The sequence below is a fragment of the Pinus tabuliformis genome, chromosome 5_2, assembly GCF_031772625.1.
Source record: "Pinus tabuliformis cultivar Carrire ecotype Pingquan chromosome 5_2, CPIR1, whole genome shotgun sequence".
NCBI classification, from domain to species: domain Eukaryota; kingdom Viridiplantae; phylum Streptophyta; class Pinopsida; order Pinales; family Pinaceae; genus Pinus; species Pinus tabuliformis.
In genome coordinates this window covers 639,145,107-639,217,195 of record NC_142306.1, presented here as the reverse complement: position 1 = coordinate 639,217,195, position 72,089 = coordinate 639,145,107, and positions in this window count along the sequence as shown.

The following is a 72,089-nucleotide window of genomic DNA, read 5'->3' as shown; positions in this document are numbered from 1 at the left end:
ACTAACCGCAATTGGGGTTGGCCGCGGTCATACAATATATATCCTCTTCTCCTCTAAAATGTGATAAGCTGGATTCCAAATGTTATACAACAGTGCCTATTCCTTATCGAGTCCACTTAACTTCGCATGTTGCATTTCCTCTCGGCCGATACGTTACCATGGGGTTTTGCAATGCGACCACATCGCTGATCGCATCAATCGCAAGTCGTAATTGCTATTGCCAAGGTTAAATCACTCCCCCTTAGATTGTTGCAATGCGATACTCCATGACAATCCTCCACCGTTGATCCAACCTTCCGATCCAATGGTCAGCGATGATATCGCTCATCGCAAGTTGCAGTTGCTGGTTCCAGTGGCCCAAGGTTCATTCCTTGTGGTCAAAATGTTGCAATGCGATATTTCAATTCTATGCGATTGAGCCCTATCCATTGATCTGATAGATCCAACGGTGTTTGTACATCGACACTTCACCTCTTCGCTCTTCCTTTTGGTCTGGGTTTTATGTTATTTCTTTAATGTTTCTCTACGACTCGGGTTATTTTCATGATTCTTCATACTTTGCTGTTCCGTTGCACGACTCTACCTGCATTCAACTATTACACGAAATCTTTGATATGCACATAATTTAACATTCTAAGTTTGAGTCACACACAGGGAAAATTTTAGGGATGGAAGTTTATCTTAACACTTAGAAACTTTGGCGAATCTCACTAGTCCATGATATGCTATCTATAAAATGTTTGGTGGTAGTTCTGTTAAAACATTCAAATTTATAATAATTTTATATAGTCTATGTATAAAATTTGAACGATTTTTAAGGTAAAATAATTTTATAATATAAAATTTGGGCGAAACATGTTTTGAAAAAATAGAAATTAACGAATCTTTTTTTTGGGAAAAGCATGGAAAATTAGCCCACTTGCGAATATTAGCCCCTAAAATTTTCCCTAGTCACACAATTATATAGTTTGGAATTGAATCTACGTATAAATAAACATTTGTACAGTTTCTCTATCTTTGGCTTGATCTTCTGATATCAATGGCCTCTACTTACAACTTGCCCATGGCTTACAATCACATTCTCATTTGGCTAACTCCCTACTCTTCTCTCTTATTTTCCTTTTCAAAACATCATTAGCAGTTTCTTTTACAGTTCGTGGAACTGTTCCTCAGTTATGAAACCATTGCTCTATAGTTTATTCAAATAGTTCTTAACTAATTCTAGCTTAATCTGTTTGCCTAATTTAAGAACTAACAATGGCTGATTTAGCCTTAATTTAAAATGAAACAAATTAAAACAGAACAAAAATACTTCCCAGTTGTCGCCTCTTCATTCGGATGCTTCTGCATCAGGCTCCCGGGGTAAATGAAATTCATGGATCCTATCCATGAGATCTCCAATGGAGTACCCAACGCTCTACGTCTAGCCAACATCTAACCAAGAACTATCTTCAATAGGATGACCTTTCCACTTGACTAGGTACTGCAAATATTCCTTCTGTTGAGTTCGTCTAGCCACCTGGGTATCTAGGATTTGTTCGATCTCTAGAGGCTTTGTTGGGGGCATTTGTTTAATCCACGTATCATTCTCTCTCTGGGTGTCCCATGTCCATCTTTCCAAACTGTCTTCGTCATCTACCACAATGTAGGGATACAGATATGCCACATTGAAAATGGGTGAAATTCCAATACTTGGGGGTAACTGCAGTTCGTAAGCATTTGCAAAAATCTTCTGAAGAATCCTACAAGGCCCAATTTTTTTCCATTTCAACTTGTTGTATTCTCCTCTAGGAAAACTCTCATTACGTAGGTGTGCTAATACCATGTCTCCTATGTTGAATTGTACCTCCGCCTTTTCAAATCTACCTTCTGCTTGTATCTTTGGCTGTTGTTCTGTAATTTTAATTTCACCTGTTCATGAAGATCACTGATTACCTTTGCAAAGTGTTCACCATCAACACTCCTGTGCTCCAACTATCCCAAATCGAGTAACTCATGTACTCCACGTGGGTGCAATCCGTATAGGATCTAGAAAGGACTACTACTTGTGTTGTGGTTGGGTGAATCATTATAATTAAATTCCACTTGTGCAAGCACATGATCCCACTGTCGAGAATTTTCTGCAACCAAACTCCACAACAGGTTTCCCAAACTTCGGTTCACCACGGCGGTTTGACCATTGGTTTGGTGTCTAATTTCTTCCATAAGGTTTGCCAAAAATGTCCTGTAAACTTAATGTCTCGGTCTGAAACAATAGACTTCGGCAAGCCATGCAATCTGACTATCTCGGTAAAGAAAAAATGTGCTATATGTGTGGCATCACTCGTTTTCCTGCATGGAATGAAATGTGCCATTTTTGTGAAATGATTCACCACCACCATGATGGAATTGAATCCCCGTTGCATCTTTGGAGTACCTAAGACAAAGTCTAAACTGACTGAGTCCCATGGTCTGTTCGGGATGGGTAAGGGCGTATATAACCCTGTGTTTTGGATGTCTCCCTTTGCAAGCTGACACACTTTGTATCTATTTACAAACCTTTGTACATCTCTGCGCATCTTCGACGAATAGTAAAAGTGGCTCAACTGATCCAAGGTCTTGTATATGCCAAAATTCCCGGCTAAACCTCCATTATGCTTTTCTTGGATTAAGTTCTCTCTCATAGAACATTTCGGAGTACACAACTACCGTCTTTTGAACAACAATCCTTCCTGCATATTATAGTCCAGCCATGAACTGTTGTCTCTCAACAATGGATTTTGTAAAGCTTTATAAGCTTCCTTAAAATTTGCATCTGCCTTATACAAGTCCTTAAGATGTTCAAATCCTAATACTTGTATTTCACTCTCCTTTAGGATCAAATTCTTCCTACTTAACGCATCTGCCATTTTGTTGGCTTGAGTGCTGATATGTTTCAACACAAACATAAAAATCTGTAAGTACTCCACCCAGTTTGCATGTTTATGGTTCAGCTTATGCTGTTGCATAATATACTGCAAAGAAAAATTATTTGAAAATAAAACAAATTCATTAGCCAACAAATAATGTCTCCAATGCTTTAGCGCTTGAACCACTGCATAAAATTGTTTGTCGTAAGATGTGTATTTTTGCCTAGTTTCATTTAGTTTCTCATTGAAATAGGCTACTGGCTTGTCCTCTTGACTAAGTACTACACCAATGGCTCTCCCACTGGCATCACAATGAACCTGGAAAGGTTTGTTAAAATATGTTAATGTCAAAATCAGTTTTTCGGTAATCTTCCTTTTGAGTAACTGAAAGCTCTTCTCTACCATCTCTGTTTAATGGAAAGGCTAATTTGTCTTCTTAATGGTGTCCAACATGGGTGCACAAATCCCACTAAAATTTATAATAAATTTCCGATAAAAACTCGCCAATCCATGGAAAATCCATACCTCAAACAAACTTTTGGGAGATGACCAGCTAGCTATGGCTGCAACCTTTTCCAGATCCATTTTTAGTTCATTCTCAGAAATCACAAATCCCAAATAAATTAACTCTTTCTTAAAAAAAGAACATTTCTTCAAATTTATCACTAATTTATCCTGCTGCAATTTTTCCAATACATACCTCACGTGTCGAAAATGTTCTTCCTTTGTCTTGTTGAATATAAGTATATCATCCAGATACACAATCTCAAATTTACTAATGAATTCCTTCAACATCTCATTCATCAATCGCATGAACATGCTAGGGGCATTGCTTAACCCAAATGGCATAACCAGCCATTTGTACAAGCCTTCATTAGTCTTGAAAGCTATCTTCCACTCGTCACCTTCTTGAATTCTGATTTGGTGGTAGCCACTTTTCAAGTCTATCTTTGAAAAGTACGTTTCTCCACTCAAACAATCCATCATATCATCCATCCGAGGTAAAGGGAATCTATACCTAATGATGATCTTGTTAATGGCTTGGGAATCCATGCACATTCTCCACTCTCCTCCTTTCTTGGGAGCTAAAACAGTTGGAACTACACAAGGGCTTAAACTTTCCCGAATCAGTCCTTTTTCCAACAATTCTTGCACCTACTTCTGGATTTCTTCATTATCCTTTGGACTTATCTGATAGGTAGCCTTGTTTGGCAAACTAGCTCCTAGAATAAAATCAATATGGTGACTAATGCTTCACTTTGGTGGTAATTTGTCTAGTAGATCTTCTACCACAATATTACTAAATTATTGCAGCATGTTCTGTATATCTTCAGGTAAATTAGTAAGGTTGGTGTGTATTAACACTACCCTTGTTCTTCTCACAACTACATAACCCACTTCACTCTCCTCAAATTGTCGCAAAAACTCTTTTCCTCCTAGCAGCAATGCTTTCATTCCACTTGTTTATGTTGTCTCCTCTTCTTTCGTGGGTACCAAGGTATGCTTTATCCGATCTTTAACAAATCTGTAACAATTTTCCACTCCGTTATGGACTACCTTCCTATTGTACTACCATGGTATGCCCAGTAGAATATGGCACACATCCATCGGCATTATGTCGCAAGTTACCTTATCCTTGTACTTGCCTATTCTACCTTGCATTGTTCATCAACTAAAAATTTGTGTCCCTTTTTCAACCACGACACACTATATGGAGTTGTGTGTTTTTATCTCTTCAAACCCAGTTTCCCCACCATCTCTGTAGGTATCAAATTATCAGTGCTCCCGCTATCAATAATCAATTTAGAGCATTTTCCGCGTGACTTACATACAGTCTGGAACAATGCTTTCCTCTGTGTCTGATCAACTACTTCCTTAGTTGGTTTTAATAATATCTTGTTCAATACCAAGGCCTCCCCGTTTTCTGGCATATTTTCCACCTCCTGTGGTGGTGCATCTGCTTCATCGGGCTGAGCAACATATGCTCTGCTCTACTCAGTTTGTTCGTTTTCAGGACAGTCAAAGGATCTGTGTCCCGACTTGTGACACTTGTAACATTGATAGGTATTTCCTCTACCTCTGCCATTAGCTCTTCCTCACTGGTATGGCCTTCCTCCTTTGGTGTTACCTTCCCTTTCACTTTGTCATGAAGTCTTTGAACTACTACCTTCTTCATTATTGTTGATAGTCTTACCTCTGCCAAAGGTCTATCCTCGACCTCTACCAGAACCACGTCCTCTTCTAGCATTTTGTTTCCTAGTAATCTTTTCCTCCACCTTCAAAGCACTCTTATAAGCTTCCTCCATGCTCTTAGGGGAAAGAATGCTAATTTCATCTAGGATCTCCATCCGTAGACCATTCACAAACCTCATTGTTTTATCAAGGGTATCTTTTGCATAACCAACTCTCATATTAATTTTATAAAATTCTTCAGTACATTCCTTCACAATCATCATTCTCTGCTTCAGGTTCTATACCTGTCTATAAAGGGCAATTTGATAATCTTTAGGCAGAAACTTGCTCTTAATTTTCACAACCATCCTGTCCCATATTTTAATCAAGGTTTTGTTTAATCTCCTCCTTTTTTCCTATACACTATCCCACCACAATGCTACATGTCCCTTCAATTTGGTGACAGCAAACCTGACCCTCTTGTCTTTGTTGATTTCTTCATATTCAAAATATTTATCTAATTCACTCATCCAGTCTAACAAGGCCACTGTGGACAAATTGGCATCATAATTAGAGAACACCGGTTTTGGCTTGCTGCTAGCCAAAAAAACTGACTTCAATAGCTTAATTTTTGGTCCTTCGTCATCTGACCCATCTGTCGCAGCTATATTTTCCTCCTCACTATCATCCCCACTTTCTGATTCTCTAAGCCTCCCTGCTTCCATCGCTGCCAAATGTGCAGTTAAATTTCTAATCCCTTCTCTTGATCCTTCATTTGCTGCTCTTCTGATAGCTCTTCCTCATCCCCTTCATCCTACCTCCATCTTTACTAAGAGAAGGAAAAAAACCTGCTCTAATACCAAAAATGATGCCGTCCAATACCTGCATGAACCAATCTTCAAACTTTAATGGCTATGGCCCTTTAACCAGTCTCTATGGAATGATTCATTACAGTAACCCAGTCTTGCCCTTCATCGTCTCTTCCTATCAGAACTCTATAACCCTTTATAACCCTTTAAATCCTTACTCCCGCATATATATAACCACTCCTCTTTAACCTTGGTTCTTTTGGATTTACCACATAAAACCTTCAAAACGGTGCTATAACTATTATAAAACCTTTATAAAGGAAAATATGCATAAACATAGGTAACACACCTTTCCCCGCTTATTCTATAGTCTTCGCACATTTCCCGAGGGCTCCCCTTTATCGCTAATCACAATCGGGGTTGGCCGCGGTCATACAATATATATCCTCTTCTCCTCTGAAATGCGATAAGACAGATTCCAAACATTATACAACAGTGCCTATTCCTTATCGGGTTTGTTTAACTTCACATGTCGCATTTCCTCTCGGCTGATACATTACCATGGGGTTTTGTGATGCGACCACATCGTTGATCACATCAATCGCAAGTCACAATCGCTATTGCCAAGGTTAAATCACTCCCCCTTGGATTGTTGCGATGTGATACTCTGCGATGATCCTCCACTGTTGATCCAACCTTTTGATCCAATGGTCAGCAATGATATCACTTGTCGCAAGTCGTAGTCACTAGTTCCAGTGGCCCAAGGTTCATTCCTTGTGGTCGAAACATTGCGATGCGATATTTCAATTCTATGCAATTGAGCCCTATCCATTGATCTGATAGATCCAACAGTGTCTGTACATCGACACTTCACCTCTTCGCTCTTCTTTTTGTTTGGGTTTTATGTTATTTCGTTAATGTTTCTTTACATCTCGAGTTATTTTCATGATTCTTCATACTTTGTTGTTCCACTGCAAGACTCCGCTTGCATTCAACTATTACACGAAATCTTTGATATGCACATAATTTAACATTCTAAGTTTGAGTCACGCATTTATACAGTTTGGAATTGAATCTGCGTATAAATAAACATTTGCACAGTTTCTCTATCTTTGGCTTGATCTTTTGATATCAATGGCCTCTACTTACAACTTTCCTGTGGATTATAATCACATTCTCAATTGGGTAACTCCCCACTCTTCTCTCTTGTTTTCCTTTTCAATACATCATCAACAGTTTTATTTACAGTTCGAGGAACTATTCCTCAGTTATGAAACAGTTGCTCAACAGTTTCTTCAAACAATTCTTAACTAATCCTAACTTAATCTGTTTGCTTAATTTAAGAACTAAAAATGGTTGATTCAGCCTTAATTTAAAATGAAACAAATTAAAACAGAACAAAAATACTTCCCAGTGGTCATCTCTTCATTCAGATGCTCCTGCATCAACATTTGATTTTTATTAATCAACATTTTTTATATATCTTTATTACCATGTCCATAGACTCACAATGAAAGTGACCTTCCAACATCTTATTTCAGTTCCACAAAGCTGTTGGCATTATGGCTAAAGTGTTGTCCTTGATGGCAACCCATTCAGGTGATAGATCACAGTACTTCAAGTCAGCAGCAGAGATTGATGATCAGCTATAAAATATTGAAGAAAATAAGGGGTACGCAGGTACACCTTACATAAGGTGCGTACACGCAGGTCGGTGTTACATAAAGTGCGTACATACCCGCAGTTATCCCATTCAGGAGGTGCGTACCCCCAGTGCACACATTTCAAGGCAAAGAAATTCACATGTGGGGTTTCTTATGTTTTACCCTTGGTATTTAGCCGACGGTATTTGTGTTATTATGGTGTCGGCCCGTGGTATTGATCCATGATTTGAGGAAGAGCTTTCCTATATAAAGCATAGGAGATCATTTGGCTTATGTATGTGCTTAGGTTGAACATCTTATGAGAGCTAGATCTGAAATATGATGATCTCTTGGGAGTAATGTCTAGATCTAAATAAGGCGAATCTACTGATGGATTGAGATCTCTTCGGCGCATGATCAGATCTGTAGATCTGACTGTCTGGGTTATTCTTGAAGTCTTGAAATCATCTATGCCCGAAGGTACGCAGGTACAGTAAAAGAAAAGTGCGTACATATGCTGGAACGAAGCGTTTCAGGTGCGCCGGTACGCAGGTACAGAAGGGTTACAGGTGCGGAGGTTCGCAGGTAGTTCAATGGACACAGAGTGGGGTAAGCAGGCGAGCAGTTGAGCAAGGTGCGTACGTAAGCAGGCGAGCAGTTGAGCAGGGTGTGTACGTAAGCAGGCGAATAGTTGAGTAGGGTGCTTATGTAAGCAGTCAGTACATGGGTGAAGCTGCTTACTTCTCTTAAAATCTCTGTTTATCATTTTTATGATCTGGGTTGTTGAAGTGAGGTTTGGTTCTGATATTATGTTCAGATAACAGCAGTGATTGAGTGAATGATTATGATTAACTTCAGCTTTGGATCGGTTTAAAATGACTTATCTTCATGTGATCTGATGTACTAGATCTGGTTGATAACTCTCATAATATCATTGTATATGTATGGATCTGGTGATTGGGTGATTCAGAAGGTTGTTTGATTATGAGCTTCAAAGTTGTTGTTGGGTTCAGTATGAAAATTGGATGAAATGTGGCCTTTCAGATTATGTGTTGTGCTTCAGTGTATCCAGTCTGAAAATTGATGAAACATGGTACCTGGAGGAGAGAATATTGTAGGTCAGCACCTACGTACTAGTATCTAAGCTAGTACAAGAGCTAAAGGAAATCTTTGGAGCATTGTAGCAGGTAGAAGCCTGCGTACTAGTAAATGGATCGGCTAGTACAAGAGCAAAGGGGGTTGTAGCTCCCGTGCTGGTATAAGACTGCACCAGTACAAAATATTGTAAAAGGATTTTCTTATTAAAGAAGATTGAGATGACTTGCAGCAGGTGGTTTTCTCCCGCATTGGGTTTCCACCTTATATCATGGTGTTCATGTGTGTGCCTTATGTGTGATGATCTATTCTATGTTACTGCATTTGTTAACTGATAATGTGGTTGATAAAGTTCTAATGCACTCATTGAAGATTAATTAACTTAATCATAAGAAGCTGTGGAAGTAGCATATATGAATCTGATTATGGAAATGAAAAAGTTTTATTAATGTGATAATACTGATTCACCCTCCCCCTCTCAGTATTATTTCCAACAATTGGTATCAGAGCAGGTCCTTTGATAGAAGCTTGATCGCTTGAAGGAGATCCGTGGAACAATGGGAAAGAAGCTTAAGAAGAAAGCACCTAAGAAAAGGAAGTCATCTCAGAAGAACTATGACAGTGGGAGAATCGATTGGGGATTAGGTATAAGAAGCTCTTCAGATTCAGAATCAGATTCATAATCATTATCAGGTATGAATATATTATCCTCTGATGTTCCAACTATCTTTCCTTTTGGAAGAGATGAAAGTGATAGCGAAACTACTGAATTTTCTCTTATGGGTGAACAAGAAAGATATCAAATAGAGGCAGAATTTAAAAGGCTGACAGAAAAAATTAGAGATCAACAAGATCTATTGCACAAAAGGGAATGTGATTTCAAAGAAGAAGCTACCAAACTAAAGGCCCAACTAGAAGAAGGAAACAAGGTAAGAAAGTTACTCAAGGACAAGGAAGACCAATGTCAAAAATTGTAGCATGAAGTGACATCATTAAGAAAAGAACTCAACGAAAGAAGCACAACCATCAAGAAACTCAAAGATAGATCCAGCTACTATGAAAATCTTGAAGCTACAATCCTCTCACTAAAAGGAGATCTTGAAGAATCAAAGAAGCAGAATACAAATCTACTCCAAGCTATTGCAAAACAAGAAAACGAAGTCACCAGCTTAAAATCTCAACTAGAATGTGCCTTCCGAGTTCGTCAAATGCAGCAGGATCTGAATGAAGAACAAGAAAAGGAGATTCTCAAACTAAGGGAACAAATGGAAGAAGGAAGGAAAGCTGAAGAAGATTTGAAAAAGCAATCTCTTGAAAAGGAAGAACAGCTTCAGGTTGAGGTAAATATCTTGAAAGGTAAACTAGAAGAAAAGGATAAGCTTTTACGATTTCAAGATAGTTCTAAAGTCTTGGATGATATTCTTAGTAGTCAAAGGTCTCCTGCTATAAAGACTGGTCTTGGTTTCCATGAATCTGTTGAAGGTGAATCTAGTTCACAAGGTGAGGCAAGGAACTCTAAAGAGAAATCTAAAGTGATCAACAAAGAAATGAAAGATCAATCTCATCATCAACCAAGAAAAGGGATTCCTCAAAGAAAATCCTTTACTCCTCCTATGAATAATGTTGAGTGTTATGTATGTCATAATCTTGGACAAATTGTAGCTAGATGTAGAAGAAGAAGGGTTCAAGACCATTATGCAGACAAGTCATCTCAATCAAGATATTTTTATGGATATTGCTTTGCTTGCAATATGTTTGGTCACAAAGTTGTTGATTGTTACAGGAGGAATATGAAACATGTAAGATGTTATGCATGTAACAAGCTTGGACATATAGCTAAGGAATGCAGGAACAAAGTGTGGGCACCATATCAAAAGGAGAAAATGTTATCATCACGCTTCAAGATATGGAGGAAAAAGGAAGTACAGTCAGAAAAAGGTGGCACAGCACAATGTACAGACATACCAGAATCAGAGGGAGCTGAAAGTACAAAACTTCATTGTCCTGAATCTCATATGAAAACTTCATAAAGGAAAGTCGCATATATACGCGAGTTGGATACTGCACAATCGCGTATATGCTTGTTTGAAGGCAGTAGGCAAGTGAAGTTGGAAGTGAATCTATCAGATCTGGGAATCTGACTGTCAGTGGCACAAAGGAGGACTGTTAATTTGGCCCTAATCAGAAGTACGCAGATCATTAACTGTGAAAGTGCGGGCGTACGCAGCAGAGCGTAAGACTGGGTGCGGATGTACGCAAGTGAAGGCACAGTCCCTGTGCGGAGGTACGCGGCTTATCAGAAGAGCATATGCGGACGGGCGCGGCGAGACAGAAGAAAAGGTGCGTATCATGATCCGTGGTACGCGGCGCGACAGAAGGATAACCTGCGTAGGTACATAAAAGTACGCGGCGCGATGGAAGAAAAGGCTGCGTGGGGTACGCGGCGCATCTGATGGAACAGCTGCGTGGGTACGCGCTGTAGTAGAAGACTGTCTGCGTACATGCGCAGTGCAGCAGAAGGATCCCTGCGGACGGACGCAGGGGAGAAGAAGATGAAGTGCATGGCTACGCAAGACAGATAAAGAACAACTGCGTACATGTATTAAAGCATTTATTGGCTGACTCTTCTTATTGATATACAGATGGCACAGGTTTAGGGGGAGCATATGTTCTTAATGCATTGTTGGCATTATGGTCCTTGGTGATGATGCTTATGATTCATCTTGCTATGGTTATGAGTTGGTCACATGGTTCTTGGATCAGATTTGTGGTTGATTCTCTAATGGTGCTTGCATGGAGTCTTTATTGTTCTTGGCACATATATGGATGAAGATTGTTGGTTGGATACATGGATGATTATTCAAAGTTGCATTGTTGGAGACATGATGATGATGAGATCTTACCTATATGATGATAGGTTTCATTCATATGTTGATTGATGCAGATACTCCCATTTCATGACTCTTAGTTCATGCAGATCTGGATGGTTATGGTGTTTCTCATACCTTGGAGATTCATGCACTAATGCAAGTTGATGTTGACAGATCATACAGTGTTGATTGCTGATATTTATCTTAGGTGATTGGTCTTTATGTAATAGTGTGTCTCTTTTGTAGTTATCTCTTCAAGTCATGTAATGGCCTTTGTTTCCCCACTATGCCTGGGATGAATGATATCATATGTAAACTTTTGATGTATCACCATTGTGATGAATGTATGCATTGAGTCTTTTGGTGATAGGAAGGTCATTTATGATATATAGAGTCATGCTCTTCTTGTAGAACATCTTTTTGCAGACCTTGCTTATAGTCAGGGGGAGCTTGAGCATGAACAACACTATATAGCAGAGCAGACATCTCAGCTTGTTCTCAGAAAGACCACTATCAGATTGGAGCACCATGGCATATACAAATGGGGAGCTCATTCAGAGACTTCAGCAGATCTGGTTTATAGTCAAGGGGAGCATGTTCTTAGGGGGAGCATACCCCTTTGCCCTTGATGTCAAAGGGGGAGAGTGATTTGGTGTTGTTGCCATCAAGTCCAAAGGGGGATATTGTTGGCATTATGATGCATGTGTTGTACTTGATGGCAACCCTCTCATAGAATATCATCTCACTTATATACATTCAGATGAATCTACAGAAGAGATATCAGATGTGACATAATACATAGATGCAAGACAGCTCAAAGGAATCAAATGGCAAGTTCTTAGTAAGCTTTGCCATCAAGTCCAAAGGGGGAGATTATTGGCATTATGGCTAAAGTGTTGTCCTTGATGGCAACCCATTCAGGTGATAGATCACAGTACTTCAAGTCAGCAGCAGAGATTGATGATCAGCTATCAAATATTGAAGAAAATAAGGGGTACGCAGGTACACCTTACATAAGGTGCGTACACGCAGGTCGGTGTTACATAAAGTGCGTACATACCCGCAGTTATCCCGTTCAGGAGGTGCGTACCCCCAGTGCACACATTTCAAGGCAAAGAAATTCACATGTGGGGTTTCTTATGTTTTACCCTTGGTATTTAGCCGACGGTATTTGTGTTATTATGGTGTCGGCCCGTGGTATTGATCCATGATTTGAGGAAGAGCTTTCCTATATAAAGCAAAGGAGATCATTTGGCTTGTGTATGTGCTTGGGTTGAACATCTTATGAGAGCTAGATCTGAAATATGATGATCTCTTGGGAGTAATGTCTAGATCTAAATAAGGCGAATCTACTGATGGATTGAGATCTCTTCGGCGCATGATCAGATCTGTAGATCTGACTGTCTGGGTTATTCTTGAAGTCTTGAAATCATCTATGCCCAAAGGTACGCAGGTACAGTAAAAGAAAAGTGCGTACATACGCTGGAACGAAGCGTTTCAGGTGCGCCGGTACGCAGGTACAGAAGGGTTGCAGGTGCGGAGGTCCGCAGGCAGTTCAATGGACACAGAGCAGGGTAAGCAGGTGAACAGTTGAGCAGGGTGCGTACGTAAGCAAGGGAGCAGTTGAGCAGGGTGCGTACGTAAGCAGGCGAACAGTTGAGCAGGGTGCTTATGTAAGTAGGCAGTACATGGGTGAAGCTGCTTACTTCTCTTAAAATCTCTGTTTATCATTTTTATGATCTAGGTTGTTGAAGTGAGGTTTGGTTCTGATATTATGTTCAGATAACAGCAGTGATTGAGTGAATGATTATGATTAACTTCAGTTTTGGATCAGTTTAAAATGACTTATCTTCATGTGATCTGATGTACTAGATCTGGTTGATAACTCTCATAATATCATTGTATATGTATGGATCTGGTGATTGGGTGATTCAGAAGGTTGTTTGATTATGAGCTTCAAATTTGTTGTTCGGTTCAGTATGAAAATTGGATGAAATGTGGCCTTTCAGATTATGTGTTGTGCTTCAGTGTATCCAGTCTGAAAATTGATGAAACGTGGTACCTGGAGGAGAGAAGATTGTAGGTCAGCACCTACGTACTAGTATCTAAGCTAGTACAAGAGCTAAAGGAAATCTTTGGAGCATTGTAGCAGGTAGCAGCCTGCGTACTAGTAAATGGATTGGCTAGTACAAGAGCAAAGGGGGTTGTAGCTCCCGTGCTGGTATAAGACTGCACCAGTACAAAATATTGTAAAAGGATTTTCTTATTAAAGAAGATTGAGATGACTTGCAGCAGGTGGTTTTCTCCCGCATTGGGTTTCCACCTTATATCATGGTGTTCATGTCTGTGCCTTATGTGTGATGATCTATTCTATGTTACTGCATTTGTTAACTGATAATATGGTTGATAAAGTTCTAATGCACTCATTGAAGATTAATTAACTTAATCATAAGAAGTTGTGGAAGTAGCATATATGAATCTGATTATGGAAATGAAAAAGTTTTATTAATGTGATAATACTGATTCACCCCCCCCTCTCAGTATTATTTCCAACAAAAGCTTCATTCACACATCTAGTAATTTTATCATTTAATATCTAAATCTTTAATTGTATGCACTTCCACAATCAACCACCTGAATTAAAACCAATATCAAAACACATTACAGTTGAAAGACTCCTCTTCCCTTCCCTCATTTTACACAAATTCCACACATGAATTTTTTCTTTACATAACCTCCACACACGAAAAACAATCTCCACACAAATCCTTTTGTACATCTACTTTTGTCGTCACAGAAAATGTTCCTAGATAATAATTAAAAATTCCATTGTGCGGAAGAAGATTTCAAGCTTTCATTATGTAGTTGTCCTTGTCTCTACACTATTTAATTGGTTCTCTTTACATAAAGCTTTTTATAGGGTGGAATCTATATTTTGACTTAATAATGCTTGTCAGTCAGCCTATGTTCGCATTAAATGCTTTTATTGCTAATATTTTAGTATTAAAAATGAATAATTTGTGCTTATATTATTGATAATATTTTAATTATAAATAAAGCATGTGTTTGTATTTTTTAATATGTTTCAAATTAGGCATATGTGCAGAAGTGCAAAAGAACTATATTGTGTGGAGGAAGCTTTCAATATGTGGATCACCTCACTTAGCACAAAATAAATTTATTGGCAATATTTAAGTATTAAATAAAGCATATTTTCTCAGTATAATTGACTATGGATAGATTATTTCAAACAAGTAATATGTGTGGAAGTGAGGAGGAAGTCCATTGTGAAGAGGAATATTTCAATGTGTGATAAATAATGTGTATCTCCCCGTCTCTACACCTAATTAAGTGTGGTCCGCATTTTTCCCACATTTTTTTCACAGCACATGGCTAGACTACACTAGAGAAAGTAGTTATTTTAGTAAGCAGTTGACGTATATGAAGATATTGCTAATATTTTAATTGTAAATAATGTTTATTTCTTATTTTCGAATATTTGAAATATCTAACTGTTTAGGCTCTTGTGTGGAAGTGCTCTTTGTGTGGAAGTTCTCTTTGTGCATATCTTCGTACTTTACACTAACTTTTAATATTATTGCTCATATTTTAGTTATAAATATTTCTATTTAAGTGATTATGTACAAAACCACATTAATATTGAATATGGGTGTGCTTGTGAGTGTAAATTTTGCCCACATTTTTGTGTCAGACCATGCTTGTTTCGTACTTCTTTCTTTGCATAGTCACGTATGCATAGCTTCCTCCACACATGCTAATATGTACACATTTCCTACTTCACTAGAGCGAGTAGATATTTTAGTAAGCGATTGACATATACAAAATTATTGATAATATTCTAATTCTAAATTATCCTTTTTTTTTCACTTACTGGTTCACGGATACCCAGGTCAGTGGGTAGCCGCTACGTCCAGGGTTTTAAACATTGAGTGGACGCCACCCGAAGGGCATCAACACCCCTCGGCCTATTTACTGACCTAACCCCAAGAGCTTTCAGGATTCGACCCTGTGACCTCCCAATGGCGAGGCACTTGATTTGACCGATTGAGCTAACTCTTGGGGCTAATTCTAAATTATCCTTATTCTCATATTTTCAAATATTTCAAATATTTGTTTGTAATAGTATTGTTAATACTTTAGTTATAGATGATTCATATTAGTAGTCAATTTAGTAAAATTTGTGTACAAAACCACATTTCATTGAGTAGAAGTTTTGTTTATAGGATATGAAGAAGTGCGAAGAATGTTCATTATGTGGAAGATGCTTTCAAGTTTCCATTGTGCAGATAATGACATTATTTATGCACTTATGATTGATAATATTTTGATTGTAAATAATGCATATGTTCATATTTTTGTCTATGTTTCAAATTAGGCATGTGTGCGGAAGTTTGGAGGAAGTCCATTGTGTGAAGGAAGTTTTCAATGTGCAGATTGTTGCATATTACTTCCCTCTTCTGCTATTTAATTGATTCTCTTTTAATAAACATTTCTGCATAGTGGAAGTTATCTTCGGACTCAAGAATGCCTATCAGTCAACCTACATTTGCATTAAAGCCTTTTTATTGCTAATATTTTAGTATTAAAAATGAATACTTTATGCTTATATTATTGATACTATATTAATTGTAAATAATTGATGTGTTCATATTTTCGAATATGTTTTAAACTAGGCATATGTGTGGAAGTGCATAGGAACTCTATTGTGTGGAGGAAGCTTTAAATGTGTGGATTGGCTCACCTAGCACAAAATGATTTTATTGATAATATTTTAGTATTAAATAATGAATATTTTCTTAATAGGATTGTTTATGCTTTGATTATTATTTAATTGATTATATATTTTAGTATTGAAAATATGTAAATTATGCTTATGTTATTAATAATATTTTAATCGCCAATAATGCATATGTTTGTATTTCCGAATACTGTTCAAATAAGGCATATGTGCAAAAGTTTAGAGGAAACTCTCAATGTACGAATCGTCGCACTTGACACTAAAGTATTTTATTTCTAATATTTTGGTATTAAAAATGCATATTTTTTCTTGACAATAAGACCAAAGAAAGTGCTGTACTTATACAATATTGTTGCTAATATTTTAGCAACAATTGTGCATATAGACATGTCCCTACGGCTAGTTAAGTGGGGTGCACATTTCATCCACATTTTTGTCTCATCCCATGCTTGTTTCGAACACGTTCCTTTGCAAGATATATATAGACATTGATATGAAGTTATTTCTAATATTTTAATTGTAAATAATTCTTATTTTCAAATATTTCGAATATCTTTATGTTTAGGCTCTTGTGTGGAAGTGTTCTTTGTGCGTATTTTTGCACTTTGCACTAACTAATAATATTATTTTTCATGTTTTAATTATAAATAATGCATATCAATAGCAAATTGAGTAAAACGTAGGTTATTAGGCAATTTTAGGAGAATAACGAAACCTTTGTATAGCTTCGACCGCACAAATTTTGCACTTGACGCTTTTATTGTTAATACTTTAGTTATAGATAATGCATATCAGTAATCAATTGAGTAAAATTTCTATGGAATGCACATAAAGTTGTGTACAAAACACATTTCATTGAGAAAAATCATTGTTTGTGTAGAGGAAGTCCAATGTACGTAGAAATTATTTTTGTCGGAACTCTGTACTTCGCACTAAAAGATTTTATTGCTAATATTATTGGTAATGTTTTATATATAAATAATGCATATCTCCATATTCTCTTTTTGTTTTATTTTAGTTATAATTAAATTATAATTATGATCCACAATTTCTATTGGCAAGTTCAATTTTCACATCATTAAATAGATTCACAGTCCGCACCCAAATGATTTAATCAAATCTTGACTCAAATGGATTACAGTTAGTAATAACATTAATTTTTATTTTAATAAATAATGCAGGATGAGATATAAAACAAAGTTTCAAAGCATGTGTTTGAATACAAATAAAAACATTATCATAAAATTGATAAGTTAAGTAGTTTTGAATGCAAAATAGTTCAAATAGTTCAATTTGTAAATATTGACTAGTTTATAGCCTGTTTAGATTCAAGAAATAGGCATTAAAAACAAAATTTCTCCAAAAGATTGGAACTAATTTAATTTAATTTATATCCACAATTTTTGGATTTCCAGTTTTTTAAGTATGGTATTTGTGGTGTAGATCTTTCACTGTACAGAAGAAACTTGTTGTGTGGAACGAAACTTTTTGCTCTAACCTTTGTACAATGAAAGCTTTGTACAAGGAACTAGATAAAACAAAATTAGAAAATGAAGCTCAACAACATCAAAACTCTAATAAGGAGAGTTATTTTTCTATAAGCAGAAGAGATGAGTTGAAAGCATAATTAATCAATTATTATGCGGAATGAAATCTATAGAGGTTTGAATACACTGTGCCATTCTATTATAAAGAGATATATGTGTAAGTTACTAAACCATTGTAAATTGTTCAATTTCATTTAAAGAAAGAACAAAATATTGAATACAATAGAAAAATATGAAAGCATTTTTTAGAAATTTATAGAAAACACTATGCAGAAGAAACTTGTTTTACACAACGAAAATTTCCATGCAAACTCTAAATAATGAAAGCTATGTACATGGAACTAAATAACATTGAATTAGAAAATGAACCTCAATAGCATCAGAAATCTAATACATAGATTTATTTCACTATAAGAAAAAGGGTGTTTCATAAATTTAATTAATTAATTACTACACAAAACAAAATTTGTGTAGGTCAAAAGACATTGTGTCAATATTCTAGTATTAATAGATATGTCTAGGATGCCAAACCATTTCCAAATGTTCAATTTCATTTAAAGAAACAACACAACACTAAATGTAACAAAAATTCTGAAAGCATATTTTTGGAAATTTATAGAAAACACTATGTCAGGATAAAATTTCAATGCGCGTGACCATAACTCAAACTTATAGGAGATCATATTAAAAAAATAGTCTTAAAAGACAAAATTTCTAAATATAATCACAATTATCCAAAGAAAACTGTAAAGTAAATGAGTTTGTTTAGTGGAAATTGGTGTTCCACTTCCTTGAACGACATCTATAGCCACAAAACAACAATTTGTAAGATGTGTTACAAGTCCATGACTCATTGAAGAAACACGTTGAGTGTTTTTAATGTAGTCCTTGTCAAGGTCAACTATAACTTCCATTTTCATGTTTTTGGTGAAAATATATTTTTCAATTTCCCTAGTTTATTCCTACACCTCGACAATTGACTTAGAGTTCTGCTTATTGACCTTGGAAAAATTAATTAGCCATGTGCCAATATGATCTGTGGTAAAATCAGTGATGTTATCAAACTCTACTGACATTTTCAGTTTTTTCTCCTACAATTGAGTTTGTAACATGTCATTTGAAATTAACTCAGAATCATGCAGCATGCGTTGATTGTTTAAGCCTTTTATAATATCCATTTCCTTAATATAGGAATTATCTCTCCTTTTGGATAGTTCACCGCAAACAAAATTGATATTCTCAAGTGTAGTGACCCTTTCCACCCATTCAGCTTCCAATTGCTTCACTCGTTCAACATTTAGTAGTTGTTGGTTTTACTTTTCGAAATTAGAGAGTAGTCCTAGCCTACACTTAAAAGTAACTAATTAATTGTCAATGAAGTTATTTTCTTCTATAAAATTATTATTAATAAATTCCATAAATATCGTCATTTTCTCTTGTAAACATGTTAAATCAAAAATTGCTTGCCAAGCATCATCAATAATTTCAAATCTTTGGCATATGTTCTCGAGGATATATGTCTTCACTAGATTAAGCACATTTGTAGCCTTGTTAAATATTTCTGGTGTTGCAGCAGCAGAACTTGACAATGAAGGTGATTGTACTTCTAGTGGAGTCATTAATATAGGAATTGGATTTGCAATGTCTTGTAGTTCTTTTAATTTCCTTTTCAACATGTGATTTTATGCAAGCATGTTACTAATGCTTTTAGTAATTACATCATTGGTATATGGTTGCAATACCATGAGATCCATCGTATCAATGTTAGATAGATCATTATCCACGTGTTCTTGACCAATAATATTTTTATTTTCAATTATCAATGTTTTGTTGGTCCTCTCATATTTTGCATTTTGCAATGTGACAGGACGTTCATTGAAAATATTGTCCTCTTCTACAATTTTTTCCGTTATCCTTTAATTCTCTGTTAAACGAGTAGCAACCTAGTTAGGTTGTTTCTATTATCACTTTTTACATCTATAGACTATTGAATCCATTCTTTAGTCATGGCACTTTTGGACTTGGTTATTTGAATTGTATGTGTTTGGTTTGGAAATAACTTGTGAAAATTATATTGCTCATCTCGACAACTTGCTGAGTCACCAATAACCAGTTTTCTAGAACCATGATGTTTTCTCTTTCCTATAGTCAAGAATGACGTTGAACTAGTAATATGTGTGGAAGTTGAAGATTTGATAAATTGTAGAAAGAAAAGGCCTCATTTGACTTGTGCCTTGGTCAAATGAAGAAATTCAAATTCCCACTTCAATGGGATGAGTTGTTAGGCAGTTAGCAGGAGTGACATGAAAAAACCACTCATTTAAGTCAGTCAATTTGAATTTGTGGGTTAGAATTAGAGTTGCCTCCAAGTTGGTGGCTAAGGTCTAGCTATCTAGATGTGTTATCTTTAGTGAAAGTCATTTAGCATAGCTCTAGTCTAGAATAGAGTTTGTATGAGTTCAGTTGAGTAGTTTTAATTGTTGTAAATTCAACTAACTCTCATTTAATTAGTCAATTTACTAAAAATAGCCCTATCCATGCATGCAATTTGAATTGCCTAGTGAAGTTGGAGAGAAAATTCTAAATTAAGAATTAATGTATACTAGTGAGTGTATATTGTTTGCATGTAGCAGGTGAGCTAAGTTCCTGAGGAATTGCACAAGGAGCTTCCCTATTCTTTAGAAGTAGGAATTGCACAAGGAAATAGTAGGGTAGGAGGCATATTTTGGCTAATTATTGGCGAGAGAAGACTAAATAGGAGATCGGTATTGCAGTGAAAATTGAGCTTCAAGCATTGAAGTAGTCATTGTAATAGATCACTGTTCTCATCTTATATAATACAAATAGAGGAGGGATTTTTCCTAGTTCGGATCCCTAGTAAAAACTGTGTTCATTTTGATTTAATGATTGCATGCATTTCTATTGTTAGTTTTCCTTATGAAACAGTTAGTATAAGAAATTTGTCTATTGATTTCAGTTTTATTTCATTTGCTATTGGAAATTTCGAGTTATTTCTATAAGATTGTTGTTCAGGATTTAGGGATTTTTGTCTTTGTCTTTCTTTAGGTATATTTTGGGTGTCCATTGTCAATATTTGAAACTTGATATTCTGCAAATTTAATAAACTAGTTGTGTAAACATATTTGGAATTATAAAAATATTTAGAGACACTATTTTATTGAAGATTATGACATGCACAAATTGCACTGGTTCTTTTTTCACATTCAATTTAGGTTATTAAGGGCAAATCAAATGCAAATATGAGAGGCAAAAGAGAAAGAAATAGTGAATTGATAAGACGTAATGACTACTGCTTATGTTGAAACTTTTTCTAGAGTTCATGTGTTCATAATGTACATAATGAGAAAACACAAATCCCTAAATAAGTTTACAAAAAAAGAAATACGTTGTAGAGAGAATTGTGAAAGAATCTGAGCAATTGAGAAAATGAATTGTTGAATACTACTAAATTTGTTGAGAAGTGAGACCAAGAAAGTATTCGCTAGTGAAAATGTTTAAGTTTCTCTTATTTTTCATTGGCATATTCAAATATCAGTTGGTTGATTGTATAAGTGCAAATAGATTCGTTCGTTTATCTACTACTTATATTCATCTCCAATGTTGCGTAAATTTCCAATTTTCTACCATAGTTGCATTTAGCAGTTGTTTTTATTCTTCACGTGGAAACTGTCACATACAACACTCTTAATAAATAGCAATTGAAAATATCAAATCCAATGTTTACGGAAAGTAATGGAAATAAGAATTGATATTACAAAACCATCTTCTCCACTTACTACATATTTTTATCTTGATTTGATATCATTGAAATATGTGTCATACAAACAGGAATTTGTGATACAGTATAAGGACATTGTCTATCTATACTACATTCTGAAAGGTTTTATAGTGCATTTTCCAACTTAAATTACCCAAAATCTATCAAATATTTTTTGGATTCATGATTCTAGGTTGAAATTTCTTCAAAATTTGATAATCGTAGAAGTTTTCAAAATGAGTTTTCAAAATGGTTAATTGCATATATGCAGTAATAAAAAAGCTCATGACAATTATGAAAATTAGTTTTGAAACTATCAATAATAATTTTTAACCGTCGTAAATGAATATCATGAATTGATTTAGTTATCGAGCTAGCCCCCACAACTAAATCGTCGATGTTTTTTTTATTTTGATACTGACAAAGCTAATTACCTATCAAGGCCACAAATTCACCTAGAAACTTATTTTTCACTGGAATATGGTGATGTTTTTTAAAAAAAAATGATTATAGGAGTGTTTAATTTTAATTTTTTAATGGTGGAAATGAATTTAGCACCGTCAAAAACCCCTAGGCACACAAAATATTGAAGTTAGATAGTTTAACCTAGATTTCCAGAAATTTCTATCAGATTTTTGCAAGATCATGCTAGAATTTCCACAAAATTTCAGGTGAATTTGTGGCTTCTATAGACTATTCTATTTTCATAATGTGTTCTAGTTGGTTGTATATACATTTTCTAATTATTTCTGACAATGATTTTTTCACTAAAGCTAATAATCATGATTAATAATGTGATGCCAGTAGTCCTCCCCATCATCCTTCCTTAGTTGTTGTCATATTTAGATCTAATTTATTTATTTATTAACATGTTTAATGCTTTTAATAGAAATTGAAAATTTCAAAGTGAATGTTAATGGTCACTCGTGAAATAAATATCAAAATTTGAAAATAATTTTCTTTCTTACTTTGGTAATGGTCATTACTTTAATGTTGTTGATAAACATTACTAAATAGTAAGGATGTATGAAATAAAATAAATATGAGTTCATTGTGATCATGTACATTATTTTACAAGTATTCAATATGACGATATAGGAATGTTGTGTACAAACACAAGGCAAAGTCGATCACCGAACAAAATTCCAAAATGATTTACATGTAATATTGTAATAAATGACCTTAATTAATTGTTTTATTGACACTAAATCATGTCGCTAAACATTGGCATATAGCTTCCTTTGCTTGGGTACACTCAAAGCATTACCACACATTCATTTGTTTTCAGATTTTCACAACCATTTCAAAATAGCTATTTTCGTATTCAATAACATGGTTCGGTGGACACAGTCAAATAAACCCACATGTACATTTTTCCTCTACACACACTTCCTCTGAACAAAAGCTAGGTCATTCTGTAATCTCAATAGAATAAAAATAGCTTCATATAGATTCCATCGCACGTGACATTCATTAGGTTCAATGTTATTAAATAGCCGTTATTACAATTGGATCAAAATTCTATCTTCTTTCTTTGAAATGACAACATAATGGTTTCAAATATGTGCAGAAGGATGGTGTTTCAAATATGTGTGGAAGGATGGTGTGTATAACAAGGAACATAAACTTCCACATTCACATACATCCGAACTTCAATGTTGCTCTACACAATGAAAGCCTCGCACAAGGGCTCTTGAAGATGGGCATGTAAACTTTAATATAGTTTATGCTCTTATGCTTTTAAGTGAAAATATCATTTTTTACACTAAGTACATTGCAGTCTATGTTTTTTGTCTGAATACATATGGAAGTGTTGTTTGGATGCAAAGAATAGGTGTGGAAAGATAATATCCATATAAAATATCAAATCTCATTTATCAATTTTGGTGTTACATATCATAGAGGGTTTTAAAAAAATTAATATTCATGTTTATGACATATTGTATCTCGTAATCATCATACTATATAAGACAACTACAAAGTGTTCAAAGAAATCTATAATTCCTGATGAAGAAACTTGGTATTCACACTTAGTATGCAAAAATTAATCAAAATAAAGTACTACTATTAATATCCATTCAATGAATCCACAGGCAATGATGTTATCACAGCTAGTTGCGAAGATATCGATTTGTGAAAGTATAGTTAAAAAAATAGAGATTAGGCTCAAAATATTTGTTGACTGAATACTGTTAGACTCATTTCTATTACATTGTGATTGTAATGAGAATGCAATATGGATATGGATGGTGAGTTGTTCTTTAATAGTCAGTTGCAAAGTATTATTTGGTACTAGTTTGTTGTAAAAGGTTGTGCAAAGTTGGTTGTGTTTATACAAAAATAATGGTTATTTTATTATTAATAGACTGTACGAAGTGTAGAGGTTAGTACAATTAAATCTTGAGAGCTTTTTGTTATTATTATTATTATTATTTATGAACGTATTTTGCAGCTACGAAAATAGCTATGCAAAGAAAGTTGTGCAGGAGTGGTTGTGCAAAATTGGCTATCTAGAGAAAGCGTATGTGGAGAAGAACAAGTGCATGCACATAATAATATATAGATTTGCATGCCTTAGTTACAATGTTAATTATTACTTTGTATGCAATTTGATTTTGATACTCTTTTTTTTTTTTATTTGAGAGCTTCTTCCTAGAAAGTTGTCATTGTAACCTTTAGAAAATGTATTTAGTATTATTTATTTGTTTTCTTGAATGATTTACTACAAAGTTTGAACATGGGCGATCTATCGACCTATGAATTTTTTTCTGTTGTTGGGACTACTAGTTGCAGCTCTTATTCTAATTGCATTTATATTCGAGGACATTATAAAAATTGTAGAGAAGAGAATATGATAAGTTGTAATTATACAGTAAGAAGTGCCTTTTTACTTTGTCAAAAGAAAATTTACAAAATGATTTTTTTGTTATTTATTTGATGAAATAATTTCCTTTAATATTGAATAATACAAGTATAATTGCCAAATGTGCAAACAATTTTACACAGTGAATGTCATGCGTAAGTGTTACTTCATTGAATAAATGGAAAAAAAAATTGTATTTACTAATAGGAGAGATTTGGCTAAAGAAAATAGAACGTGATCTAGCATATTAATGAAATATTATCCTAATATCAATTTCTAAAGCATGCAAAATGTATCTACCATCAGTACTAGCAAAATTGCATTATTGATGATGATCACTACTTAATGAATACCAGTAAAATCGATAGTAGCTAAATGTAATTTTATATAATTAACATAGATAGTAGTTAAATGTCATTTCATATATGATGTATTCAATTATGACAGGATTAAGGTAGTTGCAAGTTCTTTGCAAAATTAACAGAGAGACCAGGGGGAGTGGGTAGCCAAGGAGTTGAAAGAAGAGATTTCATTATATGGAATACGAATGATTACATTAGATGCCAAATCCTATTACTTTTTAAAATAATTTATTAATGTTATTTTTCTATAGTCTACAGATAAGATAACAAAGACAATTACAAAGATTGGTCAAAGCTACGTGACAATAAACAAAGTAAAAATGGACTTTGTTATTTATGTTATAACAAACTAAAATACATCATTCTTATAGCGACAATTGTATTGAAGTTCAAATTGTAATTACCATAGTTCGTATAGCAACAATTGTATTTAGGTTCAAATTAGAATTACCATAGCTATGATTAAAATAAACATCAAAATTGAACATATGTCGAACAATAAAGAAATAGTTACTGAATATCCATTTTCATTTCTATGAACAAAAGAACAATTATGTTTGGATTGTTCACAAAACTGATAAATAATGTCATAGTTTGCACAAAACAATAAGTTTTTAACAATAAGATATACAATTTGAATAACAATAATACTATGTGGCTACTCATAATAGCTATTCTTTCAATAGCAATACTTTTTTGATATTGCAGTTCACTAGCACATTCATAGTTGTCATTTCAATTATTTTGTCTCTTTAACTTTGTGCTCTTGCATTTCAAAAAAATAGCAACAAATGATCTACAATTAATTAAATACATACAATAAATGATAATGTGACTTTGAAACATAGTTATGTGGGGGAAATTGAAGAAGGAAAACCATGTGCAAATGTAAACCACCATGGTAATTTTGCATACATAAAATAGTGTTCGATTTATAAATAGTTTATCAAAACCTTTATACCTAGAAATAGAAGTAAATGCATTGCTATCCCGTAAACTGTTCTATGAAAAATCCATTTGAAATGAAAAGAGAAAAATTACATCCAAATATTGACTCAATTCATAATTAACATATATATAAAATTGAAAATTACTAGTAAACAGTGTTGGAAATAACACTGAGAGGGGGGTTTAATCAGTGTTTACAATTCAATAATTTTTCATTTCCCAATTAGATTTATATATGCTACTTCAGTGAAGTGAACTTGCGTGTGCATGCTACTCTGATTAGAGAAACCATTGTATATCTAGAGAACTTGTGATTTAGTTAATTTATCATGTGTTGATCTTTAATCAATGCATCATTATCTTATTATATAGTAAATATGTGCAGTAATAACATAATTAACCATCACACATAAGCAACAAACATGAACACCAAGATTTAAGGTGGAAACCCAATGTGGGAGAAAAACCACCTGCTGTTGTCGTCTCTATCTTCTTTTAATATAAAGGAAATATGTTTACAATATTGTATTGGTGAAGACTCATACCAGTACGCAGTCACCACCTGCAGAAGGCTACAACCTTCTCTCATTTTCTAACTTCTACTGGAAGGGAGCTACAACCCCCTAGCTCTTGTAATATTCGATATGTTTACTATTATGTAGGCATTGGCCTACAAAATTTTACAACCTTCTCTCTTCCTCCATAGACCACGTTTCATTAATTTTCAAACTAGATGCTCCTCGTACACAACAATACAAAATGAACACCTCGTTTCATCAAATTTTCACACTGGACCCATCAAAACTTTGAAACTCAAACTGCATCAACCAACAATCAGTTAATCTAAATAGTCAGATCATTGTCACTAGAACATTATGCTGAACCCAGAAACCTGCATCATCATTCAAAACCATCTGCAACCTCAAAAATCATCATCAGAATGCATATGCTACTTTACTAAACACAACCTGTGTGTAAACGATACTTCTTTTAACAAAACCTGTGTATACCTTCAAAAATACTGAATCATAAAAAAAAACTTCTGAATCATATCTGTACCAACCAATAATATTCTGAACGTCCACTGTCAATTTACAGAGATCTAGATAGTCAGTAGCAAAGATAACCCTTCTCAATTAATCAATCAATCAATCACACACAAACTCATTATTCATTCAATTTTACTTTCAGATATAAGAAGACTTGATTGACAAAAAATAGTAAAACATCAGCACTGATTAGATAGATCAGTCATTTTGGAACAACACACATTTATTTTGCATACACTACTTAGAAGATTCGAACCTTCTTGTATACACGGCTTTACCAAGGCGAACTAGTGTATAGATCTGTAAATATTAACTTACAAGTTCATTGCTATTCCAGACTTCATACATACCCACATCATGACATTTAAAGAATAAACCATGCGTAAGAAATTAGATCTATCTGAACCAATATCAGATCATACACTATTATGTCATTTTAGGTCTCGTGATCCTAATCCAACATTGTATCCAAGATGCACAAAAATATTTCATATCATATCATAATCATATCCCCTGCAACATAAAATATACTTCATATAGAAGTATTCCTGAGAAACCCTTTCACTTTCACACTTGGCCCTTTGATCTTTTCCTCCTTGTATAGTTTTTTGGCCTTTCTCAATACCTCGGACCAAAACAACACTTAGAACATGTGGTATTCTTGGACAGGATCAAGTAGTTGTTACTCTGCTCAATATTATGGGCTAATACCATGGTATTGGCCCTTGGTATTCTTTTCTCTTGAATTTCCTTGATTTTCCAACTGATACGCGCTTTTCCTCTTGTGAAAGTGCATGCATACATATACGCTCTTTTTGTTCTGTGAACCTACGTGTATATGATGTTTTGACAAGGTGAACCTACGTATACAACTTAAACTATCTGAAAACATCCTTCTCCTTCAACTCCTTGATTCTAATCGGTAGGCCTTTGTTCTAACTTCTTTTTCTTTCGTACCAATGCCCTATTACCTCTAAATTGACCTGTTACACTGTGAGTTGTCTTTTATCAAATCCGAGATGACCTGTGAGTGAGTTTCCATCAAGGACAACACCTGTATCATAATGCCAACAATCTCCCCCTTTGGACTTTATGGCAACCATATTAGTGTTAATTATTGCAAGCAGTAAAAATTGTTAGAGATATCAAGCAACACCAAAATACTCTCCCCCTTTGGCATCAAGGAAAAGGGTAGACCAAGATATTCTCCCCCTTTGAGATATACTATGTTGTCCATACTCCCCCTGAGTACATGCAGAGTCTATAGAGATATGTTTCAAAAGAATAACATAACTCTATAACTCAACTAAGTGAGTATGACCTCCCTAAGACCAATGATTCATACATACATCAATTAGCCAACCAAGTGGGGATACACCAAATTTGACTCATCCACCCACCCAAGTCGGGATATACCAATTGTTTATACATGACTGAAATAGAAATTAGTACACCATCCTTCCCATGCATAGTGGGGATACAAATTACATCATATGTTGAATAAGACTCATTCAAAAATAGACTATGACAGAAGGAGACATATTACACCCTAGATCTCTACATGAACTATGTAACAATTGATATGAATATATGAAACCATAGCTGAAATCAACAGCCACAATGACAACAATGCAGAATGTTTGATAAGGCTAATGCTCCCCTTGAACCTATGATACATGTGCATTGTCAACAAATCATTCATCAAGGCATCTTCATCAATCAGATAAAAATCAATGAACAAAGCATATCAGCATATAGTAATCATCAATATTAGACTGAGCACCCATATCAGAGTCTGACCCACTGTTTTTCTATCAGAAAAACATATATGCTCCTACAGCCACAGAAACTCGCGTATATATGTGACTATCCTTCATGAAACCCGCGTATAGGAACTTTCCTTTAAAAAACGAGATTTAATAGTAGGATGATGCAGAAACTACTCCCATTTTTTGTCTGAGGTATTCAAATGCTTCTCTAGGAAGCAACTTGGAGAATATATCAGCGACTTGTTCTTTCAGGGAACATACTCCAATTTAACCTTTTGTTCAAGCACTTGTTCTCGTAGAAAATGGTACTTAATGGGTATGTGCTTGGTCTTGGAGTGCATGATTGATTTTCTTTGAAATACTAATGGCACTTGTATTATCACATATAATGGAGATAGGTGGAGTACATGTGACTTGAATATCTTGCAGAGTTTGCATCATCCAAAGTAGTTTGTGCAACAAGATGCAACAACCACATATTCCACTTCAGCTGTAGATAAACAAATCGAACATTGCTTCTTGTTGAACCAAGGCACTAACCGTGATCCCATATAGAATGCACCTCCACTAGTGCTTTTTTGGTCATCAACAGTTCCTACCGAATTTTCATATGTATATGCATGAAGAGTAAGATATGTATCTTTAGGATACCATATACCGAAATCTTGAGTTCCTTGAAGATATTTGAATATTCTTTTTAATGCCTGAAGATATATTCCTTTGGATTTGCTTGGAACCTTCCAACAATTCCTACTGCATGCATGATATAAGGTCTAGTACCTATTAGATAAAGCAGACTTCCAATCGTAGATCTGTATGTTGGTTTGTTCACTGCAGGTGATTCATCGTTAGAACTGAGACTACATCCTGTTACCATTGGAGTACATACTGGTTTAGAATCTTCCATTCCTTACTTCTTTAGAATCTGATTGAGTATTTAATTTGTGAAAGAAAAATACCATCTTTTGATTGATGTACTTGTAGACCAAGAAAATAAGTTCAAGAAGTAAGGACATTTCAAATTCTTTCTGCATAACCGAAGCAAAGTTTTGACTCATAGATTCTTCATTGCTACCAAAGATGATACCATCAACATAAACAACAATAATTACCAGTTTATCATTTTCAATCTTTATATATAATTTGTTTTTTGTAGAACCTTTTCTGAAACCTTGTTGTTGTATATATTTGTCAGACAATAATACGAGGCCCTTGGAGCTTATTTAAGATCATATAGAGCCTTTTTGAGCTTGCATACAAGTTTTTCATCATTTCCTAGAATGAATTCTTCTAGTTGCTCATTATAAAATTCTTCTTCTAAATATCCATTAAGAAGAGTTGATTTTACATCTGTTTGATATACTTTGAATTTTTGATAACTTAAAAGAGAAAGAAACATTCTTATGGCTTCAAGTCTGGAAACAGGTGCAAAATTTTTCTTTAAAGTCTATACCTTCTTGTTGAGCATACCCTTTACAAACAAGTCTTTCTTTGTTTCTAATAACCTCTCCATTTTCATTCAACTTATTCTTAAATATCCATTTTGTTCCTATAACATTTTTATCATGATGGATAGGAACTAATTCCCAAGTATCATTCTTTTCAATTTGGTCAAGTTCTTCATCCATGACCATAACCCAATATTCATCCGTGCTAGCTTCATTTACATTATGTGGTTCTATGGAGGATAGTAATGCTAGATAACTGGAGGTTCCTGTAAGAGTTCTTCTTGTCTGTAATCCAGACCCTTTTTCTCTTAGAATTTGAGATTCTGGATGATTCTTTTGAACATACCTGGATGGAGTCTTTTCCTTATTTGTTGTACCCCCTTCTGATGCTTCATTCAAGGATAATTTTAGGGGCAAATGTTCGCCCTTTGGCGAAATTAAGGGGTTTTAAATTTTTAGTGGGCGAATATTTTGTATCATAGTACATTTTTACAAATCACCTCAAATAGCCCACCTTATTTTAAGGGAGAGGGTAAAAAAGGTAAATTTAGCCCTTGAAATTAGGACTTACAAACTTCCATTCGCCCATTTTCAAGAATAGGTTTTATTTAAGTGAATCCTATGGGCCAAATACCATATTTATAAAAGAGGTATGGTAAATTAATAAAAATATAAATAAATGAGAGGTATAGTAAATAAATAAAACATTTTTTATATTTACTCCATAAGTCACCTTATATACATGTAAGGGTGTAAACAAATAAAAATATAAGTAAAGTGGAGGTATGGTAAATAAATAAAACGTCTTTTTATACTTACTCAAAAGGTATGGTAAATAAATAAAAATATAAATAAACTAGATGTATCGTAAATAAATAAAACCTCTTTTTATATTTAGTCCATAACCCTCGTTCTATTTATGAAGGCTCAAGAGAGAGGTTTTATTTAAGTGAATCCTATGGGCCAAATACCATATTTGTAAAAGAGGTATGGTAAATTAATAAAAATATAAATAAACGAGAGGTATGGTAAACAAATAAAACATTTTTTTATATTTACTCCATAAGTCACCTTATATTTATGAACACTCAAAAAATGGGTTATATTTAGGTGAAACCTATGGCCAAAATACTATGGGACAAATACCATGGACTAGATTGTTATTAATACCATGCAAAAAACCATTATTAACCCTAATATTAGAATTAATAAAAATAAAAATGGCACATGGTATTGACCCATGGTATTCACCAAAATGGCACATGGTATTGACCCATGGTATTCACCTGGAATGTAGCCTATTTAAATGGGGGAATTAAACGAGCATGTAGCCTATGCTAAGATTCACTAGGACTTTACAAAGTTTTATTATTTAGTGAAATACTCGCCAAGATCTTACAAGATTTTATAATTGAGTAAAATATTCGCCATGCGTGGTGAGAGATTCGCCAAAAAATTATATATACATATTATATTATTGATAAAATCACCTTCCATTTTTCCTATATACCATGGAGATTCGCCCATTTATTATATTTATAAATTTAGGGGGGGTTCTTAAAATTTTCCCTGGCTTCATTGGTTTCTTCCTCTTTATCATTTTGATTTGATACAGGAAAGCATTCATCATCTTCCTCATTGTCATATTCCTTTGTTTATTTTCCAGATTTCTACATGCTTCATCAATTACTACATCAATGCATTCAACAATTTTCTAAAGTCTTTTATTATAACATTTGTATCCTTTACTTCTGGATGAATAACCAAGAAGAATTCCTTCGTCTGCCCTAGGTTCAAACTTACCAAGCTTTTCATCAGTCCTTTTGATGAAACATTTACCTCCAAAAACTCTAAATTGATTTACAATAGGAGGCTTACCATACCAAATTTCATATGGAGTTTGATCACTATTTACCTGAACATTAGCTTTGTTGAGAATAGTCACGGAAGAAAATGCAGCTTCACCCCATAAGGTTGCAAGAGTTCCAGATTCATCAAGCATAGCTCGAACCATTTTTTGAACTGTTATGTTCATTCTTTCCACTACGCCATTTTGTTGAGGAGTTCTCCCAATAGAGAACTACGTTTTTATTCCATATTGTTCACAAAAATCAAAGAATTCATCTGATATGAATTCTCCACCTCAATCAGATCTAAGACATTTGATTTTCGATCTGATTCATTTTCAACTAAAGCATTGAAGGCTTTAAACTTTTCAAATGCTTCATATTTATGCTTTAGTAGACCTATCCAACACATTCTCGAAAAACCATCAATGAATAAAATAAACTATTCTTCTCCACGGGGTGACTTTTTCCTTGTTGGTCCACATAAATCAGTATGGATGAGTTCAAGAGGCTTACTTTCTTATCCTTCCTTTTAATTGAAATGAACTCTGGTTTGCTTACCGACTTGGCATGGTTTTCATATAGTTTTTTTTGGGATGCAGATATCTGGAAAATCATGGACCATCTTGAGCTTGCATGCTTTTCTTATTTGAGAAAATCTTAGATGCCCCAATCTTCTGTGCCATAACTAGTTTTCATGTGTTTTCCTTTGATAGCGTTGGTTTTTTCCTCCTTTGAGTATGTATAAGTTTTTTGGAGTTCTTGTATTGATTATGGTATTTCCTGTATCAAGCTCATGAACCACACATCCATTTGATTGAAACAAAACTTCATTTCCTTGATCACACATTTGACTGACACTCAACAAGTTATGCTTTAAACCATCTACATACATGACATTTCCAGCTTTAATATTTTCTTTCAAATAAACAAAACCTTTACCTTGAATGATAGTTGGTGTGTCATTTCCAAAGGAGAGATTCTTTTCCTTTTCCAAAGAATTATATGAATGAAGTTTCTCTTTATCACCTCTCATGTGTTTGGAGCATCCGATGTCAATTTACCACTGATTTTATTCTCCTTCTGCAAACAAGCTATGCCACATCTTTTTTATCCTTTAGCAAATCTAAGATTAAGAGATTTTGTCTTCTCAAGTTCTTTTCTTAGACCCACAACTTCACATTCTAGTTTTTGATTATGCTTTTCTCTTTCAGTAAGTTGATGTGCCAACGTGTCTATGATCATATTCTTTTCTTCCAAACAAATTTTGAGTTTTGTGATTTCTTCAAGAAAGTCTTCCTCTTCTAAGGCATCCAAAAAATCATCATTGTCATAAGCCATGAGTAGTTTATAATCTTGTTCAGTTTCATCTTCATCACTATTATATAATCCATCACTGTCTTCATGAGTATAGTAACTTCTTCTATTAACAACCTATTTTCTATTTCCTTTTTCATGAGTGTCTTTATGAGGACGTTTTGCAGCATAATGGCCATATCATTAATTAGGAAAATAGCCAACGTTCAATTGACCATCATTTTTTTCTCCTTGCAGAGAGAAACTTGTCCACACATGTATTTTCCAATAGCTATACAGAAACACAACTCCTTTATGCACTAGGAAAAATCATTGTGTTGGATAGTTTTTAAACTCTTTCTCTTTTTGAACTTTTCAAAATATAGTTATATGCAAAAATAGTTGTCGAAGCTAAGGATTTTTTTTACTGTCTGTAATGAAGAATGTGCCAAACACAAAGTATGTCTAGAAAAAATGAAATGCACATTTTTTTATTTTCACATTTTAGCATAAGAAAAAAAAGGATAATCGAAGTGTCGAAAATGCAAAAAGACAAATGGATATGTTAGTAGAAAAGTAATAGCAGGGAAAATTTTAAGAACCCCCCCTAAATTTATAAATATAATAAATGGGCGAATCTCCATGGTATATAAGAAAAATGGAAGGCGATTTTATCAATAATATAATATGTATATATAATTTTTTGGCGAATCTCTCACCAGGCATGGCGAATATTTTACTCAATTATAAAATCTTGTAAGATCTTGGCGAGTCTTTCACTAAATAATAAAACTTTGTAAAGTCCTAGTGAATCTTAGCATAGGCTACATGCTGGTTTAATTCCCCCATTTAAATAGGCTACATTATAGGTGAATACCATGGGTCAATACCATGTGCCATTTTGGTGAATACCATGGATCAATACCATGTGCCATTTTGGTGAATACCATGGGTCAATACCATGTGCCATTTTTATTTTTATTAATTCTAATATTAGGGTTAATAATGGGTTTTTGCATGGTATTAATAACAATCTAGTCCATGGTATTTGTCCCATAGTATTTTGGCCATAGGTTTCACCTAAATATAACCCATTTTTTGAGTGTTCGTAAATATAAGGTGACTTATGGAGCAAATATAAAAAAATGTTTTATTTGTTTACCATACCTCTCGTTTATTTATATTTTTATTAATTTACCATACCTCTTTTACAAATATGGTATTTGGCCCATAGGATTCACTTAAATAAAACCTCTTTCTTGAGCCTTCATAAATAGAACGAGGGTTATGGACTAAATATAAAAAGAGGTTTTATTTATTTACGATACGTCTAGTTTATTTATATTTTTATTTATTTACCATACCTTTTGAGTAAGTATAAAAAGACGTTTTATTTATTTACCATACCTCCACTTTACTTATATTTTTATTTGTTTACACCCTTACATGTATATAAGGTGACTTATGGAGTAAATATAAAATATGTTTTATTTATTTACCATACCTCTCATTTATTTATATTTTTATTAATTTACCATACCTCTTTCATAAATATGGTATTTGGCCCATAGGATTCACTTAAATAAAACCTATTCTTGAAAATGGGCGAATGGATTCACTTAAATAAAACTTATTCTTGAAAATGGGCGAATGGAAGGTTGTAACTCCTAATTTCAAGGGCTAAATTTACCTTTTTTACCCTCTCCCTTAAAATAAGGTGGGCTATTTGAGGTGATTTGTAGACATGTACTATGATACAAAATATTCGCCCACTAAAAATTTAAAACCCCTTAATTTCGCCAAAGGGCGAACATTCGCCCCTAAAATTATCCTTGAGTAATAGAATGATAGATTTATGTCTACATTTTTAATTAGCCTTATGTTTCATCGTGTGGATCCTTTACTGTCTGAAGTACCTTATATGTGTGAGAAAGAAATTATGTAGAGCTTTGATTTTAAATCTAGGAATATTTTCAAAAGACCGAAATATGTGTAGGAAAACACAATGATTAGTATTGTTAATTACCATTGTGCAGAGTGGTGCATAGGGTATTGTTAAACTATTAATGTTAATCTGTGAGATTTTTGTGCATAATGGATTTACTGTGAAACACGACACATATGAATTTGTATTATATTGAAAGCATATGTGTTTTCTATATTGGGATGTTGGATCATTATCTAGATAAAATTTTATCTATATTTTTAATTGTCTCAATTTATTCAATGCAATATTGATGACGAATGTAGCTTCCACTCTGCCAAAATATTTATGCAAATAGAATCAATTAATTAGTGGAAATTTCCATTCAGTAATTAGTGGAAATATCATAAATTTGTCATTATGTTTCTTTTTGTACATATTTATGATACGTCCCTAGATATATTGTTATCTAGATAAACATTTATCCATATTTTTAATCGTCCTCATCGTTATCTAGATACACTATTATCTAGATTTTTATTTCCCTAATGCCTTCAATGTAATTAATTGACAGCATACAACCAGGGGAAGTCACAGTAAGAAATTTAACAAAATTCATTTATGAAATTGAATGAAATATCATAACTTCTATAATAATAATAATGAAAATTTAATTTAAAAAAAGCAGCCAACGTTATTTCCTAATCATAGTTTAATTTTCCTCATTATTTTCTAGATACATTGTTATCTAGTCTAGATTTTTAATCTTCCCAATGCCTTTAATGCAATATTAACGATGAACAATCAGTGAAACTGATGGTAAGAAATCACACAATCTATATCTAAATACAAAACAATTACCATAATTTCTATAATAATCGCAATTGAATTGAAATAAACTAGTAGGCATTATTCTCGAATCGTTGTTATAAATTTGAGAAATGGCACATGTAAGTTATCCTTTTCGAACTAAAAAATATTTCATGTACATTTCACATATAAGTGTATTAATCTTGATCTGCAAGTACTAACGATAAATCTAGTGTAATAATCGTCTACTAAAAATGGCGATTCCTGTGAATTTGCTACACCTATAAAACTACAACAAATAGAACTAACCTAGAAAAAGAACCGAGTAGCACAACAATCACATCAGCTATAGATAATTCCATGATATTAATTCGGAGAAGAGTTAAAGGAATATCTACAGTGAATAAGATATTATATTATTTTTCAATGTGTTATGATACAAATGTACCAAAATGCTCAAAAGAGAATCCCTACAATTACTGGGAGCCCCTACGCGATCACAATGTCTTGTGCTAAGAATGTGGGCATATGATGCAGTGCCAAAGAACAATAAATTATGCACTTTTCATTAATAGTATTATTATATCCCCATCTCCTCAGCACATAACATTACAATTGAAAAAATTTAAATTTTGGTTAACGATCCACTGTATTGCTTGAATGCAAGTAAGTTTTACGAAGTGCAATCTTATTAATGATTTAGCCCATAATGTTTTGCGTTGACAATATCGGAAAATGGTGCACTACCAAAGAACCATAAATCTTGTTGGATGAAAAAATGAACACTTTGATCAACTTGTTACTGATGATGATATCATAATCCCATATCCTCAGCACATAACATTATAATCGACAAAATGAACAATTTGGGCAATGATCCACTAACAAAATGAAAATTTTGGCCAATGATCCATCGCATTGATTGAATGCAATTAATCTTCACAAAATCAAACGTTATTAATTATGAATAGTTTCTATGTCATTTAGAACGAAATAATAATGTTTCTTATTTCATGTTTATTGGACTTTGTTGATCAATTGATTAAAGGTTGTGCTCTCTGCACAGTGAAATCTCTATTTATGCCTATCTTTATGTAAATAATCATATTTGCAAAACTGCAAAGGCAATCCATTCTACGGAAGAAACTTCCAACATTTCACTATGCACAATCATAGACCTTCTGCATAATTCATACACACTTTCACTCACAAAAAAAAAATAATCACAAATTAAAAAAAAAAAAAGTTACTTTTGATTTTGTTCGTCGACACCTCTACATAATCAACTTCTTTTGTGCTAAAGACTTTGCTAGTTAACTAATTAAAGGTTGTGTTATGATAATGGAAGCTCTCCATTTTTGTAAGTTATTTTTTCCACACAGTTCTTCAGAATTATTATTATTATTATATATTATTGGTAATATTTTTAATTCTAAGCATTGCTAAATAATTTATTAAACATTGTACCAACTATGAAAAATGAAATTTGTCCAAATATTTAATCGCATAAAATGCAAACTGAAAAACTATTACCTTAAGAAAATTTGTACATATGAAATAAGAAAATATGAAATATCATTACAATATGAATTAAAGTTATAATGTTCCCTCTACACCTGGATTCTCTCACACATATCTAAATCTACAAAAGTTTTAAATCTTATCATAGTTAAATATGTAAAAGTTTTAAATGAAAAATAGCTTGAAATTAATTTTCTGTTTTCACCCTGATTCTCGTGTACATCACCCATCCTCTGCACAATAAAGGATTCAGACAAGGAAATATTCACAAAAGGAAAAAGAATAATAGGAATTCTAAATTTGTTCTTAGTAAAATCAATTACGTATCAACGACACAAACTACCTTCTACACCACCATTTTCTTGCTCATATGCCATTCTCTGCATGACCTCGGCACAATGAACATTTACATTGTGCAAACTGAAAGCCAACATTAACGTTAAAGATGGAGACTAAAAATCAAGGAAAGTTACATCGATGATATATTTACATTGTTAGAGTGACTCTACAAACATAGAATCAATGATTAGAACCATAATTTGGCAAGTTTATTGGAAACTGTAACACAAATTAAAGTCTATGGAATGTGATTTTGGAGTTGTAGAACAAGATCTCACTACTTCTTTAGCTAGAATAGTCAATGCTCTAGAATTTCTCATTGATTTTGTCTTAAAGAATACATAAATTATGAAATCTGAAGCATGGGTCCATTTCAGCCTTCTAAATCAAAAAATGGCAATACTAGAATTGAAGATGGAGTGATTGCAATTGGAAAATGAAATGTCGAGTTTTCGTCTTGATAATTTGGCCCAAGCAGATAATGTCAATGTTGAAGAGGACACCAATGAAAGAGATTATGATATCATGGTCATTAACCAACTTTCCCCCCTTCTCAACTTGAGCCAAAAGTTAGTGAAGCCCAAGTCACTTTTGATATCAAAGATATGTACTAATTTACATAGTTGTTGGTTTTTTCCCCATTAATAAAGAAAATCAATTTAGAATAGATTATAAAACCCAATCGTGAACAATTTCAATATTTCTTTGAATTTTTGAATTGTGACTAAATTCAAAAATAACAATTAATTTCAATGCATCACATTTATCTATATTTCTATAAATTAGTGTAGATATCTCATCTTCCACATAGTCAAAGCTACGCACAATGAAAATAATAATAATAAAAACATATTAACATTAATAGTTTAACATTAATTTCTCTATGCACCGCTTGTTCTCTTGAAAAATCCCCATACTAATTCCATCCCTACCAAATAAAGTTTCTAATATAAAATCTCAGCAAAGTAAAAGTATTTCACAATGAAATGTCTCATTCAGAGAAATAAAACACTGTCAGAGCACTTTCATAATTCAAAGCATTGTGAAAAAACTCCATATTTCATTTTAAAATGATTAAGTGTAAACCAATTTTTGTAAGTAATCTGTTTATAGACATATACAATTTGTTTACTTAAAGAAGATAAGTATTTAAATGTCCTATTGAGGATAGAAACTTCTTTTATTGTAGGAAGATTTTTCTTGTGTGAACCCCATATTAAATCTTGTATTGTAAGTCATAAAAGTTATAGTAGTCAATTATAAATGAGTATTTGTAAAGTGTTACTGAGTATGGAACTAACTATGTGCAAGTGGTTTTGTGTTATTACACATGCCTTGTCCTCTGCAAAGATTCAATTATAGCACTAATGCTCAGAACAATACTGAATTAATTGATTAACACCAATATCTACATAGGTTCCTTCGCACACACTTCTTCCGTGCAAGCTTCCTTCACACAAAGACCTTCGAACAACCACATGCTTCCTCCACATAACCACCTCTGTACAAGCTTCCTTCGTACAGCCACCTCTGCACATGCTTCATAGAAAGAGATCATCTAGGGTTGCCTAATTTTGATTGGATAAGGAAGATAAAGGTTCCATGGTCTGGGAAAATTAGGATATTGGAAGACATTATTTCTAAGTGTAGAGACATAAAATTCATCATTTTCTTGCACATAGCCTGCTTTACAAACAACTTCACAGTGAATCTATTGTGTGCAAAAAATATGAGAGATTCACATTAATAGTTTAACAATACACTATGCACCACCTCACACAATGGAAATTAACCATATTAATTACTCCACAAAGATTCATATCTCTAAAATCAAAATCTTACACAACTTCTCTCTTGCACATACTTCATATTTCGCACCGTAAAATCTCTGAACAATGAAACATAATAATATTTTCCATTCTCCCACACATACTATGTCCTCTATAAACATTCATATGATATATGATATGGAAATTTGTAAAATTATCTTCGCACAACGACTTGTGTAGCCCCCCCTCCCCCCGTTCATGCAAAGGACCTGCAACTGCATCAGTTTTGTCATCATAGGGAAGAGCAGTACCATAACAGTGTGAGTGTTAGCGTTAATATCAGAGCACTCACCAACAAAATGACTAAGAAAATTAGCTTTTATTTTTTATTTTTAAATCAATTGTTGGGAACTAACAAATACCAAAAATAAAATGCTCTCTACGAAGTATTATCTCCCATCGAAAGTTGCTAGGCTAATCGAAAATAAGAAATAAGAGTTCCTGAAAATTAGAAAATTATTTTTAAATTCATGCAAAAATAAAAGATAAAATACAATATTTTCACAAAACTTTAGTTCAAATTGAAAAAAAGAGTAAAGTAACACATGATGAATACAATTTGACTACGAAATAAATAATATAATCCCTAATGAAACATAAACTAATAACCTTATATATATAGAAAAAAGTAATTTTATTATAACAACCACTTGAATACTTTTCATATCATCATATGATACGCTAGTTAAATACTCCTCATATACTATTAAGTAAATTATCTTCATATCATATTATGTTAGTTGTATGCATTTTCCATTGTGTTTGGTTATATGGCTCAAATCTATATAGGAAGTTTTTCTAATACTATTGCTATATTCAAATCAGCTATATAATATATATATATATATAAAGTTCTAACAACGCTATTTTTGTAGTTTTTTAATTAGCAAGCACTTTGTACGTAGTTTCCTTGACGGTTGCTGTCACCATTAAACAATTTTATTTCATTTAAGTATTCCCTTATAGTTCTTATAGTTATTGTATTGTGTACTTTTGAGCATTATAATGAGTCTAGGTTTATGTTTCAGAAGACTCTTTCATTGTACATGTGAACTTCTTTTTACTATATCTCAAACATACAAAGGGACTAAATATGGATATGTATAATGTTTGTATATCTCAAACATACAAAGGGGCTAAATATGGATGACTAAATATGATTATAAGGATACTCGATGCCAACAAGTTAATTTGATATATTATTAGCATGTTTAAATATGAACTAAGATCCATATGATCTGACTTCGCACAAATGGGAATGTTTTCCAACTTTCAACATACTTCGCACTTTTTAAGCATTTCAAAGAATAATTCAAGTGTTTAAGATGGAAACATAGAATTGAAGTTTTTCAAAGAATAATTCAAAATGTCTTGGGAACATGTGTTAGTAATACATTTACCCACCTATATTGCTCAACGTGATATGTGCAGTAGTTAGACTAACTATTAATCAATGTATATTGAATACTTAATAAAAAATAACATATATTTAAAATAAATGGAAGGAAACTAAGTGAATAATAAGATTTAAATAATTTAAAATTGATAATAATAATAATTTTTGAAATTTTCAAATAAGTGAGACTATAAAGTGCATGCGCATGGCCCACATCACTTTTTGTCTAGACTAAATGGACATATAGCAACATTGTTATTCCAACTATCCAACTTAACCATGATAAAATTCCATGTTTTTTAAAGTTGTTTTTTTGGTTAAATCAGTGCATGGCAAGCAGAATCTATCTCACTGATTGGACTAGGACTAGAAATATGTTTAAACTTATTTATTGATTTTCTCGAGCATCTTTAATATTTTATGATATGCATCAAACACATTTGCATAAGACACCGATAAAGTTGCAAATAAAAAATGGAATAATTTCAATAATTAAAATTGTTCTCTTATTTAATTATACCACCAAATCGAGCAATTATATGAGAGATTCATCATTCACCTAGAAGGTAACCAAAATGCATAATTTAAATAAGATATAGAGGTTAGTATAAGATAGAACTGGTCGCAGATTTAAAAATAAGAAGATTCATAGGTCATTTTGAGTTTATCATAATACTCCCTAAGGATGTAATGAGAAAGAAAGGGCCCATTATAGTAATAATATTGTAGTTTTTGTGGTCATTCAATGTAAGGTAGATTAGTTCCACTATGTTTTTATTATTAAATAAGGTCCACTTGGTAGTTAGAATGTAATAAATGCAAGGTGGCCTTGTTAAGTAAGGTCCACTAAATAGTTAGCAATTGGTTATGATTAGGGTTATTTAGCTATCTATAAATAAAAGTGAAGTCCTCCATATGGATCATGTATTGGAGTATATTTCATTAGATCTTAGCTCATCAAGAGATTGTCCCCTTGAAAAACCAAGTGAACATGAGTGTTGGGGTTCGAAGGGCCCATTAGAGTAATAATAGTGTAGTTATGGTGGTCATTCCATGTAAAGTGGACTAGGCCCACCAAGTTTTCTATTATTAAATAAGGTCCACTAGTTAGTTGTCATGTAATAAAGGTATGGTGGACTTGTTAGAAAAGGTCCACTAGGTAGTTAGAGTGGCTACGATTAAGGTTCCATTGCGAACTATAAATAATGTCGGGATCTAAACAATTATAGGGTACCAAATACTACAAGAAAACATAAGCCTTAGTTGATTATAAGGTGTGAGGCCTCAACAACCTTTAATATTAGTTATTTATCTCAAGTGGCCTACTCCATTAATAATGGAATATGTACTTGTGTGACAAGGGAGTTTATTAATTGAAGGGCACATATTATTAGAGCATCATGACAATAATAGTTTTAATAGGAAATGTTTTGGTTGATGCTTGTGATAATGATACTTACATTTAATTCACCTCAACAATAGATCATTAATATCATTGAGATTTTTATCATATTATATATCTGATATTTTTTGGATACTTTCACTTTATCTTATATGTGGTATTTCATTGAATACTTTCACCTTGTATTATATGTGGTATTTTATCAAATACTTTTAGTTTGTATCATAATCCTATTTTATTAGATCCATCTTGCTAGGATTTTATCCTTGGTCATCTTCATAATAAGTGATTTGACTTTTTACTAGGTAATAGGCCAACAAACAATGCATCATGATGATAATATATTCTAAAATCGAGTGATCAATTGACGTAAGACATGTAAATGTCATTATCAAAATGTCAATGATCAATTTCCCTCTAGAAAAGTTCATGGCTAATGTTCTTATGATGGCCTTGTTATATCCACTTTCATTTGCTTACATATATAAAGTAATTTATGCCAAATAAATTATAAGCCATCATTAAGTGTCACGATACACAATATTATAGAGGACCATTTTCTCATGGAGGACTAAATTCAAACCAAAAATTTGACTAAAATGACAGTTATGTGAGTCCTTAGTTATTATGTCACATGAACTATGTGGGCAGACCTTAGATACATGTGTAATTCTTATTTTGTAAACATCACATTAAATTTCATTTACAATCAAATGCTCTAGTTGTTTCATGTAAAGTTTTAGTCTTGGAGTACATAGTTCAGTCAAACTTTGACAATCAAAGTTGGTTACTTGAGGCATTCAATATAATCCCATGGTTCAAGTTTTGACAAAGATCTCCATTTCCTCCTCTAGGAGACAAGTTCGATGTGATCAAGATTACGCTACAAATTTTCAATTGGAGATTGTAAACCAACTTGATTCATTCCATTTCATTGTGCTTCATGAGTGGTTGTCCTACCCAAATTTACCATTCATTTTACATTTTATGAAGAGATAAAATGGTGAAATTTCTTCAATATAAGTGAGATAGTCATAAAAGAGAAAAGTACCCACACAAATATAGAGCTCGCATCCCATATTCATAACTCCCTCAAGGTAAAGTATTTCAATTTTGTATATTTTTCTTACTTTTAATGACAATGCAAATCATTCAATGTCTTTATCCCTTAAATCTTGTTAAAATGGTTTTCATTCTTCTTCTTCAAACTTTACAATTACCATTTGATCCAAATGGAGAATTGCAATTTTCACAATTCTTTGTTGTCATTGTGCAATTTATGCAAAAAATATTCTCCATAAAAATCGAGTTCTTCTTACTTCACATTAAAGTCATCTCATAAATAAGTTTACTTTAAGGTTTGCTTCTACCTTCTCTCTTGATTTATTGCATGCTCGAGGAATTAGCTTAGTTTGTTTTTCTTAATCACTCTTACATGTAAATTCTTTTGTGATTGAGTACATTTGGATAGTCCTTGCACCAAATAACATACAAAATAATATATTTTTTTTCAGTAGAAAAAAAAAATTGCATTATATTCATATGAGATAAGAATATACATCATGTGGCAGATAGTATATGGAAGACCATATATCATGAAGAAACTGATGATAAGACTTATATATCCCTGTAGTATGACAATGAGATAATAAGCCCCCAATAGGACAAAATAAGACCAAGTACCATCTCAATTCATAACATATATTTGAAGATGTCTGCATAAAAACATCAAATACAAAGAAGATGATAGTAAAAGGATGGAAAACTTAAGGAAAATATATTTACAGGATCATCTACCTACCAAATATAGAGGGTCATATTAATAGAGCCAAAAAGGTGCATTCAAAACGTACCAGAATTGTGAGAAGAAAATTGTAAGCTATATACCAGGGAGACGAAACTCTACGATTTCTTGCTGAATTTCTCCCACAGTGATAAATACCTGCCAGGATTGTTTTGTAGTGGAGAGACCTGCTTTTGATAGAGCATCAGCTTCCAAGTTGTAAGGCCTTCCAATATGTTGAATGCTTTTGATCTAGGGATTTTCCTCCATTATTCAATGCTTTATAGAACTTGCCACTATAATGTTGATTTCATTTTTGCACCAAAACCCAACAATGAAGTTTGTGAATTTCAATTTTTCATCATCCTTGTAAAATTGTGCAACTTTCAAAGCCACTTTTTCACAATTGCATGACTTATAGTTCTCATTATGACACAATTTAGGAAATGTGCGACATGTAGGTATTCAAGGTCACAAAAATGCATTGTTTATAAGTTTAGAATTATGCAATAAAGTAGAAAAAATTAATTTTTAAAGTGGGTCCATTAGTTCAGTATGTGAGGATTTAAATTAAAAAAAATCCATAATTATAGTATTTGTTAATTGTTGTTTATCTACTTGAAATGACTCGCATTTAGAGAAAATGCAAGTTTTAAAAAAGTACTTTAGTTTTTAAGAATTTTTCATTTCTATAAACTTATTTCAAGCAATATTTTCAAATTCAACAAGCTCACAAAACTTGTGAACATATTGTATGATGCAAAACCTAGTTTATATATGATTATGTTTTTCATCTTATGATTTTGGCTACCCAGGTGGTTTAGAAATGGTTGAGTGCCCTATCTCCTCAATTATTCCCTAAAATACAAGAAATATGGTTCATGCCACCAAGCCAACACATCTAAATTAACCCACTAAACTCATCACTTAAGGAATGAAACATAATTAATAATATATGTCAGGAACTTGGTATTAAGCATCCCAAGAACACTACATGCTAATTTCTCAATTAAATGTGGAAGTTTTCTTTGGCGAGCTTAAAAAGTATTTTTAACAAGTGTGTTTTCAATTGTAAGGGATGCACCATAATTTTGGTTTCAATGTTGAGGTTGGACTAATGGATGTGCATAAGTCTCCCAAATCATTCAAATGTATTTGTTACTTAATTAATGAGGCTAATAACCCCTTGTTTATGACTCATGAATAAGTATTTTAGATCCTTAGATTAATATGTTGATTGCGAGGTGGATTTTATAGGATTGTGATGGAACTAGAGAGGGATAGTGAGAGTTACCTTCAATTTCATCATGGGTGTAGTTTGGTATGATTTCCTTTGTCATACTTTCACTGTATTGATGAATTTCATCACTATTGTTTGAAACATTTAGAAGACGCTTCTAGTGATTATCAATTAGAGGAAAATTTAGATCTAAAATCGTTCTCATGGGAAAAAATGTTATTGTTGAGTAGGAAATTCAATAATTAATAAGGTTTCAAGAAATAGAGTCACCAATAATCACTGTGTTTTATTTATACAATTCAAAGGTGTGTATGTGTCCATTTTTTATTTAATCACAATTAACTATTTATAAACCTCACCTTAATTAAAATATTGGTGAATTTTTCTTGAGATGTTTTAAGTATCCTTGAAATAAAAATCAAGGAGTATTTAATGTTGTAGGGAACTGAAAAGTTGGAAAAATTCAACATTTTAGGTGAACTTTTTTTAAGGCATGGAAAGTTCCACTAATATCTATTCACTTTATTGCAATTATAGTGATTTGGATATTCTCTAAAAGGATCAAATCCCTTTTTGGCAAAAGTTTAATTGTCAAAGTTTCCATTAATTTGGTTGTGTTATAACTTAGGAACAAAAACCTATAAGATTTAGAGAAGAACTTTAATGAAAAATTGTTGAGTTTGTCCACTCATTTATTCCATGTATATTTTCACTACCTCTACTCTTATATATATATATATATATATATGATCATAAAGAGTCTCACTTGGGATATGATAATTATTTTGAAATATTAATATATTTGAGAGAAAAGAAAAATGTAGAAATATGTGTTTCCATGTAATTCCATTTTATGTCAATAGAAATATCAAGTATATAGACTTCTTGGATGCATAATTTAATTAAGCATTTGATACATTTTGATACTTTTATTAGATTCACTAAATACTTATATATATATATATATATATATATATATAAAAAAAATTTAATTTTACATCAAACAAATTTCTATACTTAATATATTAAGAAATTTCCACTTAATATTTTTGAAAATTTACAATAAAATAAATAAAAATATGTAAAATAATGTTTTTTTTACATTTCAAACTTATTTTAATAAACAAAATGCATTTTTATTATGACCATTTCTCTCAAATTTTGGTAAATGTAAAATGTATAATAAAAAGTAATAAATTTCGTAAATGTAAAATGTATAATAAAAAGTAATAAATAAAATGCATTTCTATTATGGCCATTTTTCTAAAATTTTCCAAAATGTAAAATGTGTAATAAAAACGTACCTTAATATCATGTAATAAAAAATTTATTTAAAAAATAATAATAAATATGTTTTTAATATTATTATATTATTTAATTATACTGAGTATCATGTAATAAAAAAATTATATGAAAAATAATAATAAATTTGTTTTTAATATTATTATATTATTTAATTATATTTATTACCATTTTTCTCATTATAAAAAAATTGAATTTAAGATTAAAAGATAAATTTAAAATTCAATGTATAAAATAATAATTTTACATGTAATAAATTATTATAATTTATCTTAAATGAATTTTTTTAATATTATGGCATTTACTATATGTGCATAAGAATATAAATATTTTATTCTTTTATAACTCTGTATCAACTTACTTGACCATATGAAAAATATCATTAATGAAAAAAATATATTCACTCTTGGATAACACGTATAACATGATATGAGACAAAAATTAAATTTATTCCAGATTTCAATAGTTTCAATAGTTTGTTTTTTAGGTTTTATGATCAAGACAACTAGTAACATGGTTAACAATTTGATGAGAATCTTCCAGATTTTTTTTTTCAAGTTGTGCTAGTGAGTAATTCTATCTTCATTTTGAAAAGAAACGTTTTTGGTAGTATTATTTTAGGTTTAATTTTTTTTAAACTATAATATTCACAACATCATAATATTACTTTAAAAAAAAATCAATTCTTGAATAAAAAAGTGGCGTTAGAAGTAACATTATTTTTTATTTTTCAAGTTAAGACTACAAATTTTTTGAAACTTCCAAACTTGGTAATCATTACTATCACCATCAAAAATTTAAAATCAACACCTGAATTGAAAATTGATACTTTTAAGATAAAATCAAGCATTTTGAAATAATGGCATTGAAAATCGATATCCTTGGAACCAAAATCTTAAGACTAACTATGAAATTCAAAAGAGTTATTATCGAATAGCCCCTTCCTTGTGGGATGATTGAGTCCTTGGTACAATGGAATATTGTCTCTTCTGCCTGATTTCAAATCTAGTGGGGGACATTTTGGAGTCATTTTTATATGGCTGGAGGAGTAGGCTCCCCCACCCTCGTAGAGTCTCAGCTCTTGCTAAGTCATAAATATTTTGTATATTTGGCTTATAGGTTGTTAGATATACTCAATGTTCTGTTATAATGGTGATCAATAGGCTCGATCTTAAACCTCATCTAGATTACTCCAACAAATTATTGATTCACCATGGTTTAAAAAAAACAAGCCAATTTACAAACCATAATCATTTAAAAAATAAAATTAGAATGCTTAAAATTATTTAAAAAACAAAAAATTATAAATGGAAAAAAATAATAATAATTAATAAAAACATAAAATCATATTTAAAAGAAAATTAGACCAAATTAGATTGAGGGATTGAATTTCATGAATCACAAGTAAAAGGTCATAAGGTTAAGTTACTAAATTACGTGTTTTTATGAAGTAGTGAACCAATCTTCATACCCTCACTAGATTAAGAAGAAAAACTTAATCTAGTGAGGATATGAAATGATGGGATTTTAGTGTTTTTCTTCGTGGAATGCCTGTGATGTTTTGGAGGTTGACATCACTTCCAAGCTGGAACCCAGATTCTTTGAGCTTTATGACAACTTTTATAAAAAAATTGGGACTTTGGATTGGTAACTTATATGTGATCGCATTAATAGTATATTTTTTTTCATTTCTTAACTAATATTATTATTTTATCGAAATAAAAGGGTTGGTTTTTTTCTTAATATTTTTTTAAAACAATCTAAAAATAATATCATATTTTTAAAATAAATTTAAAAGAATATCATATTTTCCCCTATTTCAGGTTTGTCTCACATCTTTGTTTTTTTTTTTCCTTTCATTTTTTTCCCTTTTTACAAATTTATAGGTAATAGTGTAAATATTTCAAGCTATAGTTTCTAAGATGTTATACAAATTTATAGGTAATAGTGTAAATATTTCAAGCTATAGTTTCTAAGATGTTATATTTTTAAGCTCTTGGTTTTATTAATAAAGTTTATTTTCAAACTCACCATTTATCATAAGATTTAAATGGAAGGATATATGTTGTTAATGTTAGAAACTTAGAATTATATTCTAAAATTAAAGGACATGTTAAATTATTTGAGAGTTGATTTTAAGGTTTTCGTTGCAATAATATAGATTTTTAATTTCTTAGGTTTTAAAGAACTTGTATTTTAACTTCAAATATTAAAAGAAATGTCATTAATTTTACTTTTCAATTCAAGGATTGATTTTAAGGGTTTTAGCAACAACATTACAACACTATAAATACCAAGGTTGCAAAAGATAATAATTTTGATTCCCCCATAAAAATATGCTATTGGTACCGTCACTTTTTTAAACAAGTGTTGATTTTGGTATTTTTAACTAAAAATTATGGATTTTTAGGGCTAGAGCTCTCAATTTGTGGTCATAGTTCATTCACAGTTCATGTCAACTTGCTAACTATATTTTAAACTACTAAAACCATTGTTTCCACCATTGGAGACACTTGAAAACCACAATGTGAACCACTTGAACATTTACACTTATTTCCATGATAATTTATCTCTAAGAATGTTACTTTGGAGACAATTGCATATTAATGCTTATTGATCTATTTTCCTAACAAGGAAAAAATTCAACCTTCTATAGCGTATTTCCAAGTTCCCTTGACAATTTTATATTGGTGGCACTCCGCTATTAATCAAACCTTGATATGCATATAATTTGATACTAAAAATTAAACATTCATCACATGACCTTATGAGTAGATTGGGGGATAGTTCGATGTGAAAATGAAATGATAGCAAAATAAATTATGTACTTACAAATGTATTTCACATTTTCATTCATAAACATACAAGAGGAAACATATTTAAAGGAAATTCAATTATACATAAATAGAAAGTATTGGTCCAGATATTCAAAGAAGTATAAAATGATTTCACATATCTAAAATCATAAGAGCATTAGAAAACATTCATGAGATTCTTACTTCTTATTTGAAAATTAAAGCTTCAGAATTATAATTGGCATGCCTTCCTCAAACAAACTCTCAGTTGGAGTCAAAATAATAATTTATAGACTTAAAGTTTCAGAATAAAGTCAAGTGCCTAAAGCACAGTCACAAAGTCTTGTTACTTAAGCATAAAATAAAATGTCTTCATCCCAAATGGACTAGGAAGGGGCTTTCATGGACCAAATAGTAATGATAAAGGTACCTAGAAGAAAGAGAGAAAATGCAATTTGGGATCAACTGTAAAAAACATAAAACAGTTCAATGAAGTTAGATAATTGAATTGTTGGCATTATGGCTAATGTGTTGTCCTTGATGGAAATCTACTTGATAAAGATGTCAACATGATGGTTATGTAAATGTTACAGGTGACCTGAACAAAGGAATATTAGTTCAGAGATAGATGTATGGTAAAGATAAAGAGTAAGAAAGTATACGCAGGTTCTGTGAAGAAATATCATGTACATACATAAGAATGGTGAAGAGAAGTCGAGTACATAATCCGCACCATGGTAATTTGATAACAGGGGTCATTACCATGGCATTGGCCCATAATAATGAGCGTGACAATGGTTATTTGATCTCGTCAAAAAATACTAACTACATTACTAAAGGATTGGCCTAAGGTATTGACTAAGGGTAAATCTATATAACGAGATGGAGAGCAAAGTGTTAAGGGTGTGCATGAATTATATTGTCTATGAATGATTTGATATAAAATAGGGGTTCACAAAGAGTATAGAGGAGATTTAGATATGATAGGTCTAAAAGTATAGTAAAGACTAATGAGTATGCTTGTTTGATCTTTTATGTTTGTGGCTAACAACGATAGATCTGTGGTGATAATGATACTCTGACATGAATGTGTGACAATAAGGTTTTCAAAGTGTATGTTATGGTTGCAGCAAAGGTATGACTCAGCGATTGCATATTTGTATTTGGGTTTATCTCTAAGAAGTTGTGTACTGTCGAGCAGTAAAAAGGGTCTTTTTCACCTCTATTTACCCTACATTAATTATCAATCCAGATACGGTTTGTTATCTCAAAGAGTGTACTCAGCTTGAGGCAATCATTTGTTAGAGTAATTCTAGTAGTATAGTGCTTTAAATACAAGAGTAAATGTATGCTTGGAATAAAATCTACTTTCAAAAAGAAACTTAACACTCTGAGACTTAAATCATTCACTCAGAAAACTACAACAACTTATCAGTCAAGGGTGCAGTAATAATAACTCCTCCCTTTGTAAACTGATGTAATTGAGAAGCAATTTAAGGAAAAGATCATCAACCTGGGAACTAGACAATAACTGTCAATGTTCACTACAGTTTCAGATCATTCTGTGCACATCAAAGCAATGATAATTCAAATAACAGGAAATGGAACAACGATTGGTCTATTTAACTCAATTGAACAGCAAAGCTTTAACCTACAAAAATGAAGCAGTAATTGCAATCTTCACTCAGAAATGATTTGAACAACAAATGGAAATGGGACAACAAACTAAAGGAAGCTATGAAATATTGAACAACAACCTGAATCAAATGTAAATGCACAGCAAACCAAATCGAATATTACACACAACACTTCTCTGTTGAAGAAACAGTAATCTGAGTTTCGGCATAACAATTATTAATCACGGTTGTGAAGAAACAACAATTGCAATCACGGTGGAACAACAGTCCCAATGAACAACAATCACACTTGGGAGTAAACTGTAGATAAATAGACAATAATACCGATTTATAAATACACAACACTGTTACTCTGTAATCGAATAGTAACGGTAATCTGTAAGGAACAACAATGTTATACAATAATATCAGTTTGTTAAAGGAACAACAATACAATATAACTTTAGAACGAGTAGCATAACATTCCTGTGCAGAGAATAACCTTACTATTCAAATAGGAACGAAATATAACAGAGCTAATACATGAAATAATAAGGAACGGTAGATTACTAAATAAAGCAGATAAAAGAAATCAAACCACACACAACTTGGAATCGAGAATTAATGGTACAGGAAGCAAGTGATCCACCAGGGCTGGGCCCTTAGCCTCTAGGGACACACTGCTTATGATTACTCCAGAATCAAAGATGGAATGGCAACAGAGTTTATATATTAAGCATCAAAACAGAGTTACAGTAATCACTCTTTTAAAGAGAATCGATGATCAAAGTTTCAATTACAATAGTGAATTTCATAAAAACAACAATAGTTTGCCCCCTTGGGCTAGCAATGTTGTCCCTTCTTATAGTAGCCGAGCGAAGATATGAATGATACAGAGAATCATTAAGGTAGCAATCCCTTAGGATCAAAGGATCCTGAGGGATTCGCCATATTGTTAGCTCTCAGTTATCTTCTCGTTCTTTTGCGCCGATTTGGTATCTCCTCTTCCTTTTCCTGGCTTGTACGCTCCAATCTAGATTGCCTCGTTTGGATGTGGTTCCCTGTTAAAGGGACAACAGTGGATTTCATCTTGTCGTTTCCTTTAGAATGGAAATTTTCTGTTTTCCTCTTTTTCTACATAGGAAAAGGGTAATTATTAGTCATTTTACGTTGCACACAAATCTTCTAAACTTTATCATAATCTTTCACCATATACCTATTTCATAATGTAAAGAAGTTATGAATTTAAGGAAAGGATGACAAAATAAGTGGTAATTACATACCTTCTCTAGTGCTCAACACACCCCCCTGCTTACCCTTTTTCATGCCCTCATGAAAACATTCTAATTGACATGCAAGGAAATTAGGGAATAGGCTGGAGAAGGGATCTCATTAGGTGGTCTATAGCCATGATGCCTAGCTAGGAATTCAAAAAGAGGTCTTATCTGACCTTCAGGCATTTCATATAAGGCTTGATATCTTGGTGCAGGGTGCCAAATGACCAGACTTCGAAACCTACAGCCTAACCAAGACGGGCCTTCTCTCAAAATGAGGTCACCATAGATACCCAAGTGGTTAGTAGCTAGCTTAAAGTTCTCATAATTGAATGGTTCCCTGTTTTGGATGTTCTGATTAGAAGTCTGGTATCGGAATTTGGCTACTGCTATGGCAAGGTCTTTGATGGTAAAGAAGTATTCTACCCCTTGCTGGATGACTGTTGTGTGAATAGATCCCAATGCTTTGACCACTCCCTGAGTTCTCATTAGGCTCCTATATTTATTCCATAACTGCAGTGGGTCTCTAGGTTCACCCCTCACCCATAAATCTAATCCATTCTCTTGTCTTTGAAGACACTCTAGTCTTTAAACCACTTTATTTGGTTAACACCAAAAGAAATAAATTCCTGAAGTTGTAAATCACCCACAAAAGAGCTAGGGTTCTACTCCGTTTCTCCATCTAATACAAGATTGTGTAAATAAAATTCGCATAAAATTCGCTGAACTTTCACCCCGTAATGCTTACGACAATTTATGAAGTCATCATTTGTTTTTATTTCTATAGATACTCCTGCTTTAACAACTTTAATTTTCAATTGCAAATATCTTTCCATTAAAAACACAGCATAGTTCCTAGCAGGAGCCCTACATGCTAGCACGTCAGTATACAGAGAGCATAAGGTATCCATTTGTTTGATGACTATGTCTAGTCTATGGGTTACCTTTTTGACTCTTTCTTCTGATTTTCACCATCCTCTAAAGGCCTGGCTTTCTGATGCATTAATGTTCTTCAGCTGTTGTTGTAATTTCTCGTATTTTTCTCGAGGGACAGTCTACTCTATAAGTTTCTCTATTGTTTGCTGGGTTTGTGTGAAATCTTTTCGCAGAGTTACTATCCTTAGGTCATTATCCAACATAATAGTTGTAGGCAGGAGATCTACTTGGATCTTCTTATCACAACGTGTCATATTTATGGTCCGAGTTTCCTTAGAGGATGGTGCCTCTGTATAAATTTCCTTATCACAGGCTGATACGTTCTCTATTTGTACTTCAACATGGGCAACAGCTAGATGTTGTTCCTTTCGGTTTTGAATGGCAGGTTGGACTTGAGTCCTCTTGATCTTTTTCTTAAGGGGTTTTTCCTGGGTGGTTGCATGCTTTACCATAGAGGTTCCTTTTGATTTCTTCCCCATTTTCAAAACCCTTATCTATTGTCAAAGTTGCTTGATCACGTTAAGTAGTCTCTGCTGTTCCTTTCGTAATCTTTTAATTTCCTCTATTTTCTTGGAAGGAACAGCCATTCATTTACTCGGGCCTGGGCTTTGTACCTCCAGTGTTGTACCTTCACCTTGGCCAATTTCCTTATTTTCTTCTTGGGGTGCTTCTTCAGTGTTCTGCTGATCGGGTTGTTCAGGGGTAGAAACCCTAGCTTGCTCTGTTGTTTCCTAGGTAACTTCTTCTTCTACCCCTTCTTCATCGTGGAGTTCTTCTAGTGTATTCTGACTAGGAACAGATTGTTCCTTTTCTTCATTCTCGTCACTCTTCTCTCCAGATACACTCTAATCATGGGCAAAGTGATCCTCTTCTTCTTCTTCTTCATCACACAGTTCTTTGGATGCACTTTTATCATGAGCAGAGTGCTCATGTGGTCCTTCTTCGGTGTGGGGGTTAAGTGGGCTATGAGGTTGGACATATTCACCCATATTGGCCAGAATCTGGGCCACTTCATCTTCTTGCAGTGGGTTTTACAGTGGACTTCCACTGCATTGCTCTGTTTCCTCTTCTTCTTCCCGACCAGATTGCTCAGTCTCTTCCTCCGATTCTCCTTCATCGTTTTCCTCCAATGATTTTCCATTCTCCCCTCCTTCCAATTGTGGGGGTTGCTCATCTCCTGAATCATGTATTTCCACCGGTTGATTGATGTTCCCCTAGGAATTTCCAAGCATTCCTCTGATCCATTCCAATCTAACAGATTTTCTTTGTTTCAGTGGTATGCTCGATGTACTGGTATCATGTTTCCGTTTTGGGGCTGGCAAAGCCAGTCCCTCGTCTATTGTGAAAATCAATTCTTCCTAACTGCTCTTCTATTGAGCAAGACTGTAGCTGACTATTAGTCATATTAACCTGTGGTGGCTTACTACTGACTCTACATGGCAAGATTTCTTCATGCTTCGGGTAACATTGTGTAATAAAAAATTTTAAAACGCAGGCAAATTCACAGCGCATTTTTTCTTTAACACAGCTAAAAGTTTAAGATGGCATGGTCTTACCACATCTTTCCTGCTGTCACAAGTGATGTAGCTATGGATAACTCTTGCTAATTCTGCCCATGGCTCTCCCAAGGTTGCCAGTAAAACTCCCTTCCATTTTACAGTCAAGTTCTTCTCTTCATCCTGGAAGATCTTCATGGCATCTTGTAGTCTCACCTTTTTCATAGTCCACACAAGTCTGGTGGCTGGCAGTACCGAAACCTCTGCAATTATGTCGTTAGTGACTACTATCTGTCTCCCTCTCACCATGGAATGATGTTCTTGCAAGTTCTGTAAAAACCCAATTGCCACTGTCTCGTTGGATTGTTGTAGACGGTTAAGATAAATTATCCATCCTGCCCTCACTAGGATCTCTAGTGCAACATCAAAGACCATCAATACCTGTGGCTCACTACGAATTGATCTTCCTCCGATTCTTAGCGCACTGTAAAAAAATACAGAGACAGCAATGGAACAATAGGCTATTCAAATTTTTAGCTCACTATTAGCAAACACAGAGAAGATGACGAAACAGAAAGCTATTTGAATTTCAAACTTACTGCTAATTTTTGCAAAGCAAAACACAAAAATAGCTTCAGAACAGCAAGCCATGCATATTGGGAAACAAAATACCGTTAAGCTTTGGTATTCCTGAATCATAATTCTCTGAATGATAAGCTGACACATATGCTAGAGAATTATGGGGATCACCTGCACCTCCCCTGCAATGTGATAGGCTGTCCTCGACCGTCAAACGAAGGAGTGGCGTGCTGAACTACCATAGTACAGAGTCATAAAGGAACAACATATATAGAAATGCCATGTTTACAATGGCAAACGAATTGCCGAAATTAAGGCATATAATAGAATCGCTTAATAAATAAGGAAATGTTGTGATATGATGCGAGAATTGGCGGATAGGATAGCTGGCGTGCATAAAAGGTCCTATGCAATCATTATCAACTTGTACCATCATAATTGATTTGTAATTGATTTTCATGCATCAAAGGTTTGAAAGGGTTATATACATAATCTCATTTGAACCATTTATAAAGATATAAGAAGAAGGGTTTTATAATTGCTATTGGTGTATAAGAAATATGACTTCAATACCATCAACAGAGCTCTGTTGCCCACAGGTTTCCATAATATTGACATAGTTTTTATTTCACCCTTGGAACCATAATCCTGTGTATATGCCTAGGAAAGTGTTGTGCAATGTCAGAATGGAGGCCATTATGCTGGCTTGGTAACCAGATAAATCATAATGTCATTCACCAAGAAGGAGTGAAAGGTGGGCAGGCCGGCTCGTGATGAGACCTCCTGTTCCAAGGACTTTTTTTTTTTTTTGATGTGCCTCTTGGATCATATCCCTAGTGTGGTGGCCATAGTGGGAATGCCTCTTCACTTTCTTCCTTATGATCATGGTAGGCTAGCTCTTGATGAGACCCCCTATCCTTCATCTGACAAACCATGTTAGCAATAATATAAACATTTTTTCTTCTTTTTTCTTTATATAGCACTTTTCCTATTTATATATAGAGGGTGGTTCAACACTCCTTAAGAGTAGGGATGGTGGAATAAGTTTCAACATCTCAATAGAAAAATATGCCCTTATTCTTATTCAATAATAATGATCAAAGAGAATTGTGGGGATTTAGGAAGAACCATCATGATAAAAATAATCAATAATACCGGTATTAGTAGAATAATGATAGCAAGGTGATCAATAGTTGTGTCATTTCCTCTTTTTTCTTATCAATTCAAAGCAATTTATTCTCAAGATAATGATTTTTATGTAATTTGTTGAGTTTAGTATTCTCTAGTTTTTGTATGCTTAAATGTATAGTTGTGCTTTAAATGCCCATGACTCACAAAAATGATCTAAATGGTAAAACACACAAAGAAGAAAATGCACTCTAAAAATGTTGTTCTCAAGACAGAACAACTACTATACAAAAAGTGCAAACAAAAGGAAAAATATTCTCGAAACTGCTGTTCATTGAGAGGAACAACAGTTGTCCCTTAATTGGAATAGAAAGAAAACAAGTGCAAACAAAAAAATGAAAAAATGTTGTTCCTTCAGAAAGGAACAACAGAAAAATGAAAGTGTTGTTCCTTCAGAAAGGAACAACAGAAAAATGAAAGTGTTGTTCCTTCATAAAGGAACAACAGAAAATGAGAGTGTTGTTCCTGCGGAAAGGAACAATAGAAAATGAAAGTGTTGTTCCTTCGGAAAGGAACAACAAAAAATGAAAGTGTTGTTCCTTCAAAAAGGAACAACAGAAAACAAAAGTGTTGTTCTTTCGAAAAGGAATAACAAAAATTCAGAAGTGTTGTTCCTTCGAAAATGAACAGCAAAACATAAAAGTGTTGTTCCTTTGGAAAGGAACAACAAAAAGTTGGAAGTGATGTTCCTTCGGAAAGGAACAACAAGACATAAAGTGTTGTTCCTTCATAAAGGAATAGAAAAACAAAGGAAATGTTGTTCCTTCGGAAAGGAACAACAGAATGCAAAAATGTTGTTCCTTCGGAAAGGAATAGCAAATGGAAAAAGTGTTGTTCCTTTAGATGGGAACAGCAGAATGCAAAAGTGTTATTCCTTTGAAAATGAACAACAAATGGCAAAAATGTTGTTCCTTCAAAAAGGAATAGCAGAATGCAAAAGTGTTGTTCCTTCGAAAAGGAACAACAAAATGGAGGAACTGTTGTTCCTTCGGAAAGGAACAACAAAATGCAAAAGCATTGTTCCTTCAAAAAGGAATAGCAAAGCGGTGAAAATGTTGTGCCTTTGGAAAGGAATAGCAAAATGCAAAAGTGTTGTTCCTTCGAAAAGGAACAACAGAATGGTGAAAATGTTGTTTCATCCGAAAGGAACAACAAAATGCAAAAGTTGCATAAATGCAGAAATCTGTACAGAAAATAATTTACACAAAAAAAACAAAAGAATTATGTACAAAATTTAAAAGAAATCAAATCACTTAATGAACCAAAGGTGAGGAAGAGTTCTCTTCCTCAACCAGAATCTACATGTTGGAGTCTTCCCAGAGTTGCTGGTAGAAGGATTCTCGATTGAGTGGTTTGCAATACAATCGAACTCAGTGGTCATTTGCATTAAAGGTATGTCCAGATCCATCAATGGTGGTTAAAGTAATGGTGCCATTATCATGTACCTTCTGGATTTCATATGGTCCCAGCCAGCGAGTCTAAAGTTTCCCCAGAAAATCCTGAAACCTGGAATCGTATAGGAGCGCCCAATCTCCTTCTCGAAAGACTTTCTTTTTTATGAGGACGTCATGCCATTTGGCTCTCTGTTGTTGGATTAATGAATTATGTTGAAGAGCAGAGAGCCTGATTTCATCTAGCTCATTGAACTACTATAGTCTATTAATTTGGGCCTTGTTTAAATCTAAACCGACTTCTTGTGTTGTTCTCAAGGTCTGTATTTTGAATTCTATTGGAAAGATGGGTTCCTTTCCGAATAGTAGCTGATATGGTGAATAACTAGTAGTGCTTCTCCATGTTGTTTTGTATGCCCACAAGGCTTCCAACAATCTTGTAGCCCAATCGCATCTGCATGATGCAATGGTTTTTGTTAGTATTGCTTCTATTACTTTATTCGTGCTTTCTACTTGGCCATTCACCTGTGGGTGGTATGGAGAGGTAATTTTATGTTGAATATGATAGTTTTTTAGTGTTGCGACAATTTTATTACCAGCAAACTGTGGTCCTCAATCTGTGATTATGTCTCTTGGGAGGCCATATTGCACAAACATGTGGAACAGGAACTAAATGACGGAATTCTCTGTAGCTCTTGGCAATGCCTCTTCTTCAACCCATTTGGTGACATATTCTGTTGCTAGAAAAATATGTTTTTTGGTTTGATGATGGATTGATCGGACCAAGAAAATTGAGCACCCAATGTTCGAATGGTTCAATGACTAATTGTGGGTTTAGAGGCATTTCGTCAGATTGTCCAGGGCATCCTGCTCTTTGGCAACTGTCACAAGCTTGAACAAATTTCTTTGCATCTTTAAAGATTGTGCGCCAATAATAGCCTATTTGCAGAACTTTGTGACCAGTTCTTCGATCTACGAAATGTCCGCCACATGGTCCATCATGACAAGCTTTCAAAATGTCAAAAATTTCATCTTCACGGACGCATCCTTTGATGTGCATATCTGCTCCTGTATGAAATAGGTGCCCCCCAATCCAAGAAAATTGGGTACTACGCTAAACAATCTACTTTCGTTCATTGGGAGTTAGATGTTTTGGTAATTTTCCTACTACTAAATAATTCGCAACATCAACATACTAGGGTGTTTTGACAGTAACAACAAACAAATGTTCATCTAGAAATTGATCTTCGACTGCTGCTACATCCACTGGTTTTGGCATTCATGAGAGAAAGTTAGCTATAGGATTTTCTTTTCCAGGTCAGAATTTTATTATGATGTCGAATTCCTGCATTGAATCAACCATATTTTTACTCTACCATTTGTGATTGGTTTGTTTGCTAAATATTTTATGGTAGAGTGATCTGTATATAAAACAAAAGGATATCCAATGAATAATGCCTAAATTTATTTAAGCATGTATTATAGCTAAAAATTCCTTTTTAGTAACGGTATAGTTTAACTCAGCAGGAGACAAATTCTTGCTAATATAATAAATTGCATATGGTTTTTTGTCTTCTTCCTGCCCAAGGACTGCTCCAATAGCTGTGTCTGAAGCATCTAATGAAATTTGGAATGGCAGGTCCCAATTTGGACCTCTGAGTACTAGGGTTGTTGACACAAGCTTTTTCAGATCCTCAAAATCACGATCACATTTATCTGTCCAAACAAAGTCAACATTTCCTGTCAGTGCATATATAGGGGCATCAATGTGAGAAAAATGTTCTATAAATCTCCTATAATAACCAGAAAATCCAAGAAAACTGCATACCTCTGTCTGTGTGGTAGGAGTAGGTATTAACAAAATTATTTGAATTTTGGCCGGATCTACCTGTATTCTAGTTGTTGAGATATAATGACCTAGCATGAGTCCTTTAGTCATCATCATATAGCATTTTTCATGGCTCAGGCAGAGCCTGGTAGCAATACATTGTTGCAGCACCTTTTCCAATGTGTCTAGTGCTGGGTCGAAATCATCTCCATATGGTGTGAAATCATCCATGTATACTTCGAGCCCTTCATTTACTAAATTTGAAAAGATGTTAAGGATAGCCCTTTGAAATGTGGCAGGGGCATTGCATAGGCCAAAGCCTAAAACTCTATAGGAAAACGTTCCCCAAGGGCAGGTAAAAGTAGTTTTGTCTTGGTCTTCAAGAGAAATCTGAATCTGATTGTATCCACTGAAGCCATCCAAGAAAGAAAATAATTTCTTTCCTGCTAATGTATCTAATACTTGGTCAATGAATGGAAGGGGAAAGTGGTCTTTTTGTGTTGCTTTATTTAGTTCTCTGTAATCTACACAAATCCTCCACTTTCCATTCTTCTTTGGCACCACTACAAGTGGAGAGACCCATTTGCTATCAGAGATAGGATAAATAAAGTTTACATCTAAAAGTTTTTGTAGTTCAGCTTTCATAATGTCTTTTAGATGAGGGTTAAGTCTTCTTTGGGATTGGCGAACAGGTCTTGTATCCTTTCCTGTGTAAATGTGGTGTGTACATAACTGCGGATTGATTCCCTTCATGTCTAGATAATCCCATGCAAATGCTTCCTTGTATTTTCTCAGTAGTTGGATCAGCTTCTCTTCTTGTTTGGGAGTCAGGTTACTATTAATGTTTAAAGTTTTTCCTGGCTCAATCTCTACAGTTTTGCTATTTGAAACAAAGGTAGTAGGTATTTTTTGATCATGAGTGTCTTTGAGAGGATCTTATTCTAATTCATTATCAAATGCTACCTCTATCATGTGACATTGTATGTGGGATTTGGATTCAACTTGGTTAATAAAGTTGTTAATAACATCATCCTCTGTTTGATCTTTGAAATTGAGGGCATCTTATATAGTTAATGGGGATCTAATGTTTCCGGTAAGGTATGATACATGATGTTTGTTAGTTTTTATTATTGTCACACTTGGCTGGGTGGGAGGGTATAGGGCTATATTCTTGATGTTACTCCCTCTAATTATGGTCATACTACCTTGTCAGCAGCCAATGTAAGCATCAGTGGTTGCAAGCCAAGGTCTGCCTAAAATTAATGGATGTCCATAAAGTCAGTTTTTGGGGTTTATTATCAGAAATTTGGCAGGATATTCCCAGCAACCAATGAATACCATGACGTCATGTAGTGTGCCTTCCGGCCTAACCACTGATCGGTCAGCTAGTTCCAATAAAGTGGAAGTCGGTTCTACTGATGTAATGCCCAGTTTTTGACAACTGGTGGTTGTTAAGATATTAATTGCAGCCCCTAAATCAACTAACGCATTTGAAAAGGTTTGTCCATTGATTTGCACTGTCACTATTGGATTTCCTGGGTCTTCATATTTGACAGGTGCTTCTCTTCTTGATAACAGGTCAGATAAGGTGCCAACTACTTGGACTGTTGGGTTATTTGTTATTCTCTTGGTTTTTTTATACATAGCTCTATGATGGTCTTTGCATATATTGGGATATCTTGGATAGCTTAGAGGAGTGGGATTTTTATGTACAAATTCTTAAGTTCTCCCAGAATATCAAAGTCAGGATGTTTATAGGACGCGGTATAATTAATCATTCTAGGAATGGGGTAGAAGATGTGGTGGTTTGATTATGGGTCTATTGTCTGATCACATCTTCTTATTATGATGGTTGTTCTACAAGTAACTGATTTTCAACTTGAATAGTTTTATCTCCCTCGATTTCTACAATACGCCCAGATCTTAATTGAAGGTCATTGCACTCCCTTAGATTGGTTTCTAGTTCTGGTGTTTCAATTATTTGAATAGATTGAACCGGTCTGTTATTTGGGTTTGGGTTGGGTTGGGCTGGGAGTTGTGGTCTTAAATTGGACTGGGGGTTTTGTTGTAGTGTTGGCAGTGTAGGTTAAGGGAGTGGAATGGTTCCTATTAGATGATTCATTGGTCTTTGCCAGTTTGTCTTCCAGGCTTGACTCTGCGAGGTAGGGGGAGACCATTGTGCTGGATAAGCATTATTTTGCCAATATGGTGGAGCATAGGGAAAATTTGGCCAATTGGCTTAGCTTGTTTGATTCGGCCACAGTGATGATGAAGGAGATGGTTGTTGTGACCAATTTGAGAAGGGAGGTTGATTTTGACACATTGTATTATATTGTTGAGCATGATATTGTGGAGGTTGAAAAGAAGAAGTTGGATCGGGGAACATACCTGATTGTCGTGGTTGCCATTGACAGTGCTGATTAAGTAGGTACACTCGTTCTGGCTCTTCTTCCACTTCTTTGTATACCGCTTTCAAACTAGGAAGTGAGGGACAACTTTCTGTAGAGTGATCTTTTGTACAAATGGTGCAAACTTGAATCGCATCTAATGGGCACTCTTTGTGGCCATGTTTCTTTCTGCATCTGGGACAGAAGATTGTTAAATTTTCCTCTACCTCTATTTGTTTTTGCTTGGCTTGTGATGAGCCCCAAAAATGTACAATTATTTGGGCTCATTCAACCTCCTAATTTGGCTTAGTCCACCATTCTCATTTGTTTATTGCATGTTTTTGATTATTTTTATGTTAATAGAGTGAATTTGGTTAGTCATTATGCCAACAAGTCTAATGGGTGCTTTGTGTAGCCTTTTTGGTCAACTTGGAGACAAAATTGAAGGTCTTAATGAGCACTTGGCAGCCAAATTCGTGGGAGAACAAGCTAGAGGATTTGTAGGAAGGTGTCCCCCTCATTTATGGGCCCTTACCTCGAATTCTCCACCATCAGCTCGGAGTTCAAGGGCCACCGAATCAATCAGCTCAAGGGCAGCCAAGCAAGTCAAGTTGGACTGCTGTTAACTACAAGTCTTGGGCAGCCAAGTCCCTAAATTTTAGGAGGACTGTTGGGTCCTCAAATTGTATAAATAAGAAGGCTTAGGGCCTCATTTTGGGTTAGCTAGTTGGTAGTCATTTTTGTAGCTAGTGGTTAGTCATTTCGTAGCAGCTAGTTAGTCAATTTGGTTTTTGCTCTTTGTAAGCCAGTTTTGGCATGACATTAGACTTTTGATTATGAATAAAAGCAAGCCGTTTTGGATCAAATTCTGAGTTTTTAAAGGAGCCTAAAGCTCTCGGGGTTGGGCCCAACCTGAGAGCTCAGGCCTCCTTCCTTTGTATCAATATTGTTCCTTTAGCATTTCGTTTCCATTTTCCTTTACATGCATTCGAGTATAGCTGCTGATTTAGATTTCCTGTAGTGGTTAAACAGTTGCTGATTTGGATTTCCTATAGAAGTTAAACAGATTGGTTTTATCAGTTAGAATTGTTGTAGTTGTTTGGAAGTAGGCTGAGTAGATTAGAGTGAATAACAGTTAAAAAAGAACAGGCTGACTGTATGCTCATGATCCACCTCTTTCTAGAGGCAGGGATCGCAGACTGTGCTGCCCATTCAAAAACGTTTGCTTACATGTTAATGCTCTCTTGAACGCAGTCTTGGTGATGGATAGAAGTGTCCATGAGTGTCAATTTCTTGGAATGATTCATTGCTTCAGTACCATATATCAGTTTCCTTCACGAATACATTGTTGTTCATTGGTTTAATAAGCTGTTGGCATAAGTTAATAACTTTTACTTGCAGGATTTGGATGATTTGTCCCATTTACACCGTGCAACGCTACTCCATCATTCTCCTACCTTCCCGAACCGTGCCCAGACCAACTATCCATCCTCCAACGAAGCCCTTTGTTCCTCAACTACCCCACTGCTCATATCCCCTGTTTTTTGCCTTCCATTCCCTCTATTTCCTCTAAAGACAAATCTGCCTCTACACTCACCCTCATTTCCTCACCTCACTGTTGCTGAGCCATTACCACCTCATTTCCATCCTACATATCCCCCTATACCACTCCATCACTTCACCATCACCCAAAACTCCCACGGTAGGACATCCTGTAGAAGTTAACAGTCTTCCTGTAGAAATTCCTGAGTTTCCTGTAGGATCCCCTGCAGACATCCTGTAGGAGCCCACACACTCGGTTGCTGAGCATCTGAACGTGAGGAACCTCTGTGGACTGATGCTAAGGATCCCTTGGGACCTCTCCTAGCCTCCCTGACCTTTCCCAAGCTTTCCTTCCCTCTGCACCACCTCTGCACAACCAAACCCTAATAAGAACAAAATCACAATCACTCCATCCACTTAAGAAAAAATACAAAAACAGGTCTTTTCAGATGCAAGTAGTTTAATTTCATGCATTTCACATCACCAGAAGTAATGGCATCATCTTTAGACATTTGCACTCTCACTATTGCATCATAGAGGTTAGACTAGTCAGATTAGGGTTTACTAGGGTTTCCATGTTTTGGTTGGCTTTCAGTTCGTTTTTGCCAAGTAGATTAAGTTTTCTTTGAGATAGCTTTTGTCCATCATTTAGCAAGCTTCTTCTGAGAGCATATAGAAGTTGGCTTGAGCCCTAGCGGACTTGTGCCAGCTGACCAAGTGACAGCTGCGACAAGAGCTAGTACTTGTGCATATAGCACTGTCGCTTCCAAGTTTGTACGAACTACCGGGTTGATAAAATTAGAGATAGGAAGCCCCAGGAGTTGTAGCATTATTGCTACAATACTGGAGCCCACCAGCTTGCATAATATCGAGCTGCGTTGTTAGAGTCCCCAATATGTCAATTTTGAAATTTTCTAATAAATTTCCAATTTCTGCGTGAGTTACTCCTTCTGCAGAGATCTTGTTTTCCCTTGTAAGCCAGTCATGTTCTGCTGATTTTAGCCTTGTGCTTCCTCGTGAGCTCCTGATACATAAATCAATGATGTTAGCAAAATATTCTTGATAGATATCTCCTTTTCCCATAATATTCAGTGTTTCAATCCATTGTTCCTTCATACCTTTAATTAATGTTGTTTTTAATACATTATCAGGTAAGGGTAATGATGCATAAGGAAATCTTTGAAGATTATACTGAAAACATTCAACATATTCTTCTAACGTTTCATTAGGTCTAGCTACCATCTGAAATATTTCATCTTTTAATTCTCTAGATCTACAATAATCTTGATATTTCTTCAGGAAAACACCTTTCATCTAATCCCAGTCATTTATAACACCTCCACCCAACCCCATAAGCCATAGTTTCAGTGTTTGGGAGTCGATGGTATAGTCATATCCTCTGAACAGTACATCAAATTCAAACAAAAATGCATCTAGGTCTTTCGATGTTAGGCCATGAAATGTAGGGATATGCTAAAGAGGAATTTCCTTCAAAGGTGCATTGACTGCAGTATCTACAATGGGATATTGCAGTGTGGAGGTTTGGGTGTTTGGCTGGTTCTGGGCCATTTGGTCAAATATGTGCCAATAGCCTTCCGGGATTTCTAGGAGGGTATTCCTAGGTTGGTTGGACAGAGCAGGGATGGTCTTAACAGGAATGGCCTTAACAACACTCCCTTTGTCTGGGATGATGAGAGTTCCTAATGTCTAGGGGGATTTTGGCTCTTGAGGTTCTTCAACTTTTCTATGAATGATTTTTGCAGCACTTCCCTTATCTGGATTGCTTAATGGCTGAATTATTTCAAGAGGATATCTTGGTTCTTCAGTTTCCCCTATTTCTCCTCTTCCTTCGTAGAGGTTGCTAAGGTTCCCTTCTTGCAATGATTTTGGGCTAGAATTCTCAATTTCTTGAAAATATTGCTCCTCAGTTTGGCTATGCACCTCAACAAAGGCTACAGATGGTGATCCTGTGGCCTGAAGGGAACTAGTAGGCTATTTAGAAGCAACTTTTATAGGTCCTACTGAAGGCTGAGATTCTGCTTTCTTAAGGAATTCGTCTATAAAGGTCAATCGGCCAAGGGTCACTGGCCCCTTAGTTTTATTAGGCTTAGGTAGTGACTTCAGATTCTTTTCATGCTTTTTCTACTTAGTCATGCACAAAATCAAATACTGATTTCCACCCAAAACAACAACAAATCTGCAGGAAAGCGAGCAGGGGAGCAGGGTTGTTACATGCTTTGTACGTAGGTTCTTACCTTCTATTTTTAAAACCCAATTCTCTCCTAGCAGGTACTTACACTACTCTGAAAAGAAACAAATGGCTACACTCTTCCCCGGCAATGGTGCCAAAATGTCAAGCAATAAAAAGGTTCGTTTTCACCTCTATTTACCCTACATTAATTATCAATCCAGGTACGATTTGTTATCTCAAAGAGTGTACTCAGTTTGAGGCAGTCATTTGTCAGAGTAATTCTAGTAGTATAGTGCTTTAAATACAAGAGTAAATGGATGCTTGGAATAAAATCTACTTTCAAAAAGAAACTTAACACTCTGAGACTTAAATCATTCACTCAGAAAACTACAACAACTTATCAGTCAAGGGTGCAGTAATAATAACTCCTCCCTTTGTAAACTGATGTAATTGAGAAGCAATTTAAGGAAAATATCATCAACCTGGGAACTAGACAACAACTGTCAATGTTCACTACAGTTTCAGATCATTCTGTGCACATCAAAGCAATGATAATTCAAATAACAGGAAATGGAACAACGACTGGTCTATTTAACTCGATTGAACAACAAAGCTTTAACTTATGAAAATGGAGCAGTAATTGCAATCTTCACTCAGAAATGATTTTAATAGCAAATGGAAATGGGACAGCAAACTAAAGGAAGCCATGAAATATTGAACAACAACCTGAATCAAATGTAAATGCACAGGAAGCCAAATCAAATATTACACACAGCCCTTCTCTATTGAAGAAACAGTAATCTAAGTTTCAGCATAACAATTATTAATCACGGTTGTGATGAAACAGCAGTTGCAATCACGGTGGAATAGCAATCCCAATGAACATCAATCACACTTAGGAGTAAACCGTAGATAAATAGACAATAATACCGATTTATAAATACACAGTACTGTTACTCTATAATCAAATAGTAACGGTAATCTGTAAGGAACATCAACGTTATACAATAATATCAGTTTGTTAAAGGAACAACAATACGATATAACTTTAGAATGAGTAGCATAACATTCCTGTGCAGAGAATAACCTTACTATTCAAATAGGAACGAAATATAACAGAGCTAATACATGAAATAATAAGGAACGGTATATTACTGAACAAAGCAGATAAAAGAAATCAAACCACACATGACTTGGAATTGAGAATTAATGGTACAGGAAGCAAGTGATCCACCAGGGTCAGGCCCTTAGCCTCCAGGGATGCACTGCTTATGATTACTCCAGAATCAAAGATGGAATGGCAACAGAGTTTATATATTAAGCATCAAAACAAAGTTATAGTAATCGCTCTTTTAAAGAGAGTCGATGATCAAAGTTTCAGTTACAATAGTGAATTTCATAAAAACAACAATAGTCTGTCCCCTTGGGCTAGCAATGCTGTCCCTTCTTATAGTAGCCGAGTAGAGATATCAATGATACAGAGAATCGTTAAGGTAGCGATCCCTCAGGATCAAAGGATGTTGAGGGATTCACCATATTGTTAGCTCTCAGTTATCTTCTCGTTCTTTTGCGTCGATTTGGTATCTCCTATTCCTTTTTCTGGCTTATACACTCCAATCTAGATTGCCTCGTTTGGATGTGGTTCCCTGTCAAAGGGACAACGATTGATTTCATCTTGTCGTTTCCTTTGGAATGGCGATTTTCCGTTTTCCTCTTTTTCTGCATAGGAAAAGGGTAATTAATAGTAATTTTACATTGCACACAAATCTTCTAAACTTTATCATAATCTTTCACCATATACCTATTTCATAATGTAAAGAAGTTATGAATTTAAGGAAAGGATGACAAAATAAGTGGTAATTACATACCTTCTCTAGTGCTCAACATTTACATATGTTGATTTGCTTCTAGGTAATAGCCTATATATTCTACGAAGTGTTTTCAAATATGTGCAAATATGTATGTGGGTATTGTGTATAAGAAGTGTGTACATACGTTGATGTATCTTATGAAATTCACGTACACATGCTAGGGTTTTGCAAAATGGGCTATTATTGATGTTTGATCAGTTCTGTTATGTTTTTTGTTATCTATTGATGATGTCTCTCTCATAATAATTTGTGTTTGACCGTATTGATTTGGTTTATTTGGTTAAGGATTGGAATTCTGAATTTAGTTCAGTAATATGTGATGGATTTGGTATGTGATTCAGTGATTGGTTTAGTATGATAGTGATTTTGATTCAGGAGTCAGTGATTTGAGATATGTACACAGGTTTGACACAGAGAAAATGTTTACATACGCGATCCATTTTCCATAAAGTAGCGTACATAATTTGATATTTGTTATTTCTGGTTGGGCTCTGCATTCAATGTTTTGATGCTTCAGATTTCATTTTATTTACAATGTGACAGTATCTCAAATTCAGTACTTCAGTTTGATTGGGTTTATGATTGATATGGGTCCAGTTTCAAATTTTGATAAAAAGTGGCCTATAGGTTGTGTGATGATTGTTTGATAGGTGGATCTAGTCTAAAATATTCTTAAAAGTGGTCCACAAGTAGTTGAGGGTAACAACCTTCAGAAAGGGGGTAGGAAATCCCTTCCAGTAGAAGTCAGTAAATGAGATTATGGTGTTGGAGCTCCCTTCTAGTAGGTGTTTGAGAATGAGAGAAGCTTGTAGCCTTCTCCAAGTGGGTGCCTACATACTAGTATGAGTTTGCATCATTACAATATTGTAAGAAGTTTTCATTTATAATAAAAGAAGACAGAGATGACGACAGTGGTGATTTTCTCCCACATTAGGTTTCCATCAAAAAATTATGGTGTTCATGTCTATTGATATGTCTCTTGTGTGTTGATGATCTATCTCCTCTTTATTGATGCTTAATGAATGAATAATGAATTAATGATGCACTGATTCAAGATGAATAGTCAATGAAATATATGATAAATTAGTTATATGGATATACGTTGTTTTCTTCAATAACAATCATGTACATACGATGGTTTCTTGAATAGCAGTAGCGTACAAAAATCAGAATAATAAATTAAAAGGTTGAAGTGAGTTTTTAAAATACTTATTCACCCCCCCACCCCCCTCTTAGTATTTTCCCAATAATTGGTACCAGAGCAAGTCCCTTAGAAGAAGTTTGATCGCTTAAAGGGAGATCCATCAAGAAGAATAGTAAAGAGGGAGTATCTTCTATTAGACCACCTTTGTTTAATGGAACTAAATTTGTATTTTGGAAAGTCAAAATGAGAGCATATTTGCAAGCACTTGGAGTTGATGTATGGGAAATTGTTGAAAGCAGATATCAATATCCAGCCAACATTCCCACAGATACTACAAGGAAGAAACAATATGAAACCAATGCAAAAGTTGTAATTTCATCTTGCGAAGTCTTGCTGAATTTGAATTTGTGAAAGTCATAAAGTTAAACAACGTAAAAGGAATGTGGGATAAGCTTGTCCAAAGTTTTGAAGGTGACACTAAGATAAAGAGCGCTAAACTTCAAACGTTTACAATCCAATATGAGACTCTCAAAATGCATGATGATGAAAGTATTGCAAGTTTTTTCCTTAGACTAGATGAGATTGTAAACTCAATGACAAATCTCGGTGATAAATAAAGGATTCTATTATTGATGAGAAAATTCTAAGATATCTAACCTCAAAGTTCGATTCCAAAGTCTATGCCATTGTAGAAATGCAGGATTTGAATAATGTCACTATTGAGCAACTCCATGGGATTCTAATAGCTTATGAAATGAGAAAAGGGGGTCCCTCAAATATTAGAGAAGTAGCATTCAAAGCGAAATACAAAGGAAAAGAAAAATAAGAGCTTAAAGAAGAAGTCTACATTTCAGACGAATAAGAAGCAATTTTTTTTAAGAAATTTCAGGTAAGAACTGGAAATTTTAGAGGCAAGCTTCCTTACAAATGTTTTTCTTGTGGAAGGGTTGGTCACTATGTTGCTAAATGTCCTTAAAAATAAAATCATCAAAAAGGGAAAATTCTTCAAGAGGGATTTTCTAAAGAAATTTTGATAATAAGAAACTTTTCTACACTCATGAAGATAGTGAATATTATTCTAATAATGAGAATGATGAATCGAATCAAGATTATCATTTACTTGTGGAATTTATAGACCAATGTGCAGATGAACCTAATGATGTCTTTATGGATTATCTAGATGAAATTGATAGACTCAAGGTTATAAATAAAAATCAAGAAAAAGAAATTTGTATGTACAAGGAAAACACTCTTTTTGAAGAAATAACTCAGCTAAAAATATGTCTAGAAGAATTTAAATTAGCTAAAGAAGTTTTAAAGAAACAAATTCTAGAATAATAAAGGCATTACGAAACTTTAGGACTTGAAGTATTGCGTCTAAGAAAGGAACTTGAAAAAACAAAGGCTCTAAATTCGAGTTTGATAAAGGATCTAAGACTTTAGATGAAATCATTAAAGTACAATGATCTCCCCTAATAAAGACAAGTCTTGGATACAGCTCAAACGGTGCATCATCAAAATCTATGAAATCTTTTGAAACGGGTACAAGAAGCTACATCAATTCCATAAAAGGAAGCATCCATCGGAATCATAAGAAGAATGAAGGATCAAATACTTCTCAACCAAGACAATAGTACAATAATCAAAGAGAAAGCTACCCAAGAAGGTATTACACTTCTAGGTATTCCTACATCAATGCTCAATGCTTCACTTGTCACAAATTTTCTTAGTGTGTTTCTTACAAAACTATTATGATTAGAGAAGCAAGAAAACAAAATAATGAGATCAGGGCAAAGAAATCTTCTTATAATATTTTCTCACCTCTTGAAGATGAAATTTAATGTTCTCTTTACAACAACTTTGGTCATAAATAAACTGAATGTAGAAGTAGAAAGGGACCATCTTATCAGCATGAAAAAGGGTAATACCTCCTGAGGTAAGGAAAAAGAAAATTACAGATACTAAAAGTTTTTCCCTAGATTTGTATGCAGAATATTAAGAAAATTTATGGTACATTAACTGCGGATTTTCTAAGCATATGACAGGTGGAAAAGATAAGTTCACTTCTCTTAATGAAATAAAGAAAGAAAATAATGTAACTTTCGGTAATAACTCACTTGTTGCTATTAAAGGGAACAGAATTGTATTGTTAAAGGAAAGAGTTAAGGCTGAAAATGTTTTATTTGTTGATGGACTAAGACATAACTTGTTAAGTGTAAGTCAAATGTGTGACCAAGGACATGAGGTTGTTTTTAGATCAAAGAATTTTGTGGTAAGGAATATGGTTACAGGTAAGATCATAATAAAGGGAACAAGAACTCCACGAAATGTTCATATCATGGAAGGCAACCAAGAGCATTGTTACTTGAGAAAATATAAAAAAAGTTGGCTTTGGCACAAAAGGTTGGGACATATTAGCCTTTCTCAGTTGTACAAGTCCAGCATAATGGGAGCGATTCGTGACTCCCCCCACATCTCTCTACCACAAAACAACATCTGCAAATCATGTCAATTTGGTAAGAAAACCATAGTTTAATTTAATGCCAAAGAATGTACTTCAAGTAAGCCTCTTGAACTTATTCATACTGATTTTTGTGGTCCTATGAGAAAGAAGTCTCCTCATGGTGAACAATACTTCATATTATTCATTGATGATTTTATAAGAATGTATTGGATTGGCTTACTAAAACATAAAGATGAAGCCTTTGATAAATTTAAAGTATTCAAGGCCCTATTATAAAATGAGTTAGATTTAAAAATTAAATGTCTTAGATCTAATAGAAGAGGAGAGTTTATATCAAATGAGTTTTTCAAATTTTGTGAACAATATGGGATCAAGAGACCATTTTCTATAGGTAAGACTCTTCAACAAAATGGAGTGGCATAAATAATGAACAAGAACAATCTAACAAATGGCACGTGTCATGCTTGATGAGTCAGGAACACCTCATACCTTATGGGGCGAAGCAACGCATATAAACATAAATGTACTTAACAAATCTCATGTTCATGTAAAAATCTCATGTTCATGTAAACAGTGATAAAACTCCTTATGATCTATGGTTTGGTAAGACTCAACCTATCAGACATTTTTAAATCTTTGGAAGAAAATGTTACAAAAAGAAAAATGATGATAAAATTGGAAAGTTTGAATCTAGAGTT